This window comes from Bubalus bubalis, chromosome 1, assembly GCF_019923935.1.
Source record: "Bubalus bubalis isolate 160015118507 breed Murrah chromosome 1, NDDB_SH_1, whole genome shotgun sequence".
Classification (NCBI taxonomy): Eukaryota; Metazoa; Chordata; class Mammalia; order Artiodactyla; family Bovidae; genus Bubalus; species Bubalus bubalis.
In genome coordinates, this window is record NC_059157.1 from 97821091 (window position 1) to 97893179 (window position 72089).

Consider the following 72089-nt stretch of genomic DNA (forward strand, 5'->3'; position numbering starts at 1 on the left):
GAGTAGCCTGGTCCATAGGAAATAAAGACTGCTTTCTTTATTCACTATAGACTTCATTGCCAGCTAGCTTGAACAAAAAAAGTATAAATTTTGATGAATTTAATTCTGTCCCCCAAACTCTATTTATAAAAAATAGCCCTCAACCTCCCCAAAGTTTTTATTTATGATTCTCTCCTTACTTTCAGATGCTTAAAAAATTTCTTCTACAGAGAAAAGGGAGTCACAAATACATTTCTTATACTGAAAATGTCGAGTTCCTGTTTGTTAAATGGTGATGTCAGTGACTACAAAATATGAATTTCTGGTTAACGATATAAACTCTACAAAGACTTGGATTCCAATATCTGTAGAGATACGAGTGATAACAAGGAAGTTGCTCTTCCTGAGTTGTTTTGAAACAGTTGTAATGACTTGTCATTATTATCAGCAAGGGCACATATGTGCACGTCTGAAAGAGAGATTGCGATTGCTGATATCTGTACTTATATTTGTCACTGTCACCAAACTCCACGCAGATATTGCCAAAAGGTCTCATTCTCATGTAAGAAATTGTGGCTGGCAACGTGAAGGACAAGGCCCGGATATTTGTTGAGCAGCTAATATGTCCAGGGATCACGCTAGGAGGAAAGTGAATGGCCTGCAAGCTTAAACATACCATGACCAACTCACACGTCATTCATCAATACATCCATTCAACACATAGTCTATAATTATGCACTGGGCTCCTGCGGATTGTTCTTGGTGCTGAGAATATAGCAGTGAACAAACCAGATAAGCTCCTTGTGCTCCTGGAGTTTGCATTCCAGAGAGGAAAGAAAAAACAATGAAAAGTAAACAAATAAATGAACAAGCTAATGACTCTCTTTCTACACTGTGCTAAGCACTTAATTACACCATATCATTTAATTATCAGAACAACCCATGTGGGTACTACTATTCATTTAATGTTACAAATGAGGAAAATGAAGGGCAGAGAGGGTAAATCACTCTACACAATCTCTCAAAGCCCCACGAGTGGCAGAGATGAAGTACAAACTCAGGAAATCTTGTTCCTGAGCTATAAAACTTTATAAAAAGCCCCTGTTAAATGTAGGACTGACCTCCCAGTTGGTAGGGGAAACAGAATGAGGATATGGTGTGATGGGTGGCATTATTATTAGATAAGCAAACTTTCAGCAGGTACACGTAGGAAGGGCAACAAATCCAGAATAAGGACGTCTGGAAAGGTTTTCTGGAGAAGTTGAAGTCAGATCTGCTTCTTGAAAAACAAATGTGAATTAACTAGGAAAGGGCGTGGAAGGGCATTGGAAGCCAAGAGTACACCTTGAACTTTAAGCATGGCCAGAGAGATGTGAGTGTCAGGACACAGGAGGCCCGAAAGAAATCAAGGGCCTTGGGTACTATGACTAGAACCAGTTTAGACTTTTCATCTAAAGATAATGGGAGCCGTTGATTGATTTTAAGACAGAGTGATAGGATACGATTTGCATTTTATTCTTTACTTTTTTCCAACAAGAAAGAAATTGTTTCTTTTTATTTTTATTGAAATATAGTTTATTTACAATGCTGTGTTAGTTTCAGTTATACAGCCAAGTGATTGTTGGAAATATATAAAAATTTATATTATTTTTTCACATTCTTCTTTCATTATAGTGTATTAAAAGATATTGAGTATATTTCCCTCTGCTGTACAGTAGGTTCTTATTGGTTATCTATTTTATATACAGTAGTGTGTATAATTTAATCCCAAACTCCTAAAATATCCCTTCTCCCTCCCACTCCTTCAGTAACCATAAGCTTGTTTTCTATGTCTGTGACTCTATTTCTATTTTGTAAATGTTCATTTGTATCATTTTTTAAGATTCCACTTATAAGCAATATCAAATGATATTTGTCTTTTTCTGGCTTATTTCACTTAATATGCTAATCTCTAGTTCCATCCATGTTGCTGCAACCATTTGCATTTTAAAATGATTCCTTTTGGGCTCCTTGTCCACAGGGAGTTTCAGTTCAGTTCAGTTCAGTTCAGTCACTCAGTCGTGTCCGACTCTTTGTGACCCCATGAACTGCAGCACGCCAGTCCTCCCTGTCCATCACCAACTCCCGGAGTTCACCCAAACCCATGTCTACTGAGTCGGTGATGCAATCCAGCCATCACATCCTCTGTTGTCCCCTTCTCCTCCTGCTCCCAATCCCTCCCAGCATCAGGGTCTTTTCCAATGAGTCAGCTCTTCGCATGAGATGGCCAAAGTATTGGAGTTTCAGCTTCAGCATCAGTCCTTACAATGAACACCCAGGACTGATCTCCTTTAGGATGGACTGGTTGGGTCTCCTTGCAGGCCAAGGGACTCTCAAGACTTTTCTCCAACACCACAGTTCAAAAACATCAATTCTTCAGTGCTCAGCTTTCTGCACAGTCCAACTCTCACATCCATACATGACCACTGGAAAAACCATAGCCTTGACTAGACGGACCTTTGTTGGCAAAATAATGTCTCTGGTTTTTAATATGCTATCTAGGTTGGTCATAACTTTCCTTCCAAGGAGTAAGTGTCTTTTAATTTTATGGCTGCAGTCACCATCTGCAGTGATTTTGGAGCCCCAAAAGATAAAGTCTGACACTGTTTCCCCATATGTTTGCCATGAAGTGATGGGACCAGATGCCATGATCTTCGTTGTCTGAATGTTGAGCTTTAAGCCAACTTTTTCACTCTCCTCTTTCACTTTCATCAAGGGGCTCTTTAGTTCTTCTTCACTTTCTGCCATAAGGGTGGTGTCATCCATATATCTGAGGTTATTGATGTTTCTCCTGGCAATCTTGACTCCAGGTTTAGTGAGAGTTAAATTCCCTTTCTCTCCTACTCTCTAATCCTGGCTTCCATGACCAACCTGGGTTGATTCTGTATTACTCACCCTAGATATCCTACCACCAGTAAAACATGCTACTTTTGATATGAAAAGACAGATCTTGAATTGGAGTGCAAGCTAAATAGAAGTATCACAGTCAGAAAATATTCTGGATCATGGATCATTTCTTTTTCTTCTCCTGCCTTCACTATGCCTGATGCAAACCTTGAAACCAGCAAAGCTAAAAGTTTTGTTAATTTCATAGGATCCTCTCAGCACTTCTCAGCTCATCATCAGTCCTAGAGAGAGTTGAAGACTTCAAATAGCTGAGACAGGGAGACTGTCCAGGTAGGAATGTGGACCAAGATCCAAAATGTTTTTCCAGTTTCTCTGTACTTAAGAAAGCAGTTTCTCAGTGTATAGGAGCTTTGAAGCCCAGTAGGATTGGATTAAAATTTCTACTATGAGGGCACAAGCTATATGGTAGCATACCAACTTTTCTTTTTAGTAAACAAAGGAGATAAGATTATATGTTCACTTTTTACTTTTTATGCATCAATGAACTCTGGAAGGATTCGTGGAAACCAACAAGCAGTGTAGGGGTTGGGAGAAAGAGAACTGAGTAGGTGGGAGATGAGGCAAGCAAAATTATTCATCTTCATGTTTACATATTTTAAAATCTTTGAATCTAGGTTTTACATTTCCAATTCAAAAGATATTTCATCTCTAAAAGGAATATAAGCATGACTACCCGTTGGACTGTGGTGATAACTGAGAGAAAGCACCTGAAATAATATTGCCCTGAAACACCAGGGTGAAAGAGACATCATCCTTGCCTTTAAGAAGGGCCATGTTGCCTGGTGTGTTTGGGTTCAATGTGTGGCTTCCCTGGTAGCTCAGCTGGTAAAGAGTCTGCCTACAATGCAGGAGACCCTGGTTCGATTCTGGGTTGGGAAGATCCCCTGGAGAAGGGAATGGCAACCTACCTCTTGCCTGGAGAATCCCCATGGGAAGAGGAGCCTGGTGGGCTACAGTCCATGAGGTTGCAGAGTTGGACACAACACGACTAAGCACACGATGATGGTAAACCTCGAGGGTACTTTCTCTTGGTCACAGTACAGAAGGCACAAGATGGTACCAGCAGAAGGCTATTGATTTGACCAGGAGACTGCCACTATACAAGACAGCAAAATGGCAGTTTTCTCTTCCAGGATGATCAGTCAGCAGGCACCCATTTTACTGTATGGTCACAAATGAATTTGTGAGCTGGAGAATATGCCATTGCTTTCAAATAGGGAAAATTTGGACATTTTCATTGAAAAGAATTTCCTGCTGCTGAACATGCCTAGAAGTATAATCTAAGATTTCCTTCCAAGTCCAGACTTTTAGGTTTGGGTAAAAATCTATTTGAGAAATATGTGGTTGAATGGCAAAGGCAAAAGTCAGAAAAATGGTTTCTCAGTGATTTAAGGCAATAGCTGAGAAATTATTCAAATTCTTCCTAAAAGATAATTAATAGCCACAATGATTCATGGATTTGAGCTTGACTTAACATTTGTTTCTAGTTTCATTTTAGCAAATATTTATGGAGGGTCCTCTATGTACCAAGGATTGTCTTAGATTCTGAATGGGCTTCTAAAGAAATACTGCATATAATCCAGTCCCTGTCCTCAACAATTTTTTTTTCCTTTTGGCAAAAATATACCAAGCAGCACGTAAAGGAGTCTTCACTTATATGTAGTAAATAAAACACCAGGGCAGGAAGAAAGCTGTGCTGGATGAGTTGTCATGGAGAAGAGGAACCTTAGAAGGATTAGGCAACCAGGATGTGAAAAGACACCAAAAGGAATTATTTTCAGTAAAAACAGTAATCTCTGTTTTTTCATGGTTAAGCAGACTCAAATGTTAATTGTGCTTTCACCAGAAAATTTAAACAGGGAGTATAAAACTGCAAACATGAGGACAACTAAATCTTCCTGCTTAACCATTTGTTCCTTAAGTCAGCTTTTTATAATGAATTGTGAGAGAAAACTGGGGGTGGGAGCTGGCTTCTGAAAATAAACTCTGTCAGGAAAAATAAACTCTCTGAGGTATGAAAATGAAATCTCCTTCTATTCATAGCCCCGGAATTGGGATGGACTGGACACAATAGGAAAAGTTCCCCAGGTGTAGGCAGATGCTTATCATGAGAGCTTAAAAGAGCTTGAAAAATTAAAATGTGTTTGGGGGGTCAGTTCAGTTCAGTTGCTCAGTCATGTCTGATTCTTTGTGACCCCATGGACTGCAGCACACCAGGCTTCTCTGTCCATCATCAGCTCCTGGAACTTGCTCAAACTCATATCCATCGAGTTGGTGATGCCATCCAACCATCTCATCCTCTGTCATCCCCTTCTCCTTCTGCCCTCAATCTTGGCCAGCATCAGGGTCTTTTCAAATGAGTCAGTTCTTTGCATCAGACGGCCAAAGTATTGGAGTTTCAGCTTCAACCTCAGTCCTTCCAACGAATATTCAGGACTGATTTCCTTTAGGATGGACTGGGACTCCAAGGGACTCTCAAGAGTCTTCTCCAACACCACAATACAAAAGCATCAATTCTTCAGTGCTCATTTTATTTATGGTCCATGCATGACTACTGGAAAAAACCATAGCCTTGACTAGATGGATCTTTGTTGGCAAAATAATGTGTCTGCTTTTTAATATGCTGTCTAGGTTGGTCATAAGTTTCCTTTCAAGGAACAAGAGTCTTTTAATTTCATGGCTGCAATCACCATCTGCAGTGATTTTTGAGTCCCCCAAAATAAAGTCAGCCACTGTTTCCATTGTTTCCCCATCTATTTGCCATGAAGGGATGGGGCCAGATGGCATGATCTTAGCTTTCTGAATGTTGAGTTTTAACCCAACTTTTTCACTTTCCTCTTTCACTTTCATCAAGAGGCTCTTTAGTTCTTCTTCACTTTCTACTGTAAGGGTGGTGTCATTTGCATATCTGAGATTATTGATATTTCTCCCAGCAATCTTGATTCCAGCTTGTGCTTTATTCAGTCCAGCATTTTGCATGATGTACTCTGCCTATAAGTTAAATAAGCAGGGTGATGCACTCCTTTCCCTATTTGGAACCAGTCTGTTGTTCCATGTCTGATTCTAACTGTTCCATGTTGCTTCTTGACCTGCATACAGATTTCTCAAGAGGCAGGTCAGGTGGTCTGGTATTCCCATCTCTTGAAGAATGTTCCACAGTTTGTTGTGATCCACCCAATCAAAGGCTTTAGTGTAGTCAATAAAGCAGAAGTTTTTCTGGAACCTTCTTGTTTTTTCGATGATCCAGTGGATGCTGGCAATTTGATCTCTGGTTTCTCTGCCTTTTCTAAATCCAGCCTGAGCATCTGAAAGTTCACGGTTCATGTATTATTGAAGCCTGGCTTGGAGAATTTTGAGCATTACTTTGCTGGCGTGTGAGAAGGCAATGGCACCCCACTCCAGTACTCTTGCCTGGAAAATCCCATGGACGGAGGAGCCTGGTAGGCTGCAGTCCATGAGGTTGAGAAGAGTCGGACACGACTGAGCAGCTTCACTTTCACTTTTCACTTTCATGCATTGGAGAAGGAAATGGCAACCCACTCCAGTGTTCTTGCTTTGAGAATCCCGGGGACGGCAGAGCCTGGCGGGCTGTCGTCTATGGGGTCGCACAGAGTCGAACACGACTGAAGCGCCTTAGCAGCAGCAGCAGCAGCAGCAGTGCAGGAGTTCGAGCATTCTTAGGCATTGCCTTTCTTTGGGATTGGAATGAAAACTGACCTTTTCCAGTCCTGTGGCCACTGCTGAGTTTTCCAAATTTGCTGACATATTGAGTGCAGCAGTTTCACAGCGTCGTCTTTTAGGATTTGAAATAGCTCAACTGGAATTCTATCACCTCCACTAGCTTTGTTTGTAGTGATGCTTCCTAAGGCGCACTTGACTTCACATTCCAGGATATCTGGCTCTAGGTGGATGATCACAGCATCATGATTATCTGGGTCGTGAAGGTCTTTTTTATATAGTTCTTCTGTGTATTCTTGCCACCTCTTTTTAATATCTTCTGCTTCTGTTAGGTAAGTAGTTTGAATATTCACCATTATGTAGATTATAAATCTGGTAAAAGTTCTTAAGCAGTTGTGATCCTTTTTAAGAGTAATGTCTTTTAAATAAAATATATATAGTTACACACAGACACATATATGTATAATGTACAGTTATACATACACAATACATATATTCAAATTATAATTTTAAAATGTGTACATTTAACTTAAAAACAATAATTCATTAATAAAGCTCTCACCCAATACCCAGCAACCACAAATCACAGCATAGTGGAACCCGGGTCCCCTCCCGCTCCTGTGGGGGGTTGTGAGCACCCCGCTTGCCAGCACTTCTCAGGCAGGACCTCAGCAGACAGAGACTGAAGGAAATGAGAAATGCAAAGCAGAGATAGCAGTGACGGCAGTTATTTCTATTTTTATTTGTTTGTCAAGTGCGTCTTCTCCCTCTCCACTACAAGGGCTTCTCTTTAAGCTAGAAGCCAAGGGTGATTCTTTCAAATTAGGCTGGTGGTCAACATCATGGCTCCAATAAAATCAATGAAATGACTAATTAGATGCAGAAAATCATGCTATCGTTACAGTCCACTAATGAGCAAAAATGTGAATGTCTCAGCTTAGGAAACTTATGGCCTAAAGGAAATACAAACAGACTTCAATTTCCTTTTTTTCTCACTTGAGTGAGCATATCTTACACAGTTCTGTCAAATCAGAAAGGCTCTGTCAGGGAGAATAAGCTCTTTTTAATATGTATGCAGAAAAACCTGAAGAGTTCATGTGGTGAACACAATAGAGTCACCTTTCCCAAAGGCTCGGTGAGGCCCTGTTACAAGAAACAGCCTTGGAATAGAGACTGCTCGCTCTTCTCAGCCCTACTGTTGAATCCAAAGAATGTGCCATCTGCCTAAAAGACTGAGGAAAGCCATCTTCAAGAGACAGAAGATGAATGGTTGTGAGCTCCCTAAAAAGATGTTTTATTTTACTTAGCCAAATTACTATTATTTTCATTGGAAATCATGGTACTTCACATCTGCTAACTTAATGCTGTGATGCTGTGTCCCTCAAGGGAGAGGCTCTGGGTACCTGAAGAGCCATCTCTAATGGATAGAAATACAAATTGTAATGCCTTTCAATGCTTTTCCCAGAGAGCAGCCCTCTCATTCCAATGAAAGCTGAGCAACATGGTGTTTTACATGAAGAGCCCAGAGTAAATGCAAACTGTGAATGAAAGAGTTAAAACAGCTCTGAGAATAAACACTGACGAGGGTGGTTTTCCCTGACTTGTTTTTGAGTGAAAAATTGGAGGTATTTGTTTGGTTGTTTTCTGTGGATTCCCACCTTCTTTCCATGTCACCTAGCTCCTGTGTTTGCCTTTACTCTCCCACTTCTGCTGCCGGATTTGAGGTGTTTTGTTTTTTTATTTCCCCACACTGACCAATACTCTGACACCAGCAGGATGTCCTATAATTCATTTCTGACTTTGTTTACCTGGAGTTCATGTGGATCTTACAGGTTAAGGGGTGAGACTCAAGAGTGCCCCCACTTGAGACAACAACTGCAAATCCCAGATTGTCACCTGCACTTCTGACCAACTGGCTATAAACTGGCTTCCCATGACCCTCTTCTTGGATTTGATAGTTTGCTAGAAAGGCTCACAGAACTGAAGGACATACATTTACTGGTCTATTATAAAGAATATAATAACAGATACAGATTAACAGTCAGATAACTAAAAGATACCTAAAGCCAGGTCTGGAAGGGTCTTAAGTGCCGGATTCTGTCCCTGAGGAGTTACAGTCTTACGGGATGTGTTTGTGTTCAGCAACATACCCTGTACTTGAGGTACGCTACAGGTTTTTCTGGAGGCTGCATCATGGGGGCATGACGGATCATCACCTCAGCCTCCAGCCCCTCTCTCCGCTCTGGAGGATGGAGGATGGAGCTGAAAGTTTCGAGCTTCTGTTGTTCTTCAGTCACTAAGTCATGTCCGACTCTTTGTGACCCCATGGACTGCAGCATGCCAGGCTTCCCTGTCCATCACTATCTCCTAGAGTTGTTCAAACTCAAGTCCTTTGAGGTGATGATGATGCCATCTAACCATCTCATCTGCATATCTGAGGTTGCTGATATTTCTTCCAGCAATTTTGATTCCAAGCTTCTAATCATGGCTTGATTTTTCTGGTGACCAGGCCCCATCCAGGAGCCCAGCCAGAACCACCTCATTGGAACAAAAGACACTCCAGTCATCTGGGAAATGCCAAGGGATTTACAAGCTCTGTGTCAGGAAATGGGGTCAAAGACCAAATATTAACAGGAACCAGGAGTAAAGACCAGTGTATATTTCTTATTATTTCACATCTACCTAAAGTTAAAGGCCAACAGGATATAGCCCATCTAGGGATCTGCACTACACTTGTGTGCAAGAGAGAAAGGCTGCATTCAGTTCAGTTCAATTCAGTTGCTCAGTCGTGTACGACTCTTTGCGACCCCATGAATCTCAGCATGCCAGGCCTCCCTGTCCATCACCAATTCCTGGAGTTCACTCAGACTCACGTCCATTGAGTCAGTGATGCCATCCAGCCATCTCATCCTCTGTTGTCCCCTTCTCCTTATGCCCCCAATCCCTCCCAGCATCAGAGTCTTTTCCAATGAGTCAACTCTTCGCATGAGGTGGACAAAGTACTGGAGTTTCAGCTTTAGCATCATTCCTTCCAAAGAAATCCCAGGGCTGATCTCCTTCAGAATGGACTGGTTGGATCTCCTTGCAGTCCAAGGGACTCTCAAGAGTCTTCTCCAACACCACAGTTCAAAAGCATCAATTCTTCAGTGCTCAGCTTTCTGCACAGTCCAACTCTCGCATCCATACATGACCACTGGAAAAACCATAGCCTTGACTAGACGGACCTTTTTTGGTAAAGTAATGTCTCTGGTTTTTAATATGCTATCTAGGTTGGTCATAACTTTTCTTCCAAGGAATAAGCATCTTTTAATTTCATGGCTGCAGTCACCATCTGCAGTGATTTTGGAGCCCAGAAAAGTAAAGTCTGACACTGTTTCCACTGTTTCCCCATCTATTTCCCATGAAGTGATGGGACCGGATGCCATGATCTTCGTTTTCTGAATGTTGAGCTTTAAGCCAACTTTTTCACTCTCCACTTTCACTTTCATCAAGAGGCTTTTTAGTTCCTCTTCACTTTCTGCCATAAGGGTGGTGTCATCTGCATATCTGAGGTTATTGATATTTCTCCCGGCAATCTTGATTCCAGCCTGTGCTTCTTCCAGCCCAGCGTTTCTCATGATGTACTCTGCATAGAAGTTAAATAAGCAGGGTGACAATATACAGCCTTGACATACTCCTTTTCCTATTTGGAACCAGTCTATTGTTCCATGTCCAGTTGTAACTCTTGCTTCCTGACCTGCATATAGGTTTCTCAAGTGGCAGGTCAGGTGGTCTGGTATTCCCATCTCTTTCAGAATTTTCCACAGTTTATTGTGATCCACACAGTCAAAGGCTTTGGCATAGTCAAGAAAGCAGAAATAGATGTTTTTCTGGAACTATCTTGCCTTTTCAATGATCCAGCGGATGTTGGCAATTTGATCTCTGGTTCCTCTGCCTTTTCTAAAACCAGCTTGAACATCTGAGAGTTCACAGTTCACGTATTGCTGAAGCCTGGCTTGGAGAATTCTGAGCATTACTTTACTAGCGTGTGAGATGAGTGCAATTGTGTGGTAGTTTGAGCATTCTTTGGCATTGCCTTTCTTTGGGATTGGAATGAAAACTGACCTTTTCCAGTCCTGTGGCCACTGCTGAGTTTTCCAAATTTGCTGGCATATTGAGTGCAGCACTTTCACAGCATCATCTTTCAGGATTTGAAATAGCTCAACTGGAATTCCATCACCTCCACTAGCTTTGTTCGTAGTGATGCGTTATAAGGCCCACCTGACTTCACATTCCAGGATGTCTGGCTCTAGGTGAGTGATCATACCATCGTGATTATCTTGGTCATGAAGGTCTTTTTGTACAGTTCTTCTGTGTAATCTTGCCACCTCTTCTTAATATCTTCTGCTTCTGTTAGATCCATACCACTTCTGTCCTTTATTGAGCCCATCTTTGCATGAAATGTTCCCTTCAGATCAGATCAGATCAGTCGCTCAGTCGTGTCCGACTCTGCGACCCCATGAATGTCAGCATGCCAGGCCTCCCTGTACATCACCAACTCCCGGAGTTCACTCAGACTCACATCCATCGGGTCAGTGATGCCATCCAGCCATCTCATCCTCTGGCGTCCCCTTCTCCTCCTGCCCCCAATCCCTCCCAGCATCAGAGTCTTTTCCAATGAGTCAACTCTTCGCATGAGGTGGCCAAAGTACTGGAGTTTCAGCTTCAGCATCAGTCCTTCTAATGAACACCCAGGACTGATCTCCTTCAGAATGGACTGGTTGGATGTCCTTGCAGTCCAAGGGACTCTCAAGAGTCTTCTCCAACACCACAGTTCAAAAGCATCAATTCTTTGGCACTCAGCCATCTTCACAGTCCAACTCTCACATCCATACATGACCACAGGAAAAACCATAGCCTTGACTAGACGAACCTTTGTTGGCAAAGTAATGTCTCTGCTTTTCAATATGCTATCTAGGTTGGTCATAACTTTCCTTCCAAGGAGTAAGCGTCTTTTAATTTCATGGCTGCAGTCACCATCTGTAGTGATTTTGGAGCCCCGAAAAATACAGTCTGACACTGTTTCCACTGTTTCCCCATCTATTTCCCATGAAATGATGGGACCAGATGCCATGATCTTCGTTTTCTGAATGTTGAGCTTTAAGCCAACTTTTTCACTCTCCACTTTCACCTTCATCAAGAGGCTTTTTAGTTCCTGTTCACTTTCTGCCATAAGGCATATGGCAGAAAGTGCCTCGTATACATATCTGAGGTTATTGATATTTCTCCCGGCAATCTTGATTCCAGCTTGTGTTTCTTCCAGTCCAGCATTTCTCATGATGTACTCTTGGTATCTCTAATTTTCTTGAAGAGATCTCTAGTCTTTCCCATTCTGTTGTTTTCCTCTATTTCTTTGCATTGATCGCTGAGGAAGGCTTTCATATCTCTTCTTGCTATTCTTTGGAACTCTGCATTCAGATGTTTATATCTTTCCTTTTCTTCCTTTGCTTTTTGCTTCTCTTCGTTTCACAGCTATTTGTAAGCCCTCCTCAGACAGCCATTTTGCTTTTTTGCATTTCTTTTCCAAGGGGATGGTCTTGATCCCTGTCTCCTGTACAATGTCACGAACCTCCGTCCATAGTTCATCAGGCACTCTATCTATCAGATCTAGTCCCTTAAATCTATTTCTCACTTCCACTGTATAATCATAAGGGATTTGATTTAGGTCATACCTGAATGGTCTAGTGATTTTCCCTACTTTCTTCAATTTATGTCTGAATTTGGCAATAAGGAGTTCATGATCTGAGCCACAGTCAGCTCCTGGTCTTGTTTTTGTTGACTGTATAGAGCTTCTCCATCTTTGTCTGCAAAGAATATAATCAATCTGATTTTGGTGTTGACCATCTGGTGATGTCCATGTGTAGAGTCTTCTCTTGTGTTGTTGGGAGAGGGTGTTTGCTCTGACCAGTGCGTTTTCTTGGCAAAACTCTATTAGTCTTTGCCCTGCTTCATTCCATATTCCAAGGCCAAATTTGCCTGTTACTCCAGGTGTTTCTTGACTTCCTCCTTTTGCATTCCAGTCCCCTATAATGAAAAGGACATCTTTTTTGGGTGTTAGTTCTAAAAGGTCTTGTAGGTCTTCATAGAACCATTCAACTTCAGCTTCTTCAGCATCACTGGTTTGGGTATAGACTTGGATTACTGTGATATTGAATGGTTTGCCTTAGAAACGAACAGAGATCATTCTGTCGTTTTTGAGATTGCATCCAAATACTGCATTTCAGACTCTTTTGTTGACCATGATGGCTACTCCATTTCTTCTGAGGGATTCCTGCCCGCAGTAGTAGATATAATGGCCATCTGAGTTCAATTCACCCATTCCAGTCCATTTGAGTTCGATGATTCCTAGAATGTCAACGTTCACTCTTGCCATCTCCTGTTTGAGCACTTCCAATTTGCCTTGATTCATGGACCTGACATTCCAGGTTCCTATGCAATATTGCTCTTTACAGCATCGGACCTTGCTTCTATCACCAGTCACATCCACAGCTGGGTATTGTTTTTGCTTTGGCTCCATCCCTTCACTCTTTCTGGAGTTATTTCTCCACTGATCTCCAGTAGCATATTGGGCCCCTACTGACCTGGGGAGTTCCTCTTTCAGTATCCTATCATTTTGCCTTTTCATACTGTTCATGGGGTTCTCAAGGAAAGAATACTAAAGTGGTTTGCCATTCCCTTCTCCAGTGGACCACATTCTGTCAGCCCTCTCCACTGTGACCCGCCCATCTTGAGTGGCCCCACGGGCATGGCTTAGTTTCATTGAGTTAGACAAGGCTATGGTCCTAGTGTGATTAGATTGACTAGGTTTCTGTGAATATGGTTTCAGTGTGTCTGCCCTCTGATGCCCTCTTGCAACACCTACCATCTTACTTGGGTTTCTCTTACCTTGGACCTGGGGTATCTCTTCACGGCTGTTCCAGCAAAGAGCAGCCGCTGCTCCTTACCTTGGATGAGGGGTATCTCCTCACTGCCACCCCTCCTGACCATGAATGTGGAATAGCTCCTCTAGGCCCTCCTGAACCTTCATAGCTGCATTCAGATCAGATCAGATCAGTTGCTCAGTCGTGTCCGACTCTTTGCGACCCCATGAATCTCAGCATGCCAGGCCTCCCTGTCCATCACCAACTCCCGGAGTTCACTCAGACTCACGTCCATCGGGTCAGTGATGCCATCCAGCCATTTCACCCTCTGTTGTCCCTTTCTCCTCCTGCCCCCAGTCCCTCCCAGCATCAGAGTCTTTTCCAATGAGTCAACTCTTCGCATGAGGTGGCCAAAGTACTGGAGTTTCAGCTTTAGCATCATTCCTTCCAAAGAAATCCCAGGGCTGATCTCCTTCAGAATGGACTGGTTGGATCTCCTTGCAGTCCAAGGGACTCTCAAGAGTCTTCTCCAACACCACAGTTCAAAAGCATCAATTCTTTGGCGCTCAGCCTTCTTCACAGTCCAACTCTCACATCCATACATGACCACAGGAAAAACCATAGCCTTGACTAGACAGCTGCATTAGGGCAAAGCAATTCCTCACATAACCTCCTGTCAGGCTGCTTTAAGACTATGTAAGGCCAGGTGACCACCTGGTTGTCACATGGAAAACCCCCAGGAAAGCTAAGGCACTCTCAGATCCATGGACCTTGAAGAACTTGCATTGTTTTCTAGGCTCCACTGAGCCTGGTACCTCTCACCTGGGTTATGATTTAGAGTTGTCTTACTTGGTCCTTGGATTTCAGCTTCCACTTTGATCCCTGATCTACAGTCCTCCAGCCCTCTGCATCATTTTTTTTTCCCCCCAAAGCCCCTTGATTGGATGAGGTAAGCTTCTATTGTCTGCTGGTGTTTCTGCTATACACTTTGCTCCTCCTCAATTTTGTATTCTGAAAGCCTTCAATTTTGTAACTCTGAAAGCTTTCAATTTTGTAACTCTGGTGGTAGGGAGGGGCACGAATGTGGTATCTCTGGAATGGAGAGTCACTTGTCACCTCCTTAGCACCTCCCAGACACCTGTTCCAAGTGTGGGGCAGGTTGCGGCTGCTGCCTTTGGGCTCCTGGCAGCAGTATTTTTCATGAAATTGGGTTTTCCAGTTGGTGTTATGTTTCTGGGCTCTGAAATAGAAAGAAATCAGAAAACAGAATAAAATCTTCACTGGGAAGAGTATTTTGGAAATGTTTGAAAACATCTGAGCTCTGTATTCCTTGGAAGGAAAGTTATGACCAACCTAGATAGCATATTGAAAAGCAGAGACATTACTTTGCCAACAAAGGTCCATCTAGTCAAGGCTATGGTTTTTCCAGTGGTCATGTATGGATGTGAAAGTTGGACTGTGAAGAAAGCTGAGCCCCGAAGAATTGATGCTTTTGAAGTGTGGTGTTGGAGAAGACTCTTGAGAGTCCCTTGGACTGCAAGGAGATCCAATCAGTCCATTCTAAAGGAGATCAGTCCTGGGTGTTCTTTGGAAGGACTGAAGCTAAAGCTGAAACTCCAGTACTTTGGCCACCTCATGCAAAGAGTTGACTCATTGGAAAAGACTCTGATGCTGGGAGGGATTGGGGGCAGGAGGAGAAGGGGACAACAGAGGATGAGATGGCTGGATGGCATCACCAACTCGATGGACATGAGTTTAAGTGAACTCCGAGAGTTGGTAATGGACAGGGAGGCCTGGCGTGCTGCAATTCATGGGGTCACAAAGAGTCGGACACGACCGAGTGACTGAACTGAACTGAAATGAGCTCTGTATTGAGATATTCGATACAAATTGCTTGATTATTGTAAAAGGTGAATGTGACAAAAAATATTGTGCAGCACCAGCATCTGGATGGATGTTCACATTATAGGATTAATGAGATTCAAAGATTTTTGTGATAAAAAAAAATATTCCCAGGTGTCTTATCATAGCATCTGAAAATTTGCATTTTTATGTCCATAATACCCTTGTTCAAATGCAACATTTTTTTCTGGGAGATACACAATCAAATTAATTACCATCAATGTACTAAATGCAATGATACTGTGTCCTAGCTGAACAGGCTTTGGAAAATCAAACATGGGAAAATATTTTAAATAAAAGTGAGTTGAGAATGTTTTAGAGCTGTGTTGTCCAATGCAATGGACACTAGCCAAGTGTGGATTCTTAAACTTAAATTCAAATTTAAATCAATTAAAATGAAATAAATAATTCAGTCATTTCATCATGTTACCCACTCCAGTGTTCTTGCCTGGAGAATCCCAGGGACGGGGGAACCTGGTGGGCAGCCATGTATGGGGTCACACAGAGTCGGACTCGACTGAAGTGACTTAGCAGTAGCAGCAGCTACATTTCAAGTGCTAAAAAACCACATGTGGCTACCATATCGGATGGTGCAGATATAGAATATTTCTATTATTGCTAACAGTTTTATTGGGCATCTCTGGTCTTTCATTGGACAGTAAAGAGGACTTAATGGAGAGAGGATATTTCAATGGACTGTCTCTATGTTGTGCTTAGAATCCAAAGAACAACAAAAAAAGTACTAGAAAAGACATGGAAGAGTGCAAGGACTCCAATTGAAAAATGAGATCACACAAAATGGGGAGTGGCAGGAAGACCAAAGGCAAGCATTGGCTACTTCAACATTTTGGCTGGAGTCTCCTGATTATGAGTTCTACTAGGAAAATGCAGATTTTCCAGCAAGTCATTCTTGGGTTCAAATGCTGGCTCTACCACTACTAGCTGTGTGGCTGTGAGTATCATTTAACTCTTTACCTTTCATTATCAGAATACAGACTATAAATCCTACCCTGCACCGATGGTGTGATCACTCACCTAGAGCCAGACATCCTGGAATGTGAAGTCAAGTGGGCCTTAGGAAGCATCACTACGAACAAAGCTAGTGGAGGTGATAGAATTCCACTTGAGTTATTTCAAATCCTGAAAGATGATGCTGTGAAAGTGCTGCACTCAATATGCCAGCAAATTTGGAAAACTCAGCAGTGGCCATAGGACTGGAAAAGGTCAGTTTTCATTTCAATCCTAAAGAAAGGCAATGCCTAAGAATGCTCAAACTACCACACAATTGCACTCATCTCACATGCTAGTAAAGTAATGCTTAAAATTCTCCAAAGCAGACTTCAGCAATATGTGAACCGTTAACTTCCAGATGTTCAAGCTGGTTTTAGAAAAGGCAGAGGAACCAGAGACCAAATTGCCAACATCCACTGGATCATGGAAAAAGCAAGAGAGTTCCAGAAAAACATCTATTTCTGCTTTATTGACTATGCTAAAGCCTTTGACTGTGTGAATGATCACAAACTGTCGAAATTTCTTCAAGAGATGAGAATACCAGACCACATGACCTGCCTCTTGAGAAATCTGTATGCAGGTCAGGAAGCAACAATTAGAACTGGACATGAAACAACAGACTAGTTCCAAATAGGAAAAGGAGTATGTCAAGGCTGTATATTATCACCCTGCTTATTTAACTTCTATGCAGAGTACATCATGAGAAATGCTGGGCTGGATGAAGCACAAGCTGGATTAAGATTGCCGGGGGAAATATCAATAACCTCAGCTATGCAGATGACACCACCCTTATGGTAGAAAGTGAAGAAGAACTAAAGAACCTCTTGATGAAAATGAAAGAGGAGAGTGAAAAAGTTGGCTTAAAGCTCAACATTCAGAAAATGAAGATCATGGCATCCGGTCCCATCACTTCATGGGAAATAGATGGGGAAACAGTGGAAACAGTGTCAGACTTTATTTTTGGGGGCTCCAAAATCACTGCAGATGGTGATTGCAGCCATGAAATTAAAAGACGCTTACTCCTTGGAAGGAAAGTTATGACCAACCTAGACAGCATATTGAAAAGCAGAGACATTACTTTGCCAAACAAAGGTCTGTCTAGTCAAGGCTATGGTTTTTCCAGTGATCATGTATGGATGTGAGAGTTGGACTATAAAGAAAACTTTTGAACTGTGGTGTTGGAGAAGACTCTTGAGAGTCCCTTGGACTGCAAGGAGATCCAACCAGTCCAATCTAAAGTAAAATATCATGTATGAAATGAGTTGCCAGTCCAGGTTCGATGCACGATAATGGATGCTTGGGGCTGGTGCACTGGGATGACCCAGAGGGATGGAATGGGGAGGGAGGAGGGAGGAGGGTTCAGGATGGGGAACACATGTATACCTGTGGCGGATTCATTTTGATATTTGGCAAATCTAATACAGTTATGTTAAGTTTAAAAATAAAATAAAATTAAAAAAAAAAAATAAAAAAATAAAGGAGATCAGTCCTGGGTGTTCTTTGGAAGGACTGATGCTGAAGCTGAAACTCCAATACTTTGGCTACCTCATGCGAAGAGCTGACTCATTGGAAAAGACCCTGGGAAAGATTGAAGGCAGGAGAAGAAGGGGACGACAGATGATGAAATGGTTGGATGGCATCATTGACACAATGGACATGTTTTTGGGAGGACTCTGGGAGTTGGTGATGGACAGGGAGGCCTGGCATGCTGCAGTTCATGGGGTTGCAGAGTCGGACACGACTGAGCGAACTGAACTGAACTGAACTGCACCGTTGTCAGGAAGATTAAAACAGACCATAACTCACCTGTCTTTGTAGCTGTCTCAGAGTCCAGCACATAGTAGGCATTTTATAAATAGTTGTTGCAGTTAATTGAATTGGAGTATTCGTATCTCTCTTTTTTACACTCTTGCTATCACTATGAATAAAGATCCCATGAAAGAAAGATGCTGTGCAAATGTTATTGGTATTGCAAGAGTAATTAACATGAAATAGGATCAGAGGACAACAATACCTTGGAAGCTAATCCTTTTAACTTAATGGAATTGAAATATTATAATTCATGAAATAACGCTTAAATGATACTGCTTGGACAGTTACTGCTTGTTATTTACATTTGTTGAATTTTTAAACTTGCCTCCTGCACAGAATTGCTTGAGGGTACAAGTACAAAGCATTAATACATTAATTATCATAAATGAATCATTAAACAGCAACAGTAATTAACAGCTTAAGCTAATATATTAAGAGAAGAATTTTTTTCAACAGTAACCTTAGTGCTCCTCTGCTGGAAAAAAGTTGGCTAAACAGCTGATGGGTAGAACAGCAGATCTGAAAATGGAATCATGTGAGTTCATCTCCATTTCACTGACTTTGTATTTAAATCACTGTGGACAAATGACCTCTCATTATAAAGCTCTTTATAAGAGATTTTGTAAACATTTTCAGGCCTGCACTCTGTTGGCGATATTTTTTTCTCTCTAGACATCTGAAAAGGCTATTAATCTATTCATAAGCACTAATGAGCAGCATCTGGGTCTTCACTTCTGAATCTGCCAAATAAAACATTTGAAACTTTCAGATGAGAAGTTTTTAAACTTGGCTCCAAGGAGTCCAGAACCACTTGGGATCTGGGAAGGCAGAGAGCAGGACAGGGTGTGTGAGCAGGCAGGACTGTGGACACCATCTTCCCAGCACGGTCCACATTGTATATACTTAAGTTTGCTTTAACTGGACTTTGAAAAAAGGCTCCAACAACTTAAAAATAATTATTTTTAAAATTACCAAATTAGGTATTTCTAAATTTTCTCTTCACTTGAGTCCTGTAGTTCCCCACTAGATGCCAGATTCCACCCCCATGGAGTCTCTGACTCAATGAATTTGCCGGGTACATAAACATTTAGAAAAATTTCTCTAGAGGATTTTAACTTGCAGCCAGGGCCGAAACTAATTTGTTGCTTATCCATAAGAAGAAAATCAATTTTAGTGGTTGACTTTGTGTCCAACAACCTTGCCAAATTTTCTTGTTAGCTCTAAGAGAGCTTGTGTAGATTCTTTTAGATTTAATTTTGACAGTACTTGTAAATAGTGACAGTATTTTATTTTCTTTCTGATATATATATGTTTTGCAACCTTTTTTTTTTGTCTTACTGCATTGTTTAGGACCTCCAGTATAATGTTTAATAAAATCCAGGGTAATGGAAGTCCTTGGCTTCTTTCTGATGATAAAGGGAATGCTTCTAATGCTTTAAGAATTATGCCAACTGTTGATTTTTGTGAGTTCTTGTCATAGATACCTTTTGTGAGATTTAGAAAGTTTTCTTCTTATTTTGCCAAGTTTTTACAATAAAAATACACTAAATTTTATCATGTACTTTTATTCACATCTACTGACAGATTGTATGGTTTTCTTTTTTAATCTGAGAGAGGATAAATTATATGAATATACTTTATTTTAAAATTACTGTATGAAAATTTATTGTATGGTAGTTTTAAGTTAGTTCTTTTTTAATTTTTTGATTGGAGGATAATTGTTTTACAATGTTGTGTTTGTTTCTGCAACAATGCAAATCAGTCACAACTATCTCCTCCTTCTTGAGCCTCCCTCCCACTTTGCACCAGGCTGAGCTCCCTGTGTTATATAGCAGCTTCACACTGGCTATCTATTTTACACGTGATAGTTCTTGTGTGTTGTCTACTCTTTCCATTAGAGCCCTTAAATATTAGCCATAGCTATGCTCTTTCTTTTCTTGGATGCACAGTGAGACATGCGGGATCTTAGTTCCCTGATCAGGGATCAAATCCTGCAGCAGAAGTGTGGAGTCTTAACCACTGGACCACCAGGGAAGTCCCAGTGATAGTTACTTTAAGTTTCCTATTTTATAATTCCAACATTGTTTCATTTTTAAGTATGGTTCTGATGATTATGTCATCTCTTTCAATTGTGTTTTTATGTCTTTTGATATTCCTTATAATCTTTTGTTGAAAGCTGGATATGTTATATTGGATGATAGAAATTATTCATACAGAAAATGATTTCTGTTTATGTGGCTAAGAGTTGTGTTGTGTTAAATCTTTTTTGTAGCTTCAGGTGCCAGAGGCTCCAAATTCCTTGTTTTCATCTCCTCTCTTGACTTCTTTGTATTCCTCCTCAGAGAGAGTATACGTTTGGCAAATCTTTCTGCAGTATCCACTGTTTTACTTGAGCCCTGTGATGTGGTGCTAAGGTATGCGAGACAGAAAACATTCTATAATCTTCCAATCAAATCTCAGTCCCCTAGTGAGCTTGTGACTTGAGTCACCTTCGGAAATATTTCTCCAGTGGCATAGCTTTTCCCCCATCCCAAAATCTTCTCCCTGGATGTTGTGTTCCCAATCTATTTTCTTAAGACCTTGACCTCTGTTGACTACACTGTCCCCCCAGTTATGTGAGGCAGAAAGAGGAGAATGCACTTTTCCAAGTTGGGATAAGGCTATGGCCAAGTCTCTTCCCCAGGAAAGGAGGTCTCGAGATATATTTCACAATAATTACTCTTTCTCTCCCCCTGCCAGAATAAAGGGGATCTCTCTTGACTCTTCACCATTAGAGTCTGGTAGAGTTCCTGGAGGTAAAGACCACGAAACTGTGCCCCTCCCTCCCAAAAATGTGTCTTCCAGGAGTTTCTTATCCTCATGTTATTTCACACTCAGCCTCCAATAATTCATCACAGCTACCATTTTCCACAGAACATTTTTCAACTTACTGATCTAGGAGGCTTTTGTTCAGTGAGCCACAAATGGAGCAGCATCCAACCTAGTAGACAGAGAGGAGCTCAGAAGAATTCAACAAGGTCAGAGAACTTTTGTGATGAGGAACGAGGAAGTCATGCATGGCATTTGCTGATTGGTTGAGGCAGGATTACTTTGTTTGGAGCAAACAAATGTGTTGTGTACTGATTTGATATGATTTCAAATCCAGGTCTTTGTTTTTTCTTTTTTAATCTAAGAATGAAGATGTTTTGTCCTAAGGGTGATGTTGTTTACACTGAGGAAGCTGCACCAGGATGTTGTCATCGACATCTGAGGTTGTCGATCAGCACTCAGTAGCATAGCTATTGATGAGCACTGCTGGGGACTTATCAATAAGAATATGCAGAAGAGACTATGGCTAAGGGATGTTTCAGCTTTAAATACCAAGAGGTTTGACCTGAAGCTTGGGAATGTTGAGTCTGGGCAGGGCTAACCTTTGCTCATGTCCAACTCAAGGGACATGAGTTTGAGTAAGCTCCTGGAGTTGGTGATGGACAGGGAAGCCTGGCGTGTTGCAGTCCATGAGATCGCCAAGAGTCAGACAAGACTGAGCGACTGAGGTGAACTGAACCTTTGCTCAGGTAAATAGCTCTCGAAGATCTTGATACATTAGCTCCTACTTGGGCAAAGTGACACTTTGTTGGCAGTGGTGTCAGCAGTGGTGAAAACTGTGGAGTGGCCCTGAGAAGAAGATGACCTTGCCCTTCAAAACAAGCATCTCCAGTCCCTAGCAATGAGCTATAGCAATAAGGGACTTTTCTTTTGTGCTGGCAGCTGGACTTCAGCTCTTTGTTGACCAAACAGACTTTTCCCAGAACTAACTTGTAGAAAGGTACACTTCAATGAAATCAGGACTTTATTCCTTTCATCTCCCCTTTGCCTAGAGTGACTTTTACTTTCTTTGGGGCTTCTTGGTGGCTCAGCTGGTAAAGAATCCGCTTGCAATGCTGGAGACCTGGGTTCAATCACTGGGTTAGGAAGATCCCCTGCAGAAGGGAAAGGCTACCCACTCCAGTAATCTGGCCTGGAGAATTCCATGGACAGAGGAGCCTGGTGGACTATAGTCCACGGGGTCACGAAGAGTTGGACTTGACTGAGAGACTAAGACTTTTACCTAATCAGGCCTAATCTGGTTACTTTAACAGTAGGAGAAGGAGAAGAACTTTTAAATATTGTTTTACATATTTTAAAATTATTAATTTTAATATTAATTAAAAATTATTAATTTAAAATGTAATAATTAATTAAAAGTTTTAAAAAGCTCTATCCCATATGGACTTTCCCAGGTCCAGTTCTGTTCAGTTCAGTTCAGTCCCTCAGTCGGGTCTGACTCTTTGCGACCCCATGGACTGCAGCACGCCAGGACTCCCTGTCCATCACCAACTCCCGGAGTTTACTCATACTCATGTCCATTGAATATGTGATGCAATCCAACCATCTCATCCTCTATCATCCCCTTCTCTTCCTGCCTTCAATCTTTCCCAGCATCAAGGTCTTTTCCAAGGAGTCAGCTCTTTGCATCAGATGGCCAAAGTATTGGAGTTTCAGCTTCAGCATCAGTCCTTCCAATGAATATTCAGGAGTGATTTCCTTTAGGATTGACTGATTGACTGGCTGGATCTCCTTGCAGTCCAAGGGACCCTCAAGAGTATTCTCCAACACCACAGTTCAAAAGCATCAATTCTTCAGTGCTCAGCTTTCTTTATAGTCCAACTGTCCAGGTGGCTCACTGGTAAAGAATCTTCTGCAATGCAGGAGATGCACAGGAGATGCAATCTATCCCTGGGTCAGGAAGGTCCCCTGGAGAAGGAAATGGCAACCCACTCCATTATTCTTGCCTGGGAAATCCCATGGACAGAGGAGCCCGGCGGGCTACAGTCCGTGGGGTTGCAAAAGAGTCAGACACAATTTACCAACTAAGCAACAACAACCTATCCCATATAAGCTTGAAGGTGTGGAATATGCCACCCCAAAATATTCCTCTTTGGTTTAAGGATTATTTTGAAAAACAACAGATACAAAGAAGCTCTGAAAGCAGGGAAGTTAGCCTTTTGTAAAGGAAATTTACATTTGTTAAGGAAATCTCTATCTGTAAGGGTATCTCCTACTCTGTACAGAAGAGAAAGATGACTCATGAGAAACTGTTATCAATGGAGAAGGCAAGACCTAAATCCACATAAAATATCCTTGTTTATCATGCTTTTCCTGATAATTTGTCATAAATGCCCCCCACCCCCGCTTCTTTTGTCTTTAGCTGAAGATGGTAGCTGATGTGGTAGTTTGCACCATCTTGGAAAGTAACTCGTTTTTCCTGGGTATCTCTCACATATACATGAAGTATACATATAAATTAACTTTTTTTTTTCCTGTTGTGACCATGTCTTTTATTACAAGGGGTCTCAGTCAAGAACACAGAAGGGTAGAGGGAAAATCATTTTTTCCTCCTGTACAGAAGATTCTTCCAAGTATTGTTATATGTACAGCTCTAGTTAACTTATTTTCCTAGCTTGATAATATTCCATTGTGTAAGGATACCATAATTTATTTATTTGGTCCACTCCTGGGCATTTAAGTCTCCAGTTTGGGGCTGTTAAGAACAGTGCTGATGTGAACATTCTCATACATGCGTTTTGGTGCATGTGTATTTGCACTTCTAAGAGAAAAAGTGATGAATCATAAGTTTTGCATATTTTCACCTTTCTTGGTGTTGACCTGAAACAAATAGACCACCAAATATTCCTCCAGCAAAGATACATTTATTTGGGACCAGCAGAGGATTTTCAGTTTGGCGTCTGTAACCACAGTGAATCACAAGCAAGTCCCCACACAAGGGAAAGAGGACACTTCTATAGAAGGAAAAGGAAGCCGGGAGGATTGTAGTAAACCAAGAATCCATGACTTTTCGTTGGCTGCGTCCTTGCCTGGAAGGAAGTTTTCCTTCTCCCTCCTGGGCTCTGCTGTCCTCATAGGGCATGAAACCTCCCCCTTCTGGTTTCCTGACTTCTTAACTGAGGTTTCTGTTGATTAATTTTTTTACAATAAAAATCACCAGTTTTCCAAAATGGTTGTACCACATTTTACTCCCAGTAGTGTGTGAGAGTTTAACAAATGTGTTTTGAATACATTAATATATAAGTAAAGGAAATAAGAGCATTTTCTCTGTAAATTTGGCTTCTAGAAGTGACAGTCTCTTTAATTTTTCTGGGAAAAAAAAAAGTTTTCTGTTCCTTCCTTTTTAATTTTCTTCTTAAATATTTAATGAGCCATAAAGTAGGGTTAAATGAGAATGTATATAAATGTTACCTGTGAGAAAATTTCTAAGTCATTGAAGCAAAGCTATAATGTGGATGTTTCCTTTCCTGTCTTTGTAATGTAATTGCTGATTACCATTCTGGGGACAATTAGCTTTGTTGGTTGTGAATAATTCTGAGGGTATATTTAATTTTTCAGACCCATGTGAATAATATATATCATCCTTGGTGGAATTGCTTAGACTCTCTTCTTGCTGTAAACATACCCTAATCAAAAGTAATTGTGGAGTTAGACAATGGAGACCAATTAAAGTGCAGTTACTGCTTGTTGTATGAGTTCACCAGTGACTCCACTCTCTGCCATGAGACTCTGCTCTTTGATCGAGTTGGCCACATTACAGTATCTGGTCTGGGCATCCCTGGTTCAGAGCGGGTGAGGAGAAGTGAGCCAAGAGGAAAAAACTAAGTGTTGCTAAGAGGTAAGGTAATGTATTCAGGAACCAGCTGTGTTCTTGAAGAACTGCTACAAAGAAAACCAAAAAAGAGGGGATATATGTATGCTGCTGCTGCTGCTGCTGCTAAGTCGCTTCAGTCGCACAGTATCCGACTCTGTGCGACCCCATAGACGGCGGCCCACCAGGCTCCCCCGTCCCTGGGATTCTCCAGGCAAGAACACTGGAGTGGGTTGCCATTTCCTTCTCCAATGCGTGAAAGTGAAAAGTGAAAGTGAAGTCGCTCAGTCGTGTCCGACTCTTAGCGACCCCAGTCGTGTCCGACTCTTAGCGACCCCATGGACTGCAGCCTACCAGGCTCCTCCATCCATGGGATTCTCTAGGCAAGAGTACTGGAGTGGGGTGCCATCGCCTTCTCTGGATATATGTATATACAGAGCTGATTCACTTTGCTGTACAGTAGAAACTAACACAACATTGTAAAGCAACTATAATTTAAAAATAGATAAAATTTCAAAGAAACAAAAAACAGTCTTTCCTGACTCCAAGTCCTTGTAATTTCCTGGAGGGCAGCTTACATTTTAGCACAGCATCAACAGAGGATGGGCCTTGTCAGTTTAGCAAATTTTCACTTACTCCTGTGGTCTTCTCTGTGATGTATAATCAGGGGAATTCACTGAACATCCCATGCAGGCTCTGTTTTAGGACTTATCAAGCAGTGGTTGTTGCTACAGCCCTACTAATAGTTATCTTGGACACTAGGAGACGTAGTTACATTAGATTAGAGGAGAAGAAGGTGGATTAGGTCACCACATGTCTGCAGCTCATATTCATAGCCTGTGTGAAAACCTGTGTGAAAACTCTTTCTAGAGTGAGGCTGACAAGTGTTCCATGGTTTAGTTTCAAAGATTAAAGAAAATTTAGTGACCATACATAAAGATTTTAAATCTTTTGGTTTCCTGCCAAGCCTCAAATGTAGGCCTGAAGGGAGTGGGGGTGTGTGTGGGGGTGCACAGTGCAAATGATGTGATTTTGCTCACTGACATCAATGTGGTAAAACTCTCCATTTCTGAACCATGGTTTCTAGTACAAAGTGAAAAAGTAAAGTGAAAGTGTTAGTCACTCAGTTATATCCAACTCTTTGTGATCCCATGGACTGTAGCCCACCAGGCTCCTCTGCCCACGATATTCTCCTGGAAAGAATACTTCAGTCAGTTGCCATTCCCTTCTCCAGGGGATCTTCCTTATCCAGAGATTGAACCTGGGTCTCTTTCACTGCAGGTGGATTCTTTACTGTCTGAGACACTAGGAAAGCCTTTTCTAGTACAAATAGCAAATAGTTCCCATAAATGATAAGATGTAGATTGAATCATGCAGCCTGGGGAATTTCACTGTCTTCAACTTGGATCTTTGCGGATTAATGGATTTGTATGGAAGCAAAACTTGCCACCCCAAAATGTGTCTCTTTAGCATAGGGATTATTTTGAGCTAAAAACAATCAATTATTTCAAGCTAAAAAGACACAGAAGAAGCTTTGTCCTTGCCCACTATCCTGCCTAAAAGAATTTACATATAACTTTTTCTAGAAAGGGAGCTATCATCATGGATAACCACAATATAACGTGAACTACAGTGTGAACTGGTTTGGTAGCCAGGGAGGAACTGAGAAAGTCTGTTTGTGAAAATTTCTCTCAGCATCCCATGACATCTATATGGCCCAGCAAATGTTTGTTTACTAAATATTGCTTGTTTTTCATCTTATTTTGTGAGGGTCTTCCTTCCCTTTGAAGACCTAAACCCTTACCACCTTCCCCTTTTCTCAGATAACATATAAACCTCAATTTCCTAACTTCTCTTTGGGCCTCATATCTTATCAGTTCAGTCACTCAGTCATGTCTGACTCTTTGCAACACCATGGACTGCAGCACGCCAGGTCTTCCTCCTCACCAACTCCTCGAGTTTACTCAAACTCACGTCCGTTGAGTCTGTGATGCCATACAACCATCTCATCCTCTGTCAGCCCCTTCTGCTCCTGCCTTCAATCTTTCCCAGCATCAGGGTCTTTTCCAAGGAGTCAGCTCTTCGCATCAGGTGGCCAAAGTATTGGAGTTTCAGCTTCAACATCAGTTCTGCCAATGAATGCTCAGGCCTGATCTCCTTTAGGATGGACTGGTTGGATCTCCTTGTAGTCCAAGGGACTCTCAAGAGTCTTCTTCAACACCACAGTTCAAAAGCATCAATTCTTCGGCGCTCAGCTTTCTTTATAGCCCAACTTTCACATCCATACATGACCATTGGAAATACCATAGGCTTGACTAGACAGACCTTTGTTGACAAAGTAATGTCTCTGCTTTTTAATATGCTGTCTAGGTTAGTCATAACTTTCCTTCCAAGGAGTAAGCATATTTTAATTTCTTGGCTGCAATCACCATCTGCAGTGATTTTGGAGCCCCCAAAAATAAAGTCAGCCACTGTTTCCACTGTTTCCCCATCTATTTCCCATGAAGTGATGGGGATGCCATGATCTTAGTTTTCTGAATGTTGAGTTTTCAAGCCAACTTTTTCACTCTTCTCTTTCACTTTCATCAAGAGGCTCTTTAGTTCTTCTTCAAGTTCTGCCATAAGGGTGGTGTCATCTGCATAGCTGAGGTTATTGATAGTTCTCCCAGCAATCTAATTCCAGCTTGTGCTTCTTCCAGCCCAGCATTTCTCATGATGTACTCTGCATATAAGTTAAATAAGCAGGGTGACAATATACAGCCTTGACATCCTCCTTTTCCTATTTGGAGCCAGTCTGTTGTTCCATGTCCAGTTCTAACTGGTGCTTCTGACCTGCATACGGATTTCTCAAGAGGCAGGTCATGTGGTCTGGTATTCCCATCTCCTGAAGAATTTTCAACAGTTTGTGATCATCCACACAGTCAAAGGCTTTGGCATAGTCAATAAAGCAGAAATAGATGTTTTTCTGGAATCTCTTGCTTTTTCAATGATCCAGCAGATGTTGGCAATTTGAGTTCTTGTTCCTTTGCTTTTTTTAAAACCAGCTTGAGTATCTGGAAGTTCATGGTTCACGTATTGCTGAAGCCTGGCTTGGAGAATTTTGAGCATTACTTTACTAGGGTGTGAGATGAGTGCAATTGTGTGGTAGTTTGAGCATTCTTTGGCATTGCCTTTCTTTGGGATTGGAATGAAAACTGACCTTTTCCAGTCCTGTGGCCACTGCTGAGTTTTCCAAATTTGCTGGCATGTTGAGTGCAGCACTTTCACAGCATCATCTTTCAGGATTTGAAATAGCTCAAGTGGAATTCCATCACCTCTACTAGCTTTGTTCATAGTGATGCTTCCTAAGGCCCACTTGACTTCACATTCCATGATGTCTGGCTCTAGGCGAGTGATCACACCATCATGATTATCTGAGTCATGAAGATCTTTTTTGTACAGTTCTTCTGTGTATTTTGCCACCTTTTCTTAATGTCTTCTGCTTCTGTTAGGTCCATACTATTTCTGTCCTTTATTGAGTCCATCTTTGCATGAAATGTTCCCTTGGTATCTCTGATTTTCTTGAACAGATCTCTAGTCTTTCCCATTTGGTTGTTTTCCTCTATTTCTTTGCATTGATCACTGAGGAAGGCTTTCTTATCTCTCCTTGTTATTCTTTGGAACTCTGCATTTAAATGGGTATGCTATGCTATGCTATGCTAAGTCACTTCAGTCGTGTCCGACTCTGTGCAACCCCATAGATGGCAGCCCACCAAGCTCCCCTGTCCCTGGGATTCTCCAGGCAAGAACACTGGAGTGGGCTGCCATTTCCTTCTCCAATGCACGAAAGTGAAAAGTGAAAGTGAAGTCGCTCAGTCGTGTCCGACTCTTAGCGACCCCATGGATTGCAGCCTAACAGGCTTCTCCGTCCATGGGATTTTCCAAGTACTGGAGTGGGGTGCCATTGCCTTCTCCTTAAATGGGTATATCTTTCCTTTTCTCCTTTGCTTTTTGCTTCTCTTCTTTTCACAGCTATTTGTAAGGCCTCCTCAGACAGCCATTTTGCTTTTTTGATTTCTTTTTCTTGGGGATGTTCTTGATCCCTGTCTCCTGTAGAATGTCATGAACCTCCGTCCATAGTTCATCAGGTACTCTATTAGGTCTAGTTCTTTAAATGTATTTCTCACTTGCACTGTATAATCGTAAGGGATTTGATTTAGTTCATACCTGAATGGTCTAGTGGTTTTCCCTACTTTCGTCAATTTAAGTCTGAGTTTGGCAATAAGGAGTTCATGATCTTATCCACAGTCAGCTCCTGGTCTTGTTTTTGTTGACTGTATAGAGCTTCTCCATCTTTGGCTGCAAAGAATATAATCAATCTGATTTCGGTATTGACCATCTGGTGATGTCCATGTGTAGAGTCTTCTCTTGTGTTGTTGGAAAGAGGGTGTTTGCTATGACCAGTGTGTTCTGTTGGCAAAATTCTATTAGCCTTTGTCCTGCTTCATTCCGTATTCCAAGGCCAAATTTGCCTGTTACTCCAGGTGTTTCCTGATTTCCTACTTTTGCATTCCAGTCCCCTATAATGAAAAGGACATCTTTTTGGGGTATTAGTTCTAAAAGAACTTACCATATCTTATAGAGTCCCAATATAAACATGTTAAATGAAATTTTGTTTTCCTATTAATCTCTCATGTCATTCAGAGTATTCCAGCACTGTCCATTGGCTGACTGTAACTACAGGAGACACCCTGAGGGAAACCACCTGACTGAGCCCACTCAACACCCCAAACCAGGAGAGTTAATAATAAGATGATTGCCGTTGTTCTACACCACTAATCCTTGGGTTGGTTTGTTATGGAGCAATAGATAAAAAAGTTTTAATTGGGCTTTCATTGTGAAACTAGCAAAAGCAATCCCTAAAAGGATGGCATTAACTACTTACTGAGGGTATATTACATACTAGCTCTCGTGAGGTGAAGGCAACCTGTGACCCCCTGCCCACCCAGGAAGCTGATTATGTATAAGGCTGCCCTGATATGTATCTCCTGCCCACAAGGAGAAATTGTGATGGCAGGACCAGGGCACAGGATTGTGCTGACCCTACTAATTCTGTTGACAGGTTCTATTGCCTTTATACTGCAATGGGTTACGAGACTAGTTAAAGTAAATCAGTCTCCTGTAACCTGTCGTCTCATAGTAAACTGATAAATATTGATTTCCTCAATGTGCAATTCTAACCAATGGAAAGGACCCTAATAACTCCTGAAAGGCCTCCCTCAGAGCTGGCACTGCCCACAACATTTTACATATCCAATTCATATCCAGTCAATAACATTACTATTTGTAATGGTCATCCTGTATAGGTTTTGGGTGGCATGTGTCTTTATTCCTTTTCAGTAAATATCTAGGATCGGGATTACTGGGTGATATGACTAAGAGTTTTAAATACAGTGTGTCATTTAATTCTCACCAGCAGCCATTTGTGAAAGTATTGTTTTCAGTTCCTCTTTAGACATGAAAACTAAGATAGACAGAGGTTATATAATTGTCTAAAAGTATGTGCTCTGTGAGGCTTCCCTGGTGGCTCAGATGGTAAAGAATCTGCCTGTAATGCAGGAGACCCAGGTTCGATCCTGGGTTTAGGAAGATCCCCTGAAGAAGGGAATGGCAACCCACTCCAGTATTCTTGCCTGGAGAATTCCGTGGACAGAGGAGCCAGGTGGGCTATAGCCCATGGGGTCATGAAGAGTTGGACTCGACTGAGAGACTAACACTTGCACTTTTCATGCAGTCTGTGGGGAGAAACCCAGGCTTGTTTGATTGCAGAAACTGAAGGAATGGATCATAAAGCAACAAAAATATGAAGGTGACAATGAGGCTCAATTCAAAACTCAATTCAGAGATGAGTCAAGACCTTTACCTTTTTATCCAGTTCAAATACTATAGGATTGTGCCAACCTCCATCACTGAAACAGAACTCTGATCAATGTCTTCTCATAAGGCTCCTCTGCTGATAACACCTACTAAATATGTTAGCACACAAGCAAGTGTAAACAATATGTCTCCTCAAACACACACTCACATTTGTGAATTTCTAATCTTCTTTTTGCACAATAATGATAGGAATAACTTAAGTATATGAATAATAACATCTTTATCAATTGCATTTTATCTTCAAATATATATTGCTTGGATTTCAAAATTGTATTCATAATATGAACAAGAGATAAATTGTAATGAAGATTAACCTCTAAAAATGTATTGTGGAGATTTTTGAGCGCTTCTGTAGAATTGGAAATAATATAAAGTTGACAGTAAAATATAAAAGTAGATCATGAATGGTTAATACTCAATTTTTCTATGATGAAGGAATTAAGTAGTCACCACAGTGACAGTTTAAGGCAAATTTGTCATCCCCCAGTCCCTAGCACAAAGTCTTGCATTTATTATGAGCTGAATAAACATCTGCCGAGTTGAATTTAATCTTTCCAAGATGAATGTTTATAGGAATGGTGAGATAATAGTGACAAGTACTCTTTGTAAAGTCTGTGGGTTTAGCATTAATAAAGGCAATATATTCTCGTCTTACTAACAAAACAAAAATGGAATACAAATGTACTTTGAATGCTGTAACCAGCTTCCCCAAGAAGTCCAAGCTTAATGGGGTTGTTGACAATTATGACTGACACTTGGTTCATAAGACATTTGAATACCAGTGTATTCTTTTCTCATAGGCTTTAACTACTAAGGAAAACTTATAAAATCCTTTTGAGGATTACTCACTGGAGACTTTAGAAGAACAAAAGTAAATGCAAGGAATCCAGCATCTGGAATCTTCTACCTTGGGAGGCAGAGCTCATCTCCCATTCTAGAAGTTGAAATTGGTAGAAACTGTCCACCTGCTGTTCCCTTACAGCCAAGGCTCAGGATGTGGGCTCAACTCATCAGGTGCTCTGGCCCCTGTTTGAAGGGGAACCCAGTGATCTGGAGAAGGAAGAACTCTATAGAATTCACTCTGGCAAGTCTGTGGGCAGAGGCACCAGGACATTCAGCTTCCAGAAACTGCAGTGGGCAGAGTTCCAGTGGCAGCATCTGGCTTGTGTGCCTGCATTATTAGCAGTGTATACTCTAGAGCTTATGCTCATGGCTAGTAGCAGCAGTGCTCTCACGGGAATAATTCTGTGGTATGATATTGGGTAGTGTTCAAGAATGCTTATCCTTTGATTCTGGAACTGAAAAACTTGACTGATACAGCACCATTGGAAAGAAAAATAAAACAAGCTGCAAATAGCTGAATCATATAAAGAAATCTTGCACAATAAAATTGGGGCATACTGCTTACTCCAGAGGAAAATAGGATAACTATGATGACCTGAGGCTCAATGTCTGTGAAACAAAAGCAGAGACAGTTTGTTAATAGTGCAAGAGTGTCATTCCCCCAGTAATAGTAAAGTAAGTGTTCTGCCTAACACCTGCACAGATGTTTACAGGAGTATTTTGTGCAGCCAACTTTGATGGTGGTCTCACATTAGGTTAATTGCAATGGATCTGTGGACGACAGTAAGAATCAGTTTCAGAATTTTACTTTCCTGGGTGATATGAATTGCTTCACTGTCCTAGAAGAAATTACATTAAAACAAACCTCTCAAGGAAATGCATTGTTGCCTCCCCAGCATTCATTCTTTCTGTCTCCTTTCTAATGGGACCTAGAGCTTCCCAGCTTTGAAGATTGGTTGGAATTGATCTCACAGGAGCTGAAGGAGTGGACCACAGTCTCAGCGGTTGGATAGGATGATTCAAGCTGTGTCAAAGGGCCATAAAGGAGATGTTTGATGAAGAATATCTGGAGAATAAAATTATTCTCTCTCATGTGAATGTTACCAGAAGATGCTCCCTTCTCCCACTGGCTGTGAAAGGGAAGCAGTTAGCTCCAGCTGGCTCTTGTGGCATGGTGCTGTCATGAAGACTGACAGCTTTAGGGCAGTTCTGCGCTCAGCAAGGCAGAGTAGAGAGTCAGATACAAAGTGGGCCCTGTGGCATCACTAAACTACTGGGCCAGACTTGGCCTAAGAGGCCATTCATGCCCTTCAGTAAGCAGCTTGGAGATGGAGCTGCCCAGTGACCACTAAATAGGGGTAATGCCAGTGGAAGAAAAAAGTGGAAGAAGCATGTTGGACAGTGACATCCGTGAAAGCAAAGGGGAAGAACTCAGGATTGGGCAAGGGAAGCCCAGATTGCAATGCAGATTTTATAAACTATTGGCCAACCCAACAGGGAGATTTAGAGTAAGACATGTTTATTGGAGGATTCTCACACTGACAGAAATGCCCAGGCCCTGGTAATCCACCTGTGCTTACTGACCAGGGCTGTCCAGAAAGAGTGTGGTCCCAGATCAAGACCCAGTGGCTGGTGGCTGACAGTTACCTCCACTCCTCACAGTTGACAGTCTGTCCTCTTTGGAAAGAAGATCCACATGGCGTAACTTCTCTACCTTTGGACTTCTTAAGTTACTTGACCCACCAAATCCCTGTCTTCTTATTGCTGTTACTGCTGTTATCATTATTATTATTAAAACAATTTGACTTCAGTTCTTTTCTGTTACTTGTGACCAAAGGAATTCCAACTAGTATGTGAAATTATATTTTTAGACTTTAAAAGATTGTGAGCTCATTAAAAGATTGTCAGCACACTTAAAGAGCAAAAACAAAACAAAAAATAAATGAATAAACGATGTATATCACAGAACTGCTATGTAGTTGGAGGTAATAAATGGTAACTACTGTGATTGATATCCACTACAGTTATATTACTCATCAATGTTTAATCATGGTAATTGAATTTGTAGTACCCAAAGCTGCTTTTTTTTGGTGCAGAAGATCATAGTTATAGTTCCCTATATGCTTGTGCAAATATTCAATTTATAAAAAGTATAAATTTTATAGCCTAGTTTATATAAGCCTTCACTTTTAACTCACAAATCTTGTTAATATATTTACAAATGTTATTGTGTTATAATTTTAAACACAATTTGTTATTTAATTAATGCCCAATTACCTTATAGATTTGAGGGATTAAATGCTTTAAATGTTAACATAATTTAGAAAATTTATGAACTAGATTTTCTTAGATATTTCACTCTTTTATTGCCAATTTGATGAACTGATTCTCTCAAATATTTCACCTGATAAGGCAAACTTACAAATCTAACATGTAAGATACCTGTAATCTTTATAAAACTCTTCTAAATTTAGTAAATCAGATTTATAAGTTCAATAAATTAGATGCTCATATCCACTTGAAACATCTTACAATAGATAAAGTACTTATAAAGCAGCATAATAATTACAGAACAGCTTACACAAAGAGATGAACTCTATTTGAATTTATCCTTTTCTGCAGTAGAGCACTCAATCACCCAACTAAAAGGTACAGATCACCATCAAGAGCCTGCTGTGTGTGACAGAGAAAGACAAATACTGTATGATCTCATGCATATGTGGAATCTTAAAAAATGTTTACAAAGCCAAACTTTCAGAAACAGAATAGAAGGGTGGTTGCCAGGGTGTGGGGGTGGGAATAACAGGGGAGGCATGCTGGTCAGTGGGTAGAAGCCTTCAGTTAAAACATTAATAAATTTGAGGATCTAATGTACAGTTTAGTGGCCAAGGTTTATAGTGCTATATTGTATACTTGAAGTTGGCTAAAAGAATAGATCTTAAGTGCACACACACACACACACAAAGGTAAATATGTGAGCTTATGGATGTGTTTGTTAATCTGACTGTGGTAGTCATTCCACAAAGTACATGCATATCAAATCATTACACTGTACACTCTATTGCTTAGCTGCTAAGCTGTGGCCGACTCTTTGTGACCCCACGGACAGTAGCCTGCCAGGCTCCTCTGTTCATGTGATTTCTTAGGCAAGAATACTGGAGAGGGCTGACACTTTCTTTTCCAGGGACAGTTTCGTTCAGTTCAGTTGCTCAGTCGTGTCCGACTCTTTGCGACCCCCATGGACTGCAGCACACCAGGCCTCCCTGTCCAGCATCAACTCCTGGAGTTTACTCAAACTCATGACCATTGAGTCAGTGATGCCATCCAACCATCTCATCCTTTGTCAGCCCCTTCTCCTCCTGCCTTCAATCTTTCCCAGCATCAGGGTCTTTTCAAGTGAGTCAGCTCTTTGTTTCAGGTGGCCAAAGTACTGGAGTTTCAGCTTCCACATCAGTTCTGCCAATGAATATTCAGGACTGATCTCCTTTAGGATGGACTGGTTGGATCTCCTTGCAGTCCAAGGACTCGCAAGAGTCTTCTCCAACACCACAGTTCAAAAGCATCAATTCTTCGGCGCTCAGCTTTCTTTATAGTCCAACTCTCATATCCATACATGACTACAGGGAAAACCATAACCTTGACAAGACAGACCTTTGTTGGCGAAGTAATGTCTCTGCTTTTGAATATGCTGTCTAGGTAGTCATAGCTTTTCTTCCAAGGAGTAACTGTCTTTTAATTTCATGGCTGCAGTCACCATCTGTAGTGATTTTGGAGCCCAGAAAAATAAAGTCAGCCACTGTTTCCACTGTTTCCCCATCTATTTCCCATGAAGTGATGGGACCGGATGCCATGATCTTAGTTTTCTGAATGTTGAGCTTTAAGCCAACTTCTTCACTCTTTTCTTTCACTTTCATCAAGAGGCTCTTTAGTTCCTCTTCACTTTCTGCCATAAGGGTGGTGTCATCTGCATATCTGAGGTTATTGATATGTCTCCCAGCAATCTTAATTCCAGCTTGTGCTTCCTCCAGCCCAGCGTTTCTCATGATGTACTCTGCATATAAGTTAAATAAGCAGGGTGACAATATACAGCTTTGACATCCTCCTTTTCCTGTTTGGAACCAGTCTGTTGCTCCATGTCCAGTTCTAATTGTTGCTTCCTGACCTGCAAGCACGTATCTCAAGAGGCAGGTCAGGTGTTCTGGTATTCCCATCTCTTTCAGAATTTTCCAGTTTATTGTGATCCACACAGTCAAAGGCTTTGGCATAGTCAATAAAGCAGAAATAGATGTTTTTCTGGAACTCTTTTGCTTTATCGATGATCCAACAGATGATGGCAATTTGATCTATGGTTCCTCTGCCTTTTCTAAAACCAGCTTGTACATCTGGAAGTTCACGGTTCACATACTGTTGAAGCCTGGCTTGGAGAATTTTGAGCATTACTTTACTAGCATTTGAGATGAACTCAATTGTGCAGTAGTTTGAGCATTCTTTGGCATTGCCTTTCTTTGGGATTGGAATTAAAACTGACTTTTTCCAGTCCAGGGACACTGTACACTCTAAATAGATACAATTTTGTCTGTCAATTATAAAACTGGGAAAAAAGAGAGAGAGAAAGCATGTTATGTTTGCTAGGTAACAACTTAGAACCACAGGAAGGGTACTGCTCCAGATTCAGGTAAGGAACGTGACCTGGGCACAGCACCCAGGTACCTCTTCAAGGATGCTGCTACCTGAGCCACATCCTCTGAGTCCCTTCTTACAATCTGGTTTTAGCAGCTTTATCCCTGGAAGACTCCCAGCTTGTAATTTTCAGCTGGAATAAAATTTAGTTTCATAATCCAGTGTATCACATATGTCTTTTTGTGCCTTTTGAGTTTCATCCTGACCCAAATTTACAAATTTTTATTATTTGATTTCCATTTACATAATTCTGAATCCCTTACCTAAACTTCAACTTATCTCCTTATAGTCTGATTAGACTTAACAAATATGGCACCCTTTTATATTTTACTTTTTCTTTGCCTCAATTGTCTCTCTTCCACAGTAATTTACTGAGAAAGAAAACATCTCTGCTCTAAAGAGTTATTTTTCTGTTGGAGACAGCTAAGGCATCTACATAAGTCACCCATAAAATAGGCAAAAATAAAGACTGCTCTAAAAACTTTATAAGCAAATATGAGATCCCTGTAGCTGACAGAATTCTAAAATGGCCCCTATGAATATTGCTCTCAGCATTACTCCTGCTGTTATGTTACCTAAAGAAGGCTGAGCACCGAAGAATTGATGCTTTCAAACTGTGGTGCTGGAAAAGACTCTTGAGAGTCCTTTGGACATCAAGGAGATTAAACCAGTCAATCCTAAAGGAAATCAACCCTGAATATTCAATGAAAGGACTCATGCTGAAGCTCCAATACTTTGGCCACCTGATGCAAAGAGCCAACTCTTTGAAAAAGACCCTGATGTTGGGAAAGATTGAAGGCAGGAGGGGAAGGGGACGACAGGATGAGATAGTGGGATGGCCTCACTGACTTAATCAATGTGAGTTTGATAAAACTCTGGGAGGTAGTGAAGGGCAGGAAACCTGGCATGCTGCAGTTCATTGAGTCATAAAGAGTCAGACACGACTTGGCGATTGAACAACAACATGATAAAAGAAAGTTTTCCACTTGTAAATAAGGTTATCAATCAATTAACCATAGATAGGGAGGTTATCCCTATGGACTAACCTCATCACAAGAGCCCTTTAAAAGTAGAGAGTTCTCTCTGGCTGGTGGCAGAAGGAGAGACAGGAAGATCAAAAGCCTGAGTAGGGATGAATGAGAAGGAAGCTGTTGTTGGGACAGAAGGAGTTTCAGAGCAAGGACCTGAGAGTGGACTCTAGAAACTGATCATAGTCCTAAGTGACCACCACGAAGGAAGTGGGTACCTCAGCCCTGCAAGTAACTGAATTCTTCAAGAATCTGAATGCTTGAAGAGAGGCTCCAATTAAGAACTCAGTTGGACTGATGCCTGGGTTTCAGCTTTGTGAGAACCCAAGCAGAGTATTGAGGTGAGCCTACCCAGACTCTGATCCACAGAACTGGGAGCTAATAAATGGATGATGCTTTACTCTCTTCCTGGTATTTGTTATGCAGCCATGAAAGCTAATACAATTGCATAGATAAAAGTTCTACTCATGCTCAAAGACTCAATTTATTAAATTCTTTGTGTGTGTGTGTGTGTGTGTAGGTATCTTTAACATAAGGAGGTCTTAGGATATAAGAGGGTATTTGGGGGACTTTCCTGATGAAAGTAGGCAGTGAGACTGGAAGGCTGCATCTTGGTTGACTGCAGGGAGATCTTAAAAATGTGGTGAAATGGTTTATCTGGGAAAAGTCAAAGGCCTAGAGTTTTCCTCTATTGACCTTAGCAGAAATGTCTACGCTGTTTTCCTCCTGGCAGGAGGCATTAAAATGAAATGTGTTTCAGTCTGGATAACATACTCTACCATTTATCAGCGAGAAAGATTTTAGCTTATATTGTTTATCTAGTTGGCAACACCTAGCAAAGCTCTGGAGAATGGCGTTCAGGGCGGATAACTGCTGGTCGAGGTGGGGTCCACGGAGGGCAACTCTGAAGCGGCCCTGAAGCACGCAGAGGGAGGGGCGCACAGCGCGGGGAAGAAGCGCAGGAGTGTGACGGAGGGGGCGAGCGTGTGGCCGCACCCGTATTTTATCCAGAGCTTTTCTGGGCGGGAAGAAACATGGCAGCAAACCGTCTGCCTTTTATTTCCCTCATGTACAAAGAAAAGGAAAGAAAGTTCTAAAACAACCACGTTTGCGTCATGTGTACGTTCTCCCCCTTATCCTTCCTGGGAACTAGTGGCGACCCGGCCCTACAGGTCCTATGATGTCTTTAACTCACAGAGTACTTTAACTTTTTCAAAGCGCGGCCTGCTACACAGATCTTTCATTTCCTGACTGGACACGAGGATGAAGTTTATAGTCTTTTTATTGCTACTATTTTGACATTTTTATATACTTTTTCCCGCATAGCATAGAACATGTCACTCCTCGTAATTGCTTTTATATACTACTTGACTTAAAGATTGTTTCAAACCTTCTTGCTCCTAAATCATTTTTATTTTTTGGCAGTCAGAACAAAGGATAGGTGGTTTTTTATAAAGTACCAGTGTTCAAGCTGAAGGTTTTATTTTTCACTCTTGTGTTCATCCACCTAAAATGATACCAATGGTTTCTAAAGAAATGAGAGTTTGAATTTTTATCTTTTTTAGCTCAATTGTTATTATAGGTATAAATATATTTAAATAAATATATATATTTAAATATACATTAAGCCTTCTAATTACCTTAGCAAATGACATAATTTTGAGGTACTTTTTACATTAATTAATTTTCTTTTAAACTAGGATTTAGATTGGACAGTATGTCTAATTACCTCATCTCTGGTATTTTTAATGCGATAATAACAATCAACATCTGTGAAATGTCCTCAGTACACCAAGAGTTTTATAGAATCTCTAACATGGCAAATTTCTACTCATAGAACATATTGATGTTATCCAATATGCTTTATTCAAGAACATATTGGATATTCTATATCCCATCATTCTTAATGGTGAGAAAAAAAAAACCACTCAATTTTGCAAAATATCTCATTCCCAACTGTTTACCTTAGTCTTCCACTAAGGTTTTATTTCATAATTTTTAAAATGAAAAGTTCTGTGCTCGCTTCGGCAGCACATATACTAAAATTGGAACGATACAGAGAAGATTATCATAGCCCCTGCGCAAGGATGACACGCAAATTTGTGAAGCGTTCCATATTTTTTAGTAAACACCTTTGAAACCTTAAAAAAAATAAAATAAAATAAAATGAAAAGTTCTATAATTTTTATTTTAATGTAGTCTTTGTTATAAAAAAGCTTAACTCAGAGTAATGATTATAAACTTAAGCTTTTCTTAGCAGAAATTAAGTTCCTCATCAAGCAACAAATATTCAAACTGTTGGTACTCTGTATACAGACATAATTTCTCAGGTCTGCAGTTAATGGCCTCAAGGTCTCAACTTGTAAAAACATGAAAGGTATGTAAAAAATAATATTTTGACCATGTATTTATTATATTCAATGATTATATATATATATACTTTTCTTACAAATACCTGTATTGAAAGACAATATATAAAGGGTTTCATGAATGGAACAGACCAAGTTCTCTTAGAATACAGGAGAAAGAGGATTTGGATGAGAAGGAAAGAACATAGTCATTCCCAGAAGACAAGTTATGGGGTTTATCCTGACTGATTCTTATTAAAGAGATCTTGGACCAATTATTACTTAACATTTCTAGACTTCAATTTCTTCATTTGTAATAATAATATTATTGATAATAATAATAACAATTATTGTTATTTCAGCTCCTGATATATACAAATTGATCAATAAGTATTTTATTTTTTTCTTCATTTGTTATTTGTAATGTCTTTAAAATAAAAATTAATACTTGGGAATTCCCTGGTAGTCCAGTGGTTAGGGCTCTGCACTTTCACTGCCAAGGGCTCAGCTTCAATCCCTGGTAGGGGAACTAACAATCTGCAAGCTGCACAGCAAAGCCAAAAAATACATTAATACTAAATTTTCTAATAAAAAGATTCTTAGGCCAAAACCTGTATATTAACACAACACCATAGACTGGGTGGCTTAAACAAAAATTTATTTCTTACAGTTCTGGAGGCTAGAAGTCTGAGATGAAGGTGCCAGGCTGGTTGGTTTCTGGTGAGGGCTCTCTTCTTGGCTTACAAAAGACTGCCTTCTCACTGTGCCCTTACATGGTGAAAGGAGAGAAACCAAGTTCCCTGGCATCTCTTCTTATGAGGGCACTAATCTCATGGGACCAAGGCTCTACTCTCACAACCTCACGTAATCCTGATTACTCCCCAAAGGCCCCAACTTCAAATACTCACACGTTGGAGGTTGGGACTTTAGCATATAAGCTTGGTGGGAGGACACAAACATTCAGTCCCTAACAACAGGTTTTTATCTGCATATCAAGCAAGGTAAAAACATGACTGGTGAGAGAGTAACATACGAGGAGGCTTTTCCAAAGGAAACTTTGATGTGACTTATTGATTAGCCATGGTAAATTGATGTTTCAGAAGCCAAGAATTTTTATGATGCTTTATAAGCCAAGACCTTACCTGTCTCCTGAGAAACCTGTATGTGGGTCAAGAAGCAACAGTTAAAACCCTGTATAGAACAACTGATTGGTTTAAGATCGAGAAAGGAGTACGACAGGGCCGTCTGCTGTCACCCTGTTTGCTAATCCATATACTGAGCACATCATTAGAAATGCCAGGGTTGATGAGTTACAAGCTGAAATCAAGATAGGCAGGAGAGACATCAACAACCTCAGATATGTGGATGATACCACTCTAAGGGCAGAAAGTGAAGAGGAACTAAAGAGCCTCTTGATGAGGGAGAAGGAGGAGAGTGAAGGAGCTAGCTTAAGAATAAATATGAAAAAAAAACCCAAGATCATGGCACCCAGCCCCATTACTGCACGGCAAACAGAAGGCTAAAATGTGGAAGTAGTGACAGATTTCCTCTTCTTGGGCTCCAGAATCATTGCAGATGGTGACTGCAGCCATGAAATCAGAAGACAGTTGCTTCCTGGCAGGAAAGTGATGGCAAACTTAGACAGTGTGTTGAAAAGCAGAGACATTACTCAGCTGACAAAGGTCCACACAGTCAAGTCTGTGGTCTTCCCAGTGATCACGTACGGTTGTGAGAGCTGGACCATAAAGAAGGCAGAACACCAAAGAATTGATGCCTTTGAACTGTGGTGCTGGAGAAGACTCCTGGAAAGTCCCTTGGACAGCAAGGAAATCAAGCTAGTCAATATTAAGGGAGATCAACCCTGAATATTCACTGGAAGGACTGATGCTAAAGCTGAAACTCCAGTATTTGGGTCCTCTGATACAGTCCCATAAGACTGTCCCCACCCTACCTCAGAGCTAATTGCACATAGCGGGTCACCAGTCAGACTTCTGTCTGACTTTTCTTACAAAGGAGGGTTCCACCACCCTTTCCTTGGCTTTGATTAATTTAGCTCAAAGAGCTCACAGAACTCAAGGAAGAACTTACTTCTGCTTACCAGTTTACCAAATGATGCAGTGAAAGATAACAGATGAACAGCCAGATGAGAAGACACATATGGTGAGGAATATGGGAAGGGATGCAGAGCATCCATGACCTTTCTGGGCATGCCACTCTCCTAGAAGTTCCACCTGTTCACCAACCTGAAAACTCTCCAGCGCTCCTTCCTTTTAGAATTTTATGGAGGCTTCATCATGTAGGCATGACCAATCATAAACTCCATTTTTAGCCCTTCTCCCTTCTCAAGAGAATGAGGGGCAGGGCTGAAGACTTCAAGTTCCTAATCATGTCTTGGCCTTTCCAGTGACCCATCCACATCCACGAGCCCAACCAGAGTTATCTCATTAGAGTAAAACCCATTCCTATCATCCAGGTTGTTACAAGGGTTTCAGAAACTCTATGCCAGGAACCAGGGGCAGAGACCAACATATATGTTTTCTAGGATCTCATGGGCTTCCCAGGTGGCACTAGTGGTAAAGAACACACCTGCCACTGCAGGAGACACGAGAGATGAGGGTTTGATCTCTGGGTTGTGAAGACCCCTGGAGGAGGGCAAGGCAACCCACTCCAGTACTTTTGCCTAGAGAATCCCATGGACAGAGAAGCTTGGAGGGCTATGGTTGTGAAGAGTTGGACACAATTGAAACGACTCAGCACGCACGCATGATCTTGTACCCACTACATGAGAACAGGACAGAGATTGAAATGCTTTGGGAAGCTATTTGACACATCAGACATAGGGGCTTAAGTAGAGGATTTATTGATGCCTAAAGTTTGGGAAATTATAGTGCAGCATTTACAGAAATCAAATGTTGCTGGGAGAGTCAGATCAGAATTTTAAATTCTGTTTTGTCTTCCAGGCCTGTTCTAGGGATAGTGAGATGGTAATACCTTTCATGAGGTCGAGAACTAGGGCTGAAAATTTCCCCTGGAGCTTATTCTGTTAATAGTCTACAGCTCTCTCCCACTTCCTCACCTTTACAGAGCTGCTCAACAGATACCCTGTATGCTCATAATTACCCCCTACAAGAAATTCTGGAATCTTCTCTTGGAAAAATAACCCAATGAAAAACATGATGACGGTTATGTATTAAATTATATGGCATCTCAAAATACCTCAGAACAGCATTTTATCATTTTCTGACTGCCATGCATAAGAAACATGGTTGTAAAAATCTCTTTCACTAAACTTTAGGAGAAAAACATCTCACTCTTGGAGCTCTAATACTGGATGATTATGATTAGAGAAATTGCAGGTCAGCTTCCTGGGACTAATGACATCTGTGGAACAGAGGAAGCCTGTCAAGGAGAGAACAATGAGATATTTGATTTGTGGCTCCTGCATGCCCTGACACTATTACTTCCAGTTGCTGATAATCATAGTACACACGCAATTATTTAGCTTCTTACACTGGTGAGTCCAGAAGTACTGTAGTAACATTAGTTTAATAACTATGAGAGCCTTAAATAGAGGGGCTATTTTATTTAAGTGGAAGTTATGGAATCTCCCCCCTTTTAATTCTGAAGGAGGCCTACGTTTTCTAAATGAAGTTTGAGTGACAGGAGAGAATGTTGTCATAACATCTCCATCTTCTGCCTGCCCCTGCCCTGAATCCAGCGTGATTCTGTGATGTTCAGCAGTAGTTGTTCATTGCTAGCCAAAATTTTTCTCTATGTGGGCCTTTGTGTACTTTCACAGCCCAAACACAGTTACCTGATACCAACATACACAGCGTTTGTCTGCTTTTTTAGGAAAACATTATTGCAATATGAAACAGGATAAACTAGACTTGGTTGTAATGCAACTTGAGAAAGTGTAAGACCTGCTGATGTAGCTCTCCCAAACTGCACAGCAGCGATCAGCCTAACACGTGGAAGGAAGTATCCTTGGATTTTTCACCGTGGCTCCTGAAACAAGTCAGAAAGACAAGAAGCCAGAAATTCTCACCTGAATGCAACCCAATCCATTCTCCTCTACCATTTGTATGATTCTATAAATAAACAGAATGAGATCATGACTTACCCCTCTGAGACAGTGGTTTTCAAACTTTCGTGTCACCAAGACCCCTGGAAGCTGTGTTAACACACACATGGTTAGGCTCCCTTCCTGGAGTCTCGCTTCAGGAAGTCTGGATGGGGCCTGAGAACTTTCATTTCTAACCAGTTCCAGGTGATAGCAATGCTGCTATTCCAGCGACCACACCTGAGCGTCATTTCCTAAAGAAAAGATAAGACTTCCTGGTTTCACCTGGTTCTACCCACACCACAGTTTTTCTGGTTGGGTCTCACTACTAACGTTAAATAGCCTGGACCGTTTTTTTTTTGTTTTGTTTTGTTTTTTGTTTTTCAGATGGCAGTGGGTCTAAATTATTCAAACACTTTAACTGTGAGTCAGCCCTGAGAAAAGAGCACCGGTGATGGCATTGGCCGCACTAAAATGTCAGGGTTCCATCTGTGCCCTTTATGGAACCCGGCTGAGCAGAAGCAGGACGGCTCGATTCCAGACGCTGCAGGTGTGAGGCCCGCGTGCCTACCTGGTTAGGAGATGGCAGGACAGTCTCACAAATGCCCTACCTGGCTCTGGAGAAGAAAGCACATCTCCCCCGCCCCTCATTCCTCTCCTGCCCCGCCTCTAGGGGCAGGGTCTTCCATACACCCTGGTTTGAGGTTTGTAGGAGAAGTGGCAGGCTCCCAGGGAGGCGCTGCTGTCTTCTAGCTCTTGGTGGTACATCAAATGGTATCTTCCCACAGGTTAGACTGACTCGTCTCCAAGCGCTGTGCCTGCCCTGGGGCACGAAACCGCTCCGCACACCTACCACTGTTCTTTTATGAGAGGGGATTGATTTCCCTGCGAGGGTATGTGTGCCTGTGTGTTTAAGAAAAACCTCCAACACCTTAATTGCAGGTTTCTTAATAGCACTGTATGAAAACACTCATAGCTTACAAGCATTTATATAATCTGGGTCCTCAGAGTATCTCTTACACAGCTTTTTGATCTTTGAAGCTCCCCCGCTCCCATTTACTCTGCTTAACAGATGCAATTTATTTTCCATCTGTGCCACAAGTTTCCTGTTGAAGTGTCTAAAAATCTCTGGCTCGGAAAAGCATGGCTGTAGGTCTGGGGCTCTGCTGACGTTCTATGCTGGGCAGCCTTTCCATTTCATGTCTGCAGCACTGTGTGCAGAGGGGCGCTCAGGCTCTGAAAATGAGAACTTCACTGGATGCTGTGGAGATGAAAACCATGGGTTTGTCACGTAGAAGTCAGTGAGTGATCAACTTGGAAACTACGAGGGTGTAAATAATCCTCTTCTTGGTCTGTGCTTCATGGCTCACTTCCTCTCCCTCAGGGTGACTCTGGTGCCCTTTGAAGGAGGGCGTGGATGTCTCCCTTAACCTTAGAGGGCCAGACGCCTCCTCCCAACATAAATCATTTTCCTTGATAACCAAGTAGGATCCTACCATCATCAGGCCCAGTGACTAACACGGAACAGGTGCTTTTAAGTGACTTATGAATGAATGAGTAAATGAATATCATTCATAAGTGTAGCTAAGCCCTTCTTGAACCTAGAAATACATCCAAGCTATTACAACTCATGGGTTAGTGGGTTCCATAAATTTACTTTGGGCCTTGGCAGACACTAGTTCCTTTTTTTTTTCCCCTTACAGTTATTTTTTCCAGAGGATTGCAGAGAGGTAGGAGAGCCTACGGAGAAGGCAATGGCACCCCACTCCAGTACTCTTGCCTGGAAAATCCCATCGACGGAGGAGCCTGGTGGGCTGCAGTCCATGGGGTCGCTAAGAGTTGGGCACGACTGAGCGATTTTACTTTCACTTTTCACTTTCATGCATTGGAGAAGGAAATGGCAACCCACTCAAGTATTCTTGTCCGGAGAATCCCAGGGACAGAGGAGCCTAGTGGGCTGCTGTCTATGGGGTTGCACAGAGTCGGACACGACTGAAGCGACTTAGCAGCAGCAGGAGAGCCTATTTCTAATATTCTGGGAATTGTTCAAAACAAAGATAGTCTATGCAGGTATTAGTTAACTTTGGCTGTCTAGTAAATTATCTCGCTTTAACAGTTTAACAAAACAAGCATTCATTGTCACACAAGGTTTCTGAGGTGTGGTTTTGGCTCAGGGTCTCTCAAGATGCAGTTGAGAAGTTCCAGGGTTGCCGTCATGCGAGGGCTTGACTGGAGAGTTTGCTTCCATGGTGGCTCCTCACATGACTGGTGGCAGCATTCTGGGGTTCCACACCACAGGGTGTTCTCTGCAGGGAACCTGAATGTCCTCACATGTCTGCTGGCTCCTCCAGAGTAAGCAGTCCAACAGAGTGCAAGCGAGGGAGTGGAAAGCTGAAGTGCCTTTTGTGATCTAAAATTCTAAACTCTGATGTCTCACACCACCACCCCGCCCGCTCTTGATTTTATTTCTTGAAAGGGGACCTGAAAGTCCAGCCCACATTCAAGGAGAGGAGGATTAGGCTCACCTTTTAAGAAAAGAGTAGCAAAAATTTGTGTACATGTTGTAAAATCACTACAATGAACCATAGAATTAGGAGACAGAAATATGTTTTAGCACATTTAGTGCCTGGTGAAAATAAATGCAGATTTACAGAATCTCAATTCTTTCTGCAGACACTAAAGGTGTCCTGCTGAGGAGGAGGGGTGTGTAACATGACATTTTGAAGTTAGAAGGGGCTTGCTGTCACACACATTTTTTTTCTTTTTAATTTATTTTTTTATTGAAGGATAATTGCTTTACAGAATTGTGTTGTTTTCTGTCAAACCTCAGCATGAATCAGCAATAGGTAGACATATATCCCTTCCTTTTTGAACCTCCTTTCCATCACCCACCGCATCCCACCCCTCTAGATTGATACAGAGCCCCTGTTTGAGTTTGAAGTGAGTCACAAGGAGAAAGTTAAATGTTGTACTCTAACGTATATATACAAACCTAGAAAAATGGTACTGAAGAATTTATTTACAGGGCAGCAATGGAGAAACAGACATAGAGAATAGACTTACAGACATGGGAGAGGGGAGGAGAGGGTGAGATGTATGGAAAGAGTAACATGGAGATTTATATTACCATATGTAAAATAGATAGCCAACGGGAACTTGCTGTATGGCTCAGGAAACTCACATGTTGTTTACGTGTGTTAAAGTATATCTAGACTATGCACCTAGTCAATATTTAAATTCCTTCTACCAGCCTCTGCTTGGACACAGGGTAAGGGAACTTCAATTTAGAATATTCATCCATTTTGTTTATTCAGTCATTCAACCTTCACAAAGCACCTACAATATGTCAAACAATCCTAAGCCTTTAGTATACAAAATGAATAAGACATGATTTCTACTTCAGACAGAGTAAAATCTAATGGTGGAGAAAGTCATATAAAAAAAAACCAACTAGCACGAGAGGATTGCAGTACATATTTCATGTAGAAGGAGCTATGGTGTCACCGCAGGGGGAGGTGATAACTCTTCCTTACATGGCAGAAAGTCAGCGGAAGCAAGCTTTCTCACTACTCTTATAAGCGCACCAATCCCAGTCATTAGGGCTCCGCCCTCAGGACCTCTTCTAATCCTAATTGCTTCCCTAAGAGCTCGCCTCCTAGTAGAGTAGAGTTTCAACATATGAATGTTGGAGTGGGAGAGGGTGGAATAAGGATTGGAGGAAGTTTGATGGAAAAAATAACCTTTGAATTAAAATTTGAAAGATGAGGAAGAGTACATTAGGAAAAGCAGAGGTGAGGCAATTCCAGAAAGAACCAGGGAATGTACAAATGTACAGAGGCAGGAAGCCATGTGGATTCATTCAAGAAATACCAAGTACTTCTGAGTGGAGCAAGAATGGAGGAATAAAACACAGGGCTGAAAACACATTTTGTGGCTGGTTGTTAAAGGTTTTGTACATTACTATTGATATTATGTATAAAATAGATAACTAATGAGAACCTATTGTATGGCACAGGGAACTCTGCTCAATGCTCTGTGGTGACATAAATGGGAAGGAAATCTAAAACAGAATCAATCATATAGCTGATTGACTTTGCTGTACAGCAGAAACTAACACAGTGCGAAGCAACTATACTCCAATAAAAATTAATATTAAAAAAGATCTTGTATGTATGCTATGCAGTTTAATCTTTATAAACATAATCTCCAAAGTGGGATAAATCTACCCTAGTGAGTTATCTACTGCACTGAGAAAAGAAAGATGTTACGGGGACTACCCTGGTAGTCCAGTGGTTAAGAATCTGCTTTTCAATGCAGAGGATGTGGGTTTGATGCCTGGTTGGAAAACTAAGATCCCACATGCTACAGGGCAACAAGAGAGTTCATGTGTCTCAACAAAGACCCAATGCAGCCCAAAATACATAAATAAATTCTTAAAAAACAACAACAACAACAACAAAGAAAGATGTTATGGACTGAATGTTTGTGTTCCCCCAGATTCATATGTTGAAGCTCTACCCTCAGTAGAGTAGTAGTAGGAGGTGAGGTCTTAGGAAAGTAATTAGGATTAGAAGAGGTCATGAGGGTGGAGCCCTAATGAATGGGATTGGTGCACTTATAAGAGTCATGAGAAAACTTGCTTCTGCTGTCTTTCTGCCATGTAAGGATACAGTGAGAAATTGGCAATTAGCAACCCAGAAGAGGGCCCTTACCAAGAACCTGTCCATGTTGATACCTTGATTTCAGATCTCCAACCTCCAGAGCTGGAAGAAATAAATGTTTGTTATTTAAGCCACCCTGTCTATGGTATTCTGTTATAGCAATCTAGATAGACTAAAACAAAATGTTAGAATTTCTGTTGATGTTTATTTATTAATATTTTAACAAATAAGAAATTAAGCCTTGCTAATATACACTATATGAACTGAGAGCAAATGTTGGTTGCTCAGTCATGTCCAACTCTTTGCAACCCTGTAGACTGTAGCCCACAAGACTCCTCTGTCCATGGGATTTCCCAGGCAAGAATACTGGAGTGGGTTGCCATTCCCTTCTCCAGTGGATCTTCCCAACCCAGAGATCAAACCTAGGTCCCCTGCATTGCAGGCAGATTCTTTACCACCTGAGCTACCAGGGAAGCCCTGGTGACAGCAAGTATATTAGATAAAAATATTTCTTATATAGTAGAGCTATTCCTAAAATGAAATGGACAGAATTTGATGCCTGAATAGTTATAAAAATGATAACTCTGAAATTCTAACTTTGAGTGATAAGAAGATGACAGGTGATGGGGTTCAGGGCAGGCTGCTCCCAATTATATCACTTTGATATATTGATTATTTTGAATTAAAGTTATATAGGAAACAGCCAGTACAAAAAGGACACTCTGACCCTCCTTTGTCCCTCTGAAAGCAGGAAATAAATCTCTCACAGGAAAGGAACCCTCCCTGTACCAGGAGGTAGAGAGACATCCTTACCACGAAAGACAGGGAAATTAGGGCTGAGAAGGCTGTATAAACAAACCTTGTTACTTCTTTACTAGTTACTACCTCAAGCCCAAACTGTGTTGTCTATCAATTCTTCATGAATGTATTATTTTTTTGTCTAAAACATATAAAAACTGCCTGCTTTGGTGATTTCTTTGAGTCCTATATTTATAAGACCTCCATGCATACAAAATCAATTTTTTCCCCTCCTGTTACTCTGTTTTGTGTCAACTTAAAATCACTGCAGATGGTGACTGCAGCCATGAAATTAAAAGACTCTTACTCCTTGGAAGGAAAGTTATGACCAACCTAGACAGCATATTAAAAAGCAGAGACATTATTTTGTCAACAAAGATCCGTCTAGTCAAGCCTATGGTTTTTCCAGTGGTCATGTATGGATGTGAGAGTTGGACTATAAAGAAAGCTGAGCGCTGAAGAATTGATGTTTCTGAACTGTGGTGTTGGAGAAGACTCTTGAGAGTCCCTTGGACTGCAAGGGGATCCAGTCAGTCCATCCTAAAGGAGATCAGTCCTGGGTGTTCATTGGAAGGACTGAGTGAAACTCCAATACTTTGACCACCTGATGCGAAGAGCTGACTCATTGGAAAAGACACTGATGCTGGGAAAGATTGAGGGCAGGAGGAGAAGGGGATGACAGAGGATAAGATGGTTGGATGGCATCACCGACTCAATGGACATGGGTTTGGGTGGACTCTGGGAGTTGGTGCTGGACAGGGAGGCCTGGTGTGCTGCAGTCCATGGGTCACAAAGAGTCGGACATGACTGATCGACTGAACTGAACTATTAGACATGCCAAAAGAATCATGAGAGGTAGAGGGAAATTTTCCCTCCCTGACACAGACTACCTACTTCAAACAGCCGTGCAGGCTGTACTTTCCACCAAGAACAGCCTTCAGAGGAGGTGTAAGGGCTCAAGTTTCCCCTGAGTGCCAGAGTCTAGTCTGGCATAGGGCTGAATTAGCCTAGGGAAGGATGCCTTTTGTAAATTCCCCAAGACCCAATGTAAGGACTCTGCCTGTGGGACTGAGATTGAGGAGGAGTGGGTTAGGAGTGCAGGGAGAACTCTTGAGTTTGATGTTAGGCATGTAATCTTTGTATTTGTGAAGGACATTCATCTGGGTTGTCCAGTGGACAATTGAAAATATGGATCAAGAATTCAGGGGGAGAGATAATGGGGACAGAGGAGAATTTGGGAAATAACTCAAGAATAGGTTGTAATTGAAATCTGGGCATGGTGAAGATCATGGGTATGCATGCAGCTTGAGAAGAGGCAAGGACAACCTAATTGAAGGTACAGATAGAGAGAATGAAGCTGGTGGAGTGATGAGAAGTAGAGAGGCAGAAAGGAAACCAGGGAGGCGGCATTATAGGAGCAGTGGGAGGAGAGAGTTTCAATAAAGAAATGACCAGGGAAGAAAGATCAAGTCAATGAGAAGAAATTCTCTATTAGATCTGGAATTAGGGAATTTTTAATTCCTTTAGAAGGAGTTGTTTATGTTTAGAAGGAGTAATGAGTACAGATGTTTGATTAAATGACTGAAGATTGAAATAGAGGTGAGAAAATAAAAATTTGAAACATAAAATATATGTATATAATTAAGAAGTTTGAACCAGAAAGGAAGGATAGGGATTAAGCCCACATGGAGCATTTCAATACCTCTCAGAATTTCGTTGAATGAGTATCCAGTTCCTCTTATCCAAATGTTCGAGATGTGTGTCTCTCCTTATACATGAATCAGGCCTTTTGTCCCCGCAGTAGATTTTCTCTCTTCAGTGGCTTCACTGCGTTTCTTCATGTCCAATATTGAAGCAATTTTCAGGTTCGAGTTCAACAGGACTTCCACAAAGGTTGAAGAGTACTTTTTATTTTGTTTCTAATTCTCATCCTAATGACACCTAGAGCTTATTTTCCAGCCATGCATTGGTCCCACATCCATGGAAAGCTTTACCATGCAGCTGTCTTATTCTCTAGAATTACCATACATGTACTATGCACAAAAAAGACATTGGATATTCCTTATTTGGACAGGTCATAATTTTACAAGTAATTTTTGTTCTCTTTTATCTTGAAGATATTTCCTCTTGATTTACCTATTCTGATGCTCAAACATCATATCATGTCCCATACAGAATCAATCATGTCCTTTAGTCTACCACTAAACTATCAAGAAAAAAAAAGTGTTTAGTCGCTAAGTTGCGTCCGACTCTTGCAACCCCATGGACTGTAGCCTCTCAGGCTCCTCTAGCCATGGGATTTTCCAGGCAAGAATACTGGAGTGGATTGCTATCTCCTTCTCCAGGAGATCTTACCAACCCAGGAATCAAACCCAGGTCTCCTGTATAGCAGGCAGATTCTTTACTGACTGAGCTATGAGGGAACTCTGTAATATCTTTACGTCCCTGAAAGTACTTGCTTTTGTATTCCCACTTCTTGAGCATTTATAAAATAGGTTAAATGGCACTCTCTCTTAGAGACTCTGCTACTTATGTTTCTTTAACCAGAGAAGCACTTGTTTGCCTCTAAACTTTGATTTCTGTCTCAAAATTGGTATTTCTTAAAAAAAATTCCCCTTGGTGTGTCCCCACCCAACACAGGGTGCGCTGTTTTACATTATCTTTGAAATAAAACCTTGCTGAAGGTTTTAAAAATATGGAAATAAAGCAAGTTGCCTAGCATCTCATATTTTCATGCCCAGTACCCCAAAACAGGCTGGCAGCTCTATCAGGAATAATTTCCTCTGATAGAAACTGTATTGCTTTATTTGTGATACATGCTGAAATGTTCAGTGATTCTACCGTTTATGGTATTATAATTTTGCTCAGTTTTCTGAGGTCTGTCTGCCAAGGTGCTTATCAACAATGGCAGGATGCCCATTTTGATCCATATGTACACAGTCCAGCTATAAATTCCCTCAAAATGCTTGGGTGTGTGCCTGTGATTCATTTATTTCTGTTTGCCAATTAGGTCTAGAGAGTCATGCTAATAGACTCACTGGAGAAAGACAGAAAGAAACTTTGAAAGAAAAGAGTTGAACCAAAAAAGAGAAACCTTTCTGCTCTCTAAATTTAGAAAAAAATCCATCACTATTTTTGCTTTACCTCAATTAACTTTCTCCTTCTGAATTCATGTTGTCTCCAAAGAAATTTTATAGCCTGGAGAATTCCTCCCTTAGTCTGGACTTTAAAAGTTCTTGCGAAATGTATAGTCCATGTGATCTGGGGTCCTAGTGTGCTGGTAGTTCATTGTGGTGATGGTGCTCATGGGCGTCAGGAACGGTAATGTCTGTATTTAATGGTATTTGTGGCTTGCCCCTGGCTTGCAATTACCTGCAAAGTGTGGTGGCCGGATTGAAAGCGTGATTGCAGCAGCGCGTTTGAAGAGGTATCCTACTGGCTTCTTGATGATAATTTGACCTAAAGCGTGTGTGTGTGTGTGTGTGTGTGTGTGTGTGTCACACTGCCATTTCCTCATTCTTCCTGAACAGTAAGAGGAAAATTCTCAGGGAATTGAACAATTCAAATAATAAATTTCTTCAATATTGGTCTGGCTCAGCCAGCTGAATATTTTCAATAAAACAGCAGTTGGTTGTCCTGAACCCACCCCTCGGGCAAGAGACGTCCTGAATGTGGAGATCGTGCTGAGTTTGCATGTGACCCTAACAACAGGAGGCTGTGACCGAGGTGTCTGGCCTCTGGAGAGCTTTGTTGTCCAGGGGGCTTCGAGTCTGTTGGGGGTTGCTGATGAGTCTGCCATTTTGTATGCATTTGTGCGTTTGTCTCCGGTAAGTGAGACAGCTGCTGTTGCCTTTTCATACTCTTTAAAAAAGAAACAGCTATGCACAGCTTGGAGAACTTAAGCAAGGTTACCCCCACCACTGATGGGGAAATACTGATGTTGCATATACATAGAGTTGGCTGTGAACAAAGCAGTACACAACACAGGACTTGAGCTGCCTGCTGCTGTGCAAAGGGCAAGATAAAGAAAACAGTGGCGAAAACTCACACAAATATATAAACCTCGCTCCTAAGAGGCTTTACTTCCTGGAATGGAGCAGTAAAAAGCTTATGGCCCTGGTTCTCTGTTTGATATATCACTTTAGTAGTGTTCATTATTTTAGTTTCATTTAGGATACAAATTAATTAAAATATCTGTCAATAACAGTTCATATTCAATATATCACAAAAAACCTTTCTTTTAGGCTTTATACATTTTTCATATTGTAAAACCAATATTTAATCACTGTAGAAAAATTAGAGAACAGGAATAAACCAAATAAAACAATATAAATAGCTAACAGTTTTATTACCCTTACAGCATACTGGGCACTGTTTGAGATGATTTCATAGATTAGGTCAATTAATTCTCAAAGAAACCTTCTGAGGTAGGTTTTTATTTAGCCCCATTCTAGTGATAGGGAAACTGAGGCACAAAGAGGTTAAACAACTTTCCTCAAGTCCCAAAGTAGCCTGACTCCAAGGTCTGTGCTCTTTGCAACCAGTTATGCTTCTCTGTATGACAATGGCCCTCATCCATCACATACAGGTAGCCTTAGAGGATAGCATTCCAGAATTTTTTCTATTAATATAAAAAAAGAATATGTGATTCACTAGTATATTACATGTAAATATATTCTATGTATATCATATTTATTTTCTACTAGGACTCAGAATCGGCATTTAAATTTTTTCCCCATCTTATGAATGGAGAAACAAGCTTGGGAAGGCTCAGTAATTTGCCCCACGTCTCACAACTTGGGTGGAAGGCAAACCTTTGTCTGAGTGTGCCACCTCCATCAAAGGGATTCTCTGCATTGAGCTGCCTCACTGTCTTTCAGTTTTGATTTTGATGAAAGTGTATTTTTGTTGCTATCTGATGGGTCTGTGGGTGGAAGGTGATAAGGTGGTATCTTGGGGGGTCTCAGTGCCCCCCAAGAGCTTCCCTCCCAGCTGGCACACTTTTCCCCAGGGTCTGCAGTGTTGGCCGGCGACCATGGCAATCCTCTTCTCTAGAGAAGTGCGTTCAGTGGCATCACTCATTTCAGGAGCTGCACCAAGGAAACCTGACTAGGGACAGGGAGGAACCTCTGGTACTGATCACATGGACTCCCTCTATAGAATAAAAATCAGCAGCCACCCTGGGAAAAGAGCTGGCTTTTGGAGCTCTGCAATAATTTTCATAAATTTTAGCCATACAATTTGCCTTGAATCAGTGGGGACATATTCTTCCAAAAAGTCCACTATTTTTTCAAAGTAGTTTATTAAAATGTTTTGTTAAGGTGACTTATATGGACCAAAGAAAGCCCTAAAAACCATTTTAAACACATTTAATTTGAGGTCATTTCTCATGTTTTCATATTCCCAAGCTTTAATGCTTTTCTATTTCAAATCAAATTACTTTCTATTCACTCTTGAAGCACACATACTTAAGAGGTATAACAGAAGAATAGCTATGAATAACTACCCTGCCTCCTTCTTTAATTTCACAGTACCCCCATCTGCCTTCCATCTCCTTTGCTGAAAATTCCCTTTTCCCCATCACCATAATTTCACGGTTAGCTTTCTCTTACCAGTGTGTATACCCAGCTGGTAAGGCACTCTTTATTGCAGCCGTCACACTGGGTTCTCTCCTGATTCAACACTTTCACTTCTGCCCAACTTCCCTCCTTTGAAGCCATAAGTAGGTACAGAATTCAACATTTAAATTTTGATTCTTGAATATAGTTACTAGCATCATCTCATGACCTGGGAATGTTTGAGCAATACTGTAATTTTTCAGAAGTGGAGATTCTATCAGCATGCAATGTAATGGTGCCTGAATTTTTTCTCATATTTCTCATTCCATCCCATCCCGACTGACATATCGCTTTAAAAAAAAAAAAATTATTTGGCTGTACCGGGTCTTAGCGGCATGTGGAGTCTTCAATCTTGGTTGTGGCATACGGCATCTTTAGTTGTTGTGGGTGAACTCCTAGCTGTGGCATGTGGGACCCAGTTCCCTGACCAGGGATGGACCCCAAGCCCCCTGCCTTGGGAGCACAGGGTCTTAGCCACTGGGCCACCAGGGAAGTTCCACACATCTTTTTTGTTTATGTTATTGCAGGAGCCTCTCAACTGAGCTGCTTGCTTCCCTTCCCACCCCTAGCAATCCATCCTCTTTAGGGCTGTTACTTGCTAATATTTGTAGCACTGGAATAAGAGTACAGATAAAATCTCTGGTTCACCTGCTTTCTCTTCTCAACATATCCCACCACAAAGGGCCAAGGAGGTATAGGGTACAATCAAGTTCTGTCCATAACCCTCCAGCCTCTACCTGCAAGTGGTCACCCCTTGACCACTCTTGGATCTAGGGGTGTCCCATTAAAGATATTTATTAGGTTAAAGTTACAGGATACATGCATGTCTTTAAGTCTCTTTTCATTCTATCTCCTTTTTATTCCTTCTTATTCTTCTTTTTTTTTTCCAAGAAACTGGAATTTTTATCATGTAGGTTTTCTCAATCTGGCTTTAGCTGAGTGAATCCCACGAAGTCATTTAATGTGTGGCTCCGTCCTGTGTGTGTCCTGTCATTGCTGAGGATGGTAACTTGCTTAGAGTCAAGTTTGATGCTTTTGGTAAAATAACTCCACTAGCAAACTCCTCACATCTCAGCGGCTTGCTCGGGCTGATACTATGTCTTGCTGACAGGTTTTGCAGGTCAGCGCTTCTTCTCTCTGTGAATTCTCATTCTGGCACTCAGAGTGAGGAAGCAGGCACCCCCTTGTGCTGGCCATTTCCATGACTGAGGACAGAAACTCAGGGGAAGAAGAGCCGAACCATGCAGCTGCACTTGCTTCTGTGTGACGGTGGCCTGTGTCAGGTTTGCTCACATTCTCTTATTCAAAGCCAGTCTCATGACCAAGGTCAATGTCACTGGGGCATGCTATGTGCCGGAGTCCAGCTCCAGCAGCCAGGGGATCAGCCTGAAGGGATGAGAGGTGTCGGCGGGAAATGATGTAGCCTCTGACTCGAGGTGAGGTACGGGACTACATGTTTATTTCAAGCATCAGGTTCTCTTTTATACTTTTTCAAAAGCATTAGGTTCAGATCAGATCAGATCAGTCGCTCAGTAGTGTCCAACTCTTTGCGACCCCATGAATCGCAGCAAGCCAGGCCTCCCTATCCATCACAACTCCCGGAGTTCACTGACACTAGGTTAGGTTTGACATTTTCAGTTCCCCCTCACCCAGATGATTGTCTCATTGCTGCCCTTCAAACAGAGTTCCTGCTTTAGCGATTCTCTCAGAATCCTGTTTACTTGTGATTACATTGTAACTTATGCTTATGCCTGGGCTGCATACCACATTCCTCAGTTTATTTCTTATCTTTCTAAATCCTGCTTGCCCCTAGTATCTTAAGCTCACTATCTCCTAAAAAGGCTTCTAACTATTCTTAATTATTCCTAAACCCTAAACTCAGCAAACTTCTTTTGCCATAAACATTTCCCTCACAAACAGGTCTCAGACAACAATCTTTCCCATGGCCTCAAGCTGCAGCCTATGTGCTCATCCTGGGACATTCTTTGTAAAAATCCTTGAACAAATGTCAATGGTTACTTTATAGATTATTTTCTGGGCACAACTGCAGAAGGCTTTGTGCTTTCTCACGCTTCTCTCAAGAACAATAAGCACCTTAACATTCTTTCCAACCAACTCAACCGAAGAAAGGAAGAAACAAGTCAGAATCACAAGAGCTAACTCCTTCATCCCGGGTCCGTGCCTGCAGAATGAGGAGAGCAGGCTGGGGCCGTGCCTCCATTTTTTCAGCACTGCCTAATGCGGCTCCGGACAGCTATGAGATCAGCACAAACTTGGAGAGATGAATGATTACAAACAAATAGAAGTTAAGTAGTTTGTTTTGCTTGTTTGTTTATTGGTGATGTTAAAAACCTTAAATATAAAGGCTACAAAATGGTGCTATTCTAATCCTACATTTTTTTAAAATCTGGAGTTGGAATTTAATATAAAAAGAAACTTCTCCTCGTTAACCATTTATCTTAAGGTATCATTTGTAAAGGAAGGTGAAAGTCAGTCAGTCGTGTCTGACTTTTTGTGACCTTAGGCTACTCTATCCATGGCAAGAAAACTTGAGTGGGTAGCCATTGCTTTTTCCAGGGGGATCTTCCAGACCCAGGAATTGAACCTGGATCTCCTGCATTGCAGGCAGATTTTTACTATCTGAGTCACCGAGAAGGGAAGTGAATATCTGATGCTTTCTCTTGAATTTGCTTAGTACCAAAATACAGTTTGTTTCCTACTGTCTTTCAAAGTGACCTGTGAGTACTTTTAATGTTATCCTTATTAAATGATCACATCATTGATTCATGGGGGGCAGTGCTCTTCCAGTTCCTGAGTCCTTTGGACATGACTCTGGGCTGTGTGCACACTTTCGGTGCTTTCTGGGGTAAGATCTTGTTCATTTTCTGCCCCAGACTTGGAATCTGACATTTCTCCAAGAAACTAGTTTTTCTTAGTGGAAAATGGTATTTAGAGCCTATAATCTTGGCACTGGAAGTGTTCTTTGCTACTGGATTAGTCATTGTTTCTAGGCCTTTTCGATGTACAGAATTTTTAAAAATGTGTTTTGATTTTAAATAAAAATACATGTGAGTTCATATCAATACTTTAATTAATTTAATCAATTTAAACTCAGAGTTCTTACAGTATCTCACATACCCAAGTCTGATTGTGATTCAGTTAAAATATGACAACCAGGAAATAGTAAACATTGAATGTAATTTGATGATATTAAGGAATTATTACTATTTTTAGATGTGATAATATTATCACAATTATATTTCTAAAAGAATACCTCTGTCTTCTAGAGAGACATACATCAGTTCAGTCCAGTTCAGTCACTCAGTCATGTCCAACTCTTTGCGACCCCATGAATCACAGCACGCCAGGGCTCCCTGTCCATCACCAACTCCCGGAGTTCACTCAGACTCACGTCCATTAAGTCAGTGATGCCATCCAACCATCTCATTCTCTGTTGTCCTCTTCTCCTCTTGCCTCCAATCCCTCCCAGCATCAGAGTCTTTTCCAATGAGTCAACTCTTCGCATGAGGTGGCCAAAGTACTGGAGTTTCAGCTTTAGCATCATTTCTTCCAAAGAAATCCCAGGGCTGATCTCCTTTAGAATGGACTGGTTGGATCTCCTTGCAGTCCAAGGGACTCTCAAGAGTCTTCTCCAACACCACAGTTCAAAAGCATCAATTCTTCGGCTCTCAGCTTTCTTCACAGTCCAACTTTTACATCCACACATGACCACTGGAAAAACCATAGCCTTGACTAAGGGACCTTTGTTGGCAAAGTAATGTCTCTGCTTTTCAGTATGCTATCTAGGTTGGTCATAACTTTCCTTCCAAGAAGTAAGCGTCTTTTAATTTCATGGCTGCAGTCACCATCTGTAGTGATTTTAGAGCCCCAAAAAATAAAGTCTGACACTGTTTCCACACTAAAATATTTATATATGAAATTCCTTGTTACATGGAATTTGCCTCAGGAAAATCAAAGGGTTGGATGGAAGAAGTGGACAGTGTATGGTTAAAAGAAAACTGGTTATGAGTTGTTAATTGTTATATCAGAGTGATGAATAGATGTAGGTTCATTATTCTGAGCTCTATATTTTTATAAGTCAAATTATTCTTTGCTTGGTAAGTGAGTATTCATGCTTTGATTGGAGCCAGTAAATATATTAGGTTTGTTTTGTTTGTTGGTTGGCTTAGGCTTCCAACATCTAACATAAGTCTGCTTTTGTGCTATTTTTGGAAGCAATAAACATAAAATACATATTTTAAAATTTTAATAGTACATTTTTCAAAAATGCACTAGAAAATTATTTAATGACATAAGACAATGTTCACATTATATCATTAACTGAAAAGGTAGATATGCTACTTTTATAAAATAAGCCTGAATTTGTAGAAGGAAGAAACATGTATATTAAAGACTGCAAGGACTGACCCTAAGTGATGGATAGTCTTCTCTCTGTTACAGATTAGTTTCATTTTTGTCTTTGTGTTTTTCTCTTTATTCTAATTTTTCAATACGAACATACACTATTTTCAAAATCAGACAAAAAAATAAATGTTATTGACTAAGTGACTTTAAAACAACGAGTACTTCTCCACTTCCTAGTTTGTATGCTTTTATGATAATGGCATCTCGCATTTTCAAGCTATTACCAAATGCTGTGAGACTGCAGCTGCCTGAAAGCCTGTGTGTTCCCTTCCTTTCCTGTCATCTTCCTTCAGGTTGTATCTTCCCTCCTCCAGTGGCCCTCATCTTTCTTCCACTGCTGGATTTACAGAGCTGAAAAGTCAGGACCTTAACTCAGAGGGAAAGAATGCAACCTTATGTCTCACTGCTCAGTGTTTGTTCTCTCTTCCTAGTCTGGCTAAATTTTTTAGACTTTATTTTTTAGAGCAGTTTTAGAGCAATTCACAGCAAAATTGAGATGGAAGTACAGAGGTTTCCCATATACCTCCTGACCCATTCATGCATAGCCTCCCTCTTATCAACATCCCCATCAGAGTGGTCCATTTGTTACAGTGGATGAACCTACACTGACACATCATTACCATCCAAAGTCCATGGTTCATCCTAAGGTTCATTCTTGGTATGATACATTCTACGTTCTTGGATAAAGGTATAGGGACATGTATCCATCATTATGGTATCATACATCACTGCCTTAAAAATCCTTTGTGTTTTCCTATTTTCCCTCCACTGCCCTCACACCAAACCCTTAGCAACCATTGGTCTTTTTACTGTCTCCGTGACTTTGCCTTTTCCAGAATGTAGTTGGGATATATTAATTAGCCTTTTTACTTCTTTCACTTAGTAATTTGCATTTAGGTTTCCTCCATGTCTTTTCATGGCTTGATAAAATGCATTTCTCTTTAGTACTGAATAATATTCCATTGTCTGGCTTGGTTTGTCATCTCTAGTTTTCTTATGTATATCTTATTTTTTTAATAACTTAGTAAGACTACATGGCATTTATAGAGTTTTCGCTAAGTGCTAATTACTTGGCATACATTAACTTATTTAGTCCTCGAAACAGCCTTTAGGATATAAGAATTCCTTCTAATCCTTACAGCTCTACAACATAGCGATTTCTATCCATGCTTAAAGGGTACAGCTCAGAGAGGACTTACAAAAACTTGTCTGACCACACTTTACAAAAGGCAGAGTTGGTTCAAATTCTTGCCTGTCTAGGTCCAAAGTTCATGGATTTCCCAGTCTTGCCCTGCTGCCTTCTTTTACACAGAAAAGAAAAGAACTTCTCAACTTATCCTAAAGCAGAGATCTGCAAAAACTTAAAGACAATTTTAAAAGGGACTGTATTGTGTTTGTTTCATTATTCTATGCTCTATGTGCATTTCATATTAGCCCTATAAAGTTGCTATTTTGTCATTAGCTTCATTCTTTTAAAAAAGTAGAATTCAAAATGCACAATAAAATTTCAGGTTAAAAAGTCTTATTTAGAAAAGATATAGGGAACCAAGTGTTTAGGGGTGCTCTGCGCAGAAGGGAGAAGAGCCCCAGGGCTGGGGGTGCATCAACAAGGAGGAAAGAATCACACCCCAGAAAGAAAGGAAACCCAGGAGACCTGCAGTGCCCATCTCAGGGCTTCATTTGTTGTCATTGTTGCTGTTGTTTATTTTTTGACTACGCCATGGGACATGTGGAATCTTACTTTCCTGACCGGGGTTCAAATAAGCACCCCCTGCAGTAGAAGCACAGTCTTAACCACTGAACCACCAGGGAAGTCCCAGGCTTCTTAAAGTAAGCAAAGGAACTGAAGTATATTCTTTTCAAGTACAATGTCTGCACATCAACTTTAACAGCCTGAGCAATGTCATCTTTGGTATAGTGTTGCTTAAGGAAAACATGTTCTTCCATATTTTAAAAAATTAGAAAGTGCCTAAAACACAAAGTATGCCTTTAGAAATTAAAACCAAACAGTATTTCTCATGAAGGGCCCTCTGCCATTAAATTGATTGTATCTTTGGTGTTTCCCAAGACCACCCTTTGGGATGGTCTGCCACCGGCCCTCATCTGATGGTCCACCACTGCCAGGGTCCCAGCACTTTAGATATGCCCATGGCCAGCTTCTCTGCAGCTCGCATGCCTGCACGGATGGAGCCTGCTGGGGAGAAGGACTTTTCTCCTTATCACATCATACCTCTCTCTCTTTTACGGACTAATTTAGTGCTCTTGTGACCTTGCTACTGAACTGTATTGATGGGAATCTGACGAACTATGGAATGTTGCCAGTGAGTTACTGTTCTTAGGAAGATATTTGCATTTTACAGGAGTCTTGAGAAGAACATGTCTTAAATGGGAGGAAGCAGTTTGAGGATGGAGCTTTGACTTTGGAGGAAACTAAAACAAGGCTTCCCTGGTGGCTCAGATGGTAAAGAATCCACCTGCACTGCTGGAGACCTGGGTTTGATCCCTGGATTGGAAAGACCCTCTGGAGCCGGGCATGGCAACCCACTCCAGTATTCTTGCCTGGAGAATCCCCATGGACAGAGGAGCCTGGGAGTCTACAGTCTATGGGGTTGCAAACAGTCAGACACAACTGAGAGACTAAGCACAAAACAGTTGATGTTTGGAGGTAGATGGAGCCTCAGGCCCCCAGCAAATCACAGTGTATATGAAGTACAGATGAACACAAACTCTTTAAAACAGTAACAATTTGGGGCACTGATGTCTGTGGACACTTTTTTTTTGCAATGAAAGAGCACTTCCAACGGAAGAAATCTCACCACCATTGGCCGGCTTAGAGACAAAGGGAGCCCAGAGTTTCATAACTCCCTTTGCTCAAGTTCAGCTTTGTTCAAGTATATCAAGTATCAATTTGTCAACTGTGGAAAACAGAGCCATATCCCAGTGTTCTAGGCCTAAAACATAGAAACATAAAAGTTGTTTCTCTTCCTCCCTAAAAGTCTCCTTCCCTGATGGACACAGACAAATTTACTCCTAGTCCAACCCCTCTTGTGAGTGGTCATGGAATGCTTTTCCACATTTCCTTTGTTCATTTGTACAGAACGTGACTATTACTGTTCCTCCTGGGAATGTAAAATCTATTGGTCCTGTTTTAAATGTCCCTTCCTGGGACATCTTTTCTCTACTTTGCTCAAGACCAATGATTCATTTCCTGAATACATTCCTATACATTTCTTCTCTAGCCTAGAGCCACTAGCCTTCCAGGAAGCTAAATTCCTATGAAGGCTGAAGAAGAGGGACGTAGGGGCTCCTTCAAATATTTGGGAGGCCAGGACCTTTCTAACAGGGAGCATCAGAGGTATACTAAGGATATAACTCTGTGTTATTTATAGCATGTTGTATATTTAGTGAATGGTTAGTAATCTATTTCATTATTCTGGTTCAGTAACTCTCGTTTTCCCTTTTTATTGCTTTCATCAAGTTCCAGGGAAAACAGCATCTTCAGATATTACAAAGGAGAGGTATTGAGCTGGTTTGACCACACTCCCCAGCCCCCTCACTGCCTCCCACCTCCTGTTGTTTGAATGACAATTTTGGTGCCCAGAGAGGGCAGAGGACAAGCTGCAGCAACTCTTCTCTTGGAGGGGTTTCTAAATAAGGCTCATTCCCAATTGAATGCCCCCCATCTGTGCTGGGACTGGAACCCTCCTCTCAAGGGTTGAAGAGGACTCTCCTGAAAAAAAGAAATAAGCAGGGTCTATTCAGGTGGTGGTATTCTGACTGAGGATCAATTTGTGCCCTGTGAGTCTGGGAGGAATGGGGAACCTGGGCCCTGGCCTGAAGGACCAACCACCCCCAACAGGAAAGGGGATAGAAGCAACAATGCAGACGTGATTGAAATTACATGGCTCAATGATGATTCTCTTGGCTTTCGCATGTAAAGGCTGGTGTCCAGGGCCAAGTGTTACCAAAACAGAGTAGAGGGAAGTTTTTTCCTCCTAAGATACCCAGCATTCTTCTTTCAATCTTCTTTTCTCTTTACCAAGTTCCTCAAACCTCTTTTTCCTTTGCTTTATCCAAAGAATCTGAAATCTCTTCACCATATAGTGAAAGTAGCTGGTAATAGAGCAAACCTCCTGGTTTTAGTTTTTGCTTTGTTTTTTACTGAGGGCTGTGATTCTCAGGTTGGCTAAAAAATGTCAATTCTAAGGTTGCAGATCTTCTGACTGTACATCACTACACCAGGAATCTCAACTGTGAGCAAGAGCCCACAGGGGTTTGCAGTGCTGCTTGCCACAGTTGGAAAAATCTGGCTGAAGGTCAAAGGTATGAAGCTCTACAGGTCTTCCCGCTGGGAGAAGTAATTGGTTTGGAAGGAACTGGTCTGCTTCTTCCCTCACACCCCGCTGTTGCAAACTTATCCCCCAAAGATAAGTTAAAGCCCTAACCCCCTAAACCTGTGAATGTGACCTTATTGGGGAACTGGATCTTTGCACATGTAATCAAGGGCAGCCCTGGTAGGTCAGACAGTAAAAAATCTGCCTGCAATGCAGGCAATCCAGGTTTGATTCCTGGGTCAGGAAGATCCCGTGGAGAAAGGAATGGCAATGTACTCCAGTATTCTTGCCTGGAGAATTCTATGGATTAGGAGACTGGGGGTGGGCTACAGTCCATGGGGTCACAAAGAGTCAGACATGACTGAGCGACTAACACTTTCTCTCTTTTTCCAGATATAATCAAAGACCCAAACCCCAAGGTGAGATCATGGTGGAGCAGAGTGAGCCCTGGTGCCACAAGGCTTGTCCTTAAGAGAAGAGATGCAGGGACAGACAGAGGGAATGATGACGAAGCTTGGCCTCTGTGCACGGGTGCCGAATTGAATCTTGGAGACAGAGTTTTGGGTGAAGTAGGAAAGTATAACTTTATTGCTTTGCCAAGCAAAGGGGGACACAGCAGCTCATGTCCTCAAAACTATGTGTCCCAACCTGGGGGGATTTGGTGAGGAGTTTTATAGCAGTGGTTCAAGGTGAGGTTTCTGATAAGGATCAGATTGTGCACACCCCTTCCTTGCCCTGATTAGCAGCTATTTGAACCTACCCTTTGGAACTCAGGGAAGGTCATGGAGGCTGAAGCCTATTCCCTGAAAATAAGAAACAGGGGATACAGAAAGTCTTCTGGGCCCAGGAGCCCCGCAGTGTCCTTGGTTTCAGGGAGATGATGAAGGTGAACAGGGAGAGTAGTGGCAGGTAACCACTGGGGCAGGGAATGGAACATGGCTATACAGGAATACCAAGTGTGGTGCGTGCTTACGCAGTCACTCAGTCATGTCCGACTCTTTATGACCCCTTGGACTGTAGCCCACCAGGCTCCTCTGTCCATGGAATTTTCCAGGTAAGAATACTGGAGTGGGTTACCATTTCCTCCTCCAGGGGATTGTCCTAACCCAAGAAAGGAACATGAGTCTCTTGCTTTGTCAGGCAGATTCTTTACCACTGCACCACCTGGAAAGCCCAAAGAAATACCAAGGATCACTGACAAATGCCAGAAGCTAGAAGAGACAGACCTGGGTTTGATTCCTGGGTTGGGAAGATCCCCTGGAGGAAAGCATGGCAACCCACTCCAGTATTCTTGCCTAGAGAATCCCCATGGACAGAGGAGCCTGGCTAGCTACAGTCCATAGGGTCACAAAGGGTTGGACATGACTCAGCACAGCACAGAAGAGACAGGGAAGGATGCTCCTCTTCAAGCTGCAGAGGGAACAGGATCGTGCCAACACCTTGATTTGGAACTTCTAGTCTCCAGAACTGTGAGGCAATAAGAGTCTGCTGTTTGAAGCCGCCCCGTTTGTAATGGCAGCCCTAGCAAGTGAACATAGGCTCCTTGACCATCCTCACCCCAATCACAAGATGCAGGCAGCCACCTCCTCCACTCCTGCCTGACTCCAGTCCCGCTGATGACTCAACTCTGCCGCACATCTTTGTTGCTGCCTCATTCCCTGGTCTGGCCTCTTGTGCAACCTGGAGTTCATGACCTCAGGGGCCTCCTGACCGTTCAGAGACAGATAAACACAATGTGGAACTGCCTGGGGATCTTCAGGATTAAGCCAAGGGCCCATCTGTTATGAAGAAAATCAGAAGAGAATTCAAAGAAAACTCTGCGTTTGATCCTAGATCGTTTCCCTGGAGCTAGAGAAAATGGACTTTGGGATGAGAGGCTGGGCGCAGCCAGGGTATCACATGCTTGCAGACTCCCTGTGCTCTGAGTCTCTGTTATGATGGAGTCTGCTTTTCCTCCAAGGATGTCTGCAGCTTGTCATGATTGTCCCTGAATTTCTGTGCAGGCAGAAGGAGGAATGAAAAGGGAGTAGGATCGAGCTTATAGCAGGGCTCTCCTTAACCTTCTCCAGGTCCAAGAAAACTGTAAACATGAAAGGGGTTCTTGGAGCCAAGATGATCACTGTGATTATTCCAGAATGCCTGTGGTCTGTCTCATCTCACTTTACTCTCTGACACCCTTACTCTTGGTGTATGTAGCAGTACAGTGTCCTGGAAATAATAAGTCATTAAAACTATTATTTATCAAGTACCATACACCGATGGACATGAGCTTGAGCAAGCTCCGGGAGCTGGTGATGAACGGGGAGGCCTGGCGTGCTGCAGTCCGTGGAGTCGCAAAGAGTCAGACATGAGTGAGCGACTGAACTGAGCTGAAGTGATACACTGTACATACATCTATTATTCCATATCCTCATAATAACTCTGCGAGGCACACGCAATCCCTGTTTTACAGATTAGGCTCAGAGAGACTACAGAATTTGTTCAAGTCACAAAACCAAGGGTGGCTGAACCAGAAGCCAAGGCCAGACAGGGTGTCTTCCCACGAGACAACACCACCTGTTTACAAACACACTTTCAGCCAAGCTTGAGCAACAGAGTTCTCAGGCAGCCACTTTGTCCTTAAGTTAGAACAGCTACCCAGCTTCTTAGCCCTTTTGTTTAAGAAAAATTAATTTTTATTGGTGTGTAGTTGCTTTACAAAGTTGTATTAGTTCTACTGTTCAGCAAAGTGAATCAGTTATACGTCGTATACATGAAAGTGAAAGTAAGTAACTCAGTCATGTCTGACTTGGGGATACCGTGGACTCTAGCCTGCTGGGCTCCTCTGTCCGTGAAATTCTCTAGGCAAGAATACTGAAGTGGGTTGCTATTTTCTTATCCAGGGGATCTTCCCAACCCAAGGATCGAACCTGGGTCTCCTGCATTGCAGGCAGATTCTTTACCGTTTGAGCCACCAGGGAAGTCCTATGTGTGTGTGTGTCTGTGTGTGTGTGTGTGTGTATATATCCCTTCTTCTTTTGGTTTTCCTTCCCATTTAGGTCACCACAGAGTACTGAGCTCTCTATGCTATATAGTAGGTTCTCATTCGTTATCTGTTTTATACATAGTAATGTATATATGTCAATCGCAGTCTCCCAGTTCATCTTCGTTCAGAGCTCTCATAACCATTCTCAGTAGTCTCTGCATTTCTTAAATAAAAAACTGTGTACATAGAAGAAAATCAAGTAAATAAAATAAAACTCTCCCAGGTCAAGCAGGTAGAGCAAAACATTTCCTGATCTCTTCATGGTTTTGCAATAGTTGCACTCCATTAAAACACAATTTGCATTTTATTTTGCAAGCCTTTGTTATACCTGTGTTACCCTGTGTTCCACCTCTCCACACCCATTGCCCAAAGCCTTTCTGTAGATCAATACAAAGGTCTGAATTTAGAAAAGCAGAAAAGTGGAAAAGATCCAAGTCCCACAAGATACCTAGGTGCTTTTCCCTTTTTTAAATGCCTGACAGCTTCTGGTTAAGCAGAAAGTTTTCTCCCTTGTAAATTTCTGAAAGGTATTTGATCAACATTTTAGGCTTCTGCTTATGTATTCCTAACCCGTGAGCCTGTTTAGCAATTAAGCATAATTGTGAATTTTGGTTTTAGATGAGATAGAGAAGGTCAAAGCAAGGGGATTAGACAAGCAGAGTTTTCATTTTACAAGTGAGTACTTAAGACTTCTCATATGAAGGTTACTTGAAGAGATGGCACTGACGAATGGTTCTCTGTCCCTCTGTAGGCTGTAATGCACAAACATGACCCTTTATTGTTGTGTAAAACTTAGGCTAGTCATGAAATAGAGCAGTGGTCAGGAAACCTTTTCTGTAAAGGGTCAGAGAAGCATTTCTTTAAGCTTTGCAACTACTCACCTCTGCCATTTGAATATGAGAGTAGACATAAACAACGCACAAATGAGCGAATGGCTGTGTGCCAATAAAACTTTATTTACAAAAGTAGTCAGTGGGTTGAGTTTGGCCTGTGGGCTATAGTTTTTTGACCACTGATACACTGCAACCAGAGGAAGAAGTTATTTAAACATTGGAATGGTTGACTGAGGCATTCCATTGCAGGTTTTTAAACACAGAATGGACAGTCACTTGTTTGTTTTGACCTACATACATCCCTCCACTTGGTACCACTGTTCAAACTTTGCTTTAGAGGGTATTTCATACCACACACACTGTGTAGATCCTACAGGACACATTGGTGCCTGCACATGCAGAATCTTATACTCAGTGTTGTCACAGGGCTACCAATTACTGTAACCTCTTTCCCTATATACACCACTCAAGCACCCTTCAGGCATGTAAAGACATGTTTCTCTACACTTCTTGCCCTACATTCTCCAAACAAAAGAGGCATCTGGGGGGAGTGGGGAGCACATGTAAAGGATCCAACAGTGACAGAGTATGGGAAGATCTGAGTCTTGCAAGCACTTGGGTAGGAGAAAAGGCAAATTAATTAATACACCAAATCTTTTCTCCCAGATATATCTTGTCATTTCAGAAAAGCAGTGCCTGATAAAAAACACAGTGATGGTGGTATACCAGATGGACACAGGAGCTAACTGGAAGACTACTGATAAAACAATTTGGGCAACAAAATGAATAATGTAGTATTGGAATATAATCCAAAGTTGAAAATAAATGCCTGTGAGTTTATACTGATATAAATAAATGCTTGAATGAGTAAATAAATGGGGCCAACAGGCAAGTCTCCCATACAGAAGTATTCCAAATGATTTATTCAGATAGTTGACCTCAGGGAGGTGCAGTATTTTTCCCCATCCCTTAAGTGTGGTTTGTGCATAGTGACTTCTTCCCACAAAATGTCTTATGGGAGGCAGAGAAAAAAAAATAACTGTACAATGGAAAAGGCTGACATATCCTTGGCCATGTGTTCAAGGTTAACATCAAGAGTGATCAGTTATGTTGGTAGCATGTACCCTTGATATGGGGGCTTCCCTGGTGGCTCAGCAGTAAAGAATGCACCTGCAATGCAGGAGACCTGGGTTTGATCCCTGGGTGGGGAAGATCCCCTGGAGAACGGCATGCAACCTACTCTAGTACTCCTGTCTGGAGAATTCCATGGAAAGAGGAGCCTGGCAGGCTACAGTCCTTAGGGTCACAAAGAGTCAAACACGACTGAAGCGACTGACGACAAGCACGCACGAACCCCTGACATGATTGACAAGATGAGAATGGTGCTTCCACTCTGTGGTCTTTTCCCAAAAAACTCACAACCCCAGTCTAATCATGTGAAAGATACCAGATAAACTCTAGTCAAGGACCTCCTGTAAAAAAGCTAGCCAATATTCCCCCAAACTGTTAAGACATCAAAAGCAAGGAAAGCCTGAGAAATGACAGTCTAGAGGAGCCCAAGGAAACATGACAACTACGCTTAATGTAGGATCATAGGTGGGATCCTAGGAGGATAAAGGACATTAAGTGAAAAGAAAGGGAATCAGAATGTAATACGGACTTTAGTAAACAGTAATATACCAATATTGGCTTAGTTGTAGCAAATGAAACATACTAACATAAGATGTTATCCGTAGAGGAAACTAGGTGTGTGGAATACAGGAACTCTTTTGCTCTATCTTTGCAACTTTTCTATAGATAAAAAAGCTATTATAAAATAAAAATTCTATTAGAAAAATAGGCAGCAGATTTGAAAAGATACTTCTCCAAAGAAGACACACAAGTGGCTAATAAGCACATGAAATGAGGTTCAACATCACTAGTCATTAGAAAATGAAAATTAAAACCACAATGGGATACCACTATACATTTGCTAGAAAGGCTGAAATTATAAAGACTGACAAAAAGAAGTACTGACAATGATGTAGAGAAATTGGAATTTTTATGCACTTCTAATAAGAATGAAAAAAATGGTACAACTACTTTGGAAAACAGTTGGGCAGTTTTAGAAATTTATACATACACTATCTTATGACCAAATCATTCCACTCCTAGGTATTTACCCAAGAGAGGTGAGCACAGATATCCACACAAAGACTTGTACATGAATGTTTATTGCAGCTTTATTTGAAATAGCCCTAAACTGGAAACAACCCAAATATCCATCAACAAGTGAATAGAGGAGCAAATTATGATATATGCACATAACGAAATATTGCCAAAGAAAAGAAACAAATTACAACCAAAACGTGATGAGTCTCAGAAACACTTTGCTTAGCCAAAGAAATACATGTTGTATTATAGCACTTACATGAAATTCTAGCAAATCTCAAGGGATAGAAAGCAGATCCACAGTTTCCTAAGACAAGGGAGCAGCAATTGACTTTGAAGAGGGAAGAGAGGACTTTTTGGATCCATGAAATATTCTGTATCTTGACTGTGGTTATTACGTGGGTGTTTGCATTTGGTAATACTCATCAAACTCTACATTTACAATGGAGCATTTTATCTTATGTAAATATACCTGAAACTTTTTTTTTAATTGAGAACCCTTGACTGGAGTTCTGAGGATGATTCTCTGAGATCCTTCAGGGATGAGAAATTGTCTTCCTGGCTCCATGGCCCTTCCACCATCCCATCCCATCCCATCCCATCCCCAGGGGGCAAGGTAGCTATTTGACATGTGACCCTTAAAGATGGGGGCTCCTACTCAGGAAATCAGGTGATGAGATGATCAATGCTAGTAGAACTCAGACAGATCTTGGAGTGTTCCTGGAAGAGAGAGGACAAAGGAGATACACTTTTCCCAGTTCTCCATGAGGAGAACATGGAAGAAGATCCCACAGTCTTACAGGAGCACAGAGATTAACGGACAGGTAGGAAGTGTAGAGCTTCCAGAGTGTGGACCAAAAGGACTCACAGCTGTCCCTACATGGTGAAGGAGTGTTCTATGAAGGGGCTATTGTGGAACGAAATATGGTCTCAGGAAAGCATGCATCTGGCTCATACTGAAACTCCAGAGCAGCAGCAGCTGTGAAAATACTTTAAGGTGGCCCCAGGTCCGAACCAAGTCTTCTCCCACTACTGTGCTCTCAGGCAAAAACAAAAAGAGGATTTCTCTCCTCTGCTCTGCTTGGAGTTGGTGAAGATGGAGTAGACAGTGTTGGTTCAGAGAGAGAAAGCTTGAAATTATGAATAGTGACAGCTAATAATATTGTACTTTGAAAAAAAAATCAACAAGAGAGCCTAGGACTCTAATAACCAGATTAGATTATAAAGATCAGGGGACCAGACTAAGATTTAACAAAGAATAGGCCAAAAATATGTATACCCTGCATAATGGTATACACATTGGATTGGTAGATTGGAAAATCAAAGTTTTGAGACTATAGCAATAAGCTTCATTTAAAAAAATTTGCATTGGTACACCTCAGTCTGTTATATTTATATGCGAATAGTATTTTTATAATATACTGTGTTGCAATTTGCTCTTTTCACTGGGCTACATCGGAAACATTTGTCCATGTCACTATACAGTCTTCCATGACATAATTTTTAATGTATGCACAGCTTTCTATCATTTAAATGTACATATTTTACTTAACTAGTAGCTCATTGTTGGACATTAAGGCTCTTCCAGGTTTTCAGTACTATAAATAAATTTGATAAAGCATCTTAGATGTACATCTTTTCACACATGTCTAATTCTTTTCATAAGATAAATTCACAGTTAAGAGATGGCTGAAATATAGAGTATTCAAATTTTAAGTTTTTTAATGCTCTTCAGAAGGTTTGTGCCAATGTATGTTTCCCACTAGAAATGAACAATTTTTAAAGGTTAATTTTCTATTCAACTAAACCTCTATTCAGGCTCAGCAGTTATCTGAACTGGTTAAAAGGATGGCCTTACACCCACCTCCCTTTCAGTATTATGTCATAGTTAGGGTGAATTTGGACTTCCCTGGTGGCTCAGATGGTAAAGCATTTGCCTACAATGCAGGAGATGTGGGTTCGATCCCTGGGTCGGGAAGATCCCTTGGAGAAGGAAATGGCAACCCACTCCAGTACTCTTGACTGGAAAATCCCATAGACAGAGGATCCTGGTAGGCCCCAGTTCATGGAGTCTTGAAGAGTCGGACACGACTGAGCGACTTCACTTTCAGGGTGAATTTGAGCTTCCCTAATGGTGAGATAGCTAATCCTTACATAGGTTGATAAGGAGTCTGGGGCCCTAAGGGAGGAAGGGGTCCAGAACCATCGAGGAGGAGAGAGGGGTCTGGTGCTCTCAAGGAGGAGAAAAGGACAAACTTTTTTTTTCCTACATTGCTTTCTCTTAGTCACATAAGCCCAGAGCTAATGATCACACAACAAAACAATTCATCTTAAACTCTGTACTAAGGATTATACAACAACAATGTATCTTGCTCAGGACATGTTTCTCTTTTTTAACAAGAACCTTCTGACTAATCTTGTTACCTTAAAACATATGTTGTGGGAGCGAGTCTGGTAAGA

The 72089-nt window shown here is 41.3% G+C and overlaps 1 long non-coding RNA gene and 1 other non-coding gene across 2 annotated transcripts; one reads left to right on the forward strand and one right to left on the reverse strand.

The window, feature by feature from the left end:
- The first annotated feature begins 39388 nt into the window (after positions 1-39388).
- Positions 39389-39495, forward strand: LOC112587523. Its single transcript, XR_003112047.1, has one exon. It is a non-coding gene; the product is annotated as a U6 spliceosomal RNA (small nuclear RNA).
- Positions 39496-42934: 3439 nt separating this feature from the next.
- LOC123333254 lies at positions 42935-45242 on the reverse strand. The gene is made up of 3 exons (XR_006550496.1): positions 43845-45242; positions 43645-43729; positions 42935-43120 (listed from the first exon to the last, which is right to left on the reverse strand). It is a non-coding gene; the product is annotated as an uncharacterized LOC123333254 (long non-coding RNA).
- Between the last annotated feature and the right edge of the window lie 26847 nt (positions 45243-72089).